General features: G+C 43.4%; 2 protein-coding genes across 5 annotated transcripts in view; both read left to right on the plus strand.

Moving 5' to 3' along the window:
- The first annotated feature begins 34,906 nt into the window (after positions 1-34,906).
- Positions 34,907-58,131, plus strand: LOC311129101 (pyridoxal kinase-like). The gene is made up of 11 exons (XM_084161381.1): positions 34,907-35,161; positions 35,687-35,741; positions 47,673-47,777; positions 49,305-49,388; positions 49,511-49,545; positions 49,674-49,759; positions 50,537-50,582; positions 50,699-50,810; positions 50,942-51,078; positions 53,722-53,788; positions 55,611-58,131. The coding sequence occupies exons 1-11, from the start codon at positions 35,081-35,083 to the stop codon at positions 55,721-55,723; spliced, it is 921 nt and encodes a 306-aa protein (XP_084017507.1). The 5' UTR covers positions 34,907-35,080; the 3' UTR covers positions 55,724-58,131.
- Positions 58,132-66,934: 8,803 nt separating this feature from the next.
- The window catches only part of LOC311129732 (1-acyl-sn-glycerol-3-phosphate acyltransferase gamma-like), a 31,490-nt gene continuing 26,335 nt past the window's right edge, over positions 66,935-72,089 (plus strand). For all 4 annotated transcript variants that reach the window (XR_014613303.1, XR_014613304.1, XM_084162147.1 and 1 more), the window contains exon 1: positions 66,935-67,124. The gene's annotated coding sequence lies outside the window, so the exon portion shown is untranslated. The remainder of the gene's footprint in view (positions 67,125-72,089) is intronic.

Consider the following 72,089-nt stretch of genomic DNA (forward strand, 5'->3'; position numbering starts at 1 on the left):
TTGCAACGTAAATGAAAACCCCTTTGAATGAAAGAAAAGAAAGCCGTGAAAAAAGTTTTGAAGCCACTGTCTGATCCACTGTTCCAAGCGTATGTAAATGGTCAGACATTTGATTGGTTGGGAGAGAAAAAATGAGGCATATTCGTTGCATTTTAGGAAATTAAGAAAATAGCATCATGTTTAATTCAGAAGTCACACAAAGCAATACATAAACAATAAGATTTGCTTTCCACATGTTTATCCAAGCAGGGAATTAGGGCCAAGGGCTTTGTATACTCTATCATACAGTACAGTAGCTACACACCCCATACATTTAAGTGCAGCGCTCAGAAGTTAGACTGTGTGTTATCCTCGTGATTTGTTGACTCACATTTATAACGGTTTATTATCATGCCATCAGTGGTCCTCTCGCCAGGCAGCCAAAAATGTAAATAACGCTCAGTGTTACGCAACAGAGTTCAGACGCAAACGTATTCTTTGTAATGAGTAGCAGACAAACAACGCCATAGAAGAAAGAATTGCTGACTGGAAACTGGAGACTGAATGTGTGATAGATTACTTTCAGCTCGGCAACTGCACTAACTGTGTATCAATGAAAAAGCACTTATAGTAGGATAATGCTTAATGAACACATAACTGGTATGCTTTTTGTTTTGTTGCACTGTCAGCTATTGTCATAATAGCTTAAGCACTGGGCAGGGTGTCAATACGGAGAAACGGCACTGACCAGGGCGAGGGTCTGGATACAGCTGAAGCTATAGGACACGTGTGAGGCTGACCAATGGTCAGAGGCACACTCTCACTAACTGAAACGGTGCTATATTATTATTACTGGGCTAGATCAGGGTCACACAGAGTGATTCTTGATAGTCTTCATCAAATGTACTTTGAAACAAAATTATACACCTCACACACATGGTTATGGGCTTAAAAAAAAGAAGACACCTGTCCCATGTCAGATATAGAGTTTAAATGTATTCAATTGTAGGTTTTCATCCCAATATTACACTTTATATACATCACAGAAGACTGAAATAGAACAAAACCGTTTGACATAGAAACACTGGATTTTCATCAGATTTGTTTAACAATGTTGATTAATTATGAAATTATGAAAAATATTAATAACATTCCACCCATGAGGCCACTAGAGGGCGCTTTGGTCATTTGACTGCAGGAACGGGCTACAATGAGCACACACACACATATAGCCCTAGAGGAGTGACAAGCTCAGAGGATTTCGATTGGATCTTCTATTAGGGTTTGTAACACTAATGACCAGCCAGATTCATGGTTGAGGGGCTAAAAACATGACGACTATGTGGTTTATTAAAAGGGGTAGCTGAATGATGTGTACTTGGCCGGTCCATTACCAAAATGATGCTGCCAGCTGCACCCAGGCTGCAGCTCATTAAGTCAATGCCTGGAACATTACGATTATGTCTGAGTAGCCCCCTTTACAGGTTGATAACTAAAGTGCTTCTAGAAATACAGCGGTTAAGAGGAATATGTCTACAATATATAGTTGTTTAGTGTAAAGCTCTGATGGTGATTTTAAACCATTCTGTAATAACATTTTGATTAGTGTCTCTTCGAATTGTGTTTTTGTTGAAATATTAGTGGCACTGACAAAATTAATCTGTGGTTATTTTGCCAAGGCAAAGACCATACAGTAGCCAGGTAAAGTGACTGCATGTACCTTTTCAAATTAGAAGTTCCTTCACAGAAAAAAAATACGTTATTTAAATAGAATATAACTAAATAGAATTGAATAGATTTACTAGAGGCAGGATCTGGGTTTGGGAGATTATGCTGTTGGGCAGGCTGTTTTGTCGGCTCTCTGTGGTGACCTCGTAATTACCAGAATGATTACTGCTGCTCTATCACGGAATCCATGTAGCGAAACAGAATGTAAACTTGTGAGACTAGTTATACGAGGTTAGTGATTTCGGCCCGGGTGGCCTGTGATTCGCTGATGGGCCAGGACCCATGACACCCGCCACAGGAAGTTGCCCGTGGCGCCATCAGATTCTCAGGCTTGGTCCACCACTTTGGGTAGCCATGGAGCTACAGAGAAAAATGGGAATAACAATGGTGAAAAATACTAGTCTGATGTATCTCTCTGACATGTATTCTTGCCATAATATAGCTACTGTATGGACGAGTGTGGGAAGAAATTAGTCACTTTAAATAAATAAGGCTATAGTCTACATTAATATGAGAAGAATACTCTGTTTTTCAACAACTGTGTGGAGAGCCTTGGAGTCTGGCACGCCATGATGCTGGAAAACAAGAGTCTGCTTATTTTAAGAAGTGTCCATTAAATGTTGTGGGTGTCATTAGATATTTTTTCATGGATTGGACACTTGAATAAACACAATCTCAGTCAACCTGTAGTTGCAGTAAGTTAATAATAAAATGCATAACGTTGTCTTTATTACATAAACCTATCATTGTTGTTATTTTTTCCTCTGATCCATTGTGCATCACTTGAAGAAAAACTAATGATCATGGAGGTCTAAATCTCTCTATCCAATGTCAGGTGCTGAGGATGAAGGTAGAGGACATATAAACCTTCACATTATCACTTGTTAGTCTAATCATTTATAGACTTAGTGTCACGAGGGTCGATGTCGTCTAAATATGACCAATGCGCAGCGTGTCCAAGAAACATGACTTTATTATTTCACAAGTCTGGAACAAAACAACAAAATACGACCGATACGTGAAGTCCTCTGCAACACTGACAGAACTAAGAACAAAAACCCACAATACCCACAGGAAAACATTCAGAATAAATATGGCTCCCAATCAGAGATAACGAGCCGACAGCTGACACTCGTTACCTCCGATTGGGAGTCATTGACCAAACCTAGAAATACAACCACAGAACTGCAAACATAGAAATACAAAACCAAAACCCAACAAAACAAAATACACCCTGGCTCAAATACAAAAGTCCCAGAGCCAGAGTGTCACAGTACCCCCCCCTAAAGGTGCGCACTCCGGGCGCACCAGCATACAGTCTAGGGGAGGGTCTGGGTGGGCGTCTGTCCACGGTGGCGGTTCTGGCCCTGGTCGTGGTCCCCACCCCACCTTAGTCACTATCCGCTTCCGTAGCCTCCTCCACATGACCACCCCCCAACTAAACCCCACTGGATTAAGGGGCGGCACCGGACTAAAGGGCAGCACCGGACTAAGGGGCAGCACCGGACTAAGGGGCAGTGCCGGATTAAGGGGCAGCACCAGGATAAGGGGCAGCACCGGGCTAAGGGACAGCACCGGACTCAATGGCAGATCCTGGCTGGCTGGCTCTGGCGGGTCCTGGCTGGACGGCTCTGGCGGATCCTGGCTGGACGGCTCTGGCGGATCCTGGCTGGACGGCTCATGGCTGGCTGAAGGATCTGGCTGCTCATGGCTGGCTGACGGATCTGGCTGCTCATGGCTGGCTGACGGATCTGGCTGCTCATGGCTGGCTGACGGATCTGGCTGCTCATGGCTGGCCGACGGATCTGGCTGCTCATGGCTGGCCGATGGATCTGGCTGCTCATGGCTGGCTGAAGGATCTGGCTGCTCAATGGCTGGCTGACGGATCTGGCTGCTCATGGCTGGCTGACGGATCTGGCTGCTCATGGCTGGCCGACGGATCTGGCTGCTCATGGCTGGCTGACGGATCTGGCTGCTCATGGCTGGCTGACGGATCTGGCTGCTCATGGCTGGCGGAAGGCTCTGACCGATCCTGTCTGGAGGAAGGCTCTGGCTGATCCTGTCTGGCGGAAGGCTCTGGCTGATCCTGTCTGGAGGAAGGCTCTAGCGGCTCCAGTCTGGCGGACGGCTCTGAAGGCTCATGGCAGACGGGCGGCTTTGCAGGCTCAGTCCAGACGGCCAGTTCAAACGCCTTAGGGCAGACGGGCAGTTCAGGCCCCGTTGGGCAGACGGCAGACTCTGGCCGTCTGAGGCGCACCGTAGGCCTGATGCGTGGTGCCGGAACTGGAGGTACCGGGCTGAGGACACGCATCTCAGGGCTAGTGCGGGGAGAAGCAACAGGGCATGCTGGGCCCTGGGGACGCACATAAGGCCTAGTGCGGAGAGCCGGAACAGGGCATGCTGGACCCTGGGGACTCACATAAGGCCTAGTGCGGAGAGAAGGAACAGGGCATGCTGGACCCTGGGGACGCACATAAGGCCTAGTGCGGAGAGCCGGAACAGGGCATGCTGGACCCTGGGGACTCACATAAGGCCTAGTGCGGAGAGAAGCAACAGGACGCACAGGACTCGGGGAACACACAGGAGGCTTGGTCCGTGGTGTAGGCACTGGTGGTACTGAGCTGGAGCGGGGAGGTGGCGCCGGAAATACCGGACCGTGCAGGCTTACTGGCCCCCTTGAGCACTGAGCCTGCCCAACCTTACCCGGGTTGATGCTCCCCGTCGCCCGACCAGTACGGGGAGGTGGAATAACCCGCACCGGCCTATGTGGGCGAACCGGGAACACCATGCGTAAGGCTGGTGCCATGTACGCCGGCCCGAGAAGACGCACTGGTGGCCTGATGCGTTGGGCCGGCTTCATGACATTCGGCTCAACGCTCAATCTAGCCCGGCCGATACGTGGAGCTGGAATGTACCGAACCGGGCTATGCCTGCGTACAGGAGACACCATGCGCTCTACTGCGTAACACGGTGTCTGCCCGTACTCTCGCTCTCCACGGTAAGTCCAGGGAGTAGGCGCAGGTCTCCTACCTGACTTCGCCACACTCCCTTTAAGGCCCCCCCCCAAGAAATTTTTGGGTAGTACCCACGGGCTTCCAGCCTTGACTCCGTGCTGCCTCCTCATACCGCCTCCTCTCGGCTTTAGCTGCCTCCAGCTCTTCACGAGGGCGGCGATATTCTCCCGGTTGTGCCCAAGGACCCTTTCCATCCAGTATCTCCTCCCAAGTCCATGAATCCTTGATAGGCGTCCATAAATCCTGTTGCCGCTTGACACGCTGCTTGGTCCTTTTATGGTGGGTTTTTCTGTCACGAGGGTCGATGTCGTCTAAATATGACCAAGGCGCAGCGTGTCCAAGAAACATGACTTTATTATTTCACAAGTCTGGAACAAAACAACAAAATACGACCGATACGTGAAGTCCTCTGCAACACTGACAGAACTAAGAACAAAAACCCACAATACCCACAGGAAAACATTCAGAATAAATATGGCTCCCAATCAGAGATAACGAGCCGACAGCTGACACTCGTTACCTCCGATTGGGAGTCATTGACCAAACCTAGAAATACAACCACAGAACTGCAAACATAGAAATACAAAACCAAAACCCAACAAAACAAAATACACCCTGGCTCAAATACAAAAGTCCCAGAGCCAGAGTGTCACACTTAGGCTCTCATTTTAGCTGGTAACATCGCCCTCAGACTCAATGGGGCAACACGAGAGGAAGGGAAAGTGACATGAGAAAGGACTAGCTAGCTAGCTAGATAATGTTACCACATTCATGAATTCACAATTAGCTAGTTAACGTTAGTTTAGTTGTTCATCTAAACCGCTGATTCAGATGAGATCGGTTGCAAGCTAGCAGGATCACATCAATCGTTAGTAGGGCTGATAAGAGCAAACTGGGCATTGTATGTCCAAATGAGTGCATTTATCATTCATATGAAAGTAATTTGTTGAACATTTTTTAACATTATTTGGTGAATAAATAAATGTAATACTCACATTCCATGAAGTTATTTCTCATTCTTCTGGAAATGTTTCTCAGAAGCGGGACTTCTGTCCGCCATTAATTTCACGGAAGTTTTTTTAACGGAAGACATTTTCTAAGAGATATAAGAAATATACTGTATATCTTATTTTATCTTAGGTATCTTATATATTTATAAGATATTTATCTTAAAACATTTCTGAGGATACATTGGATGATGACTTCAAAATCGCAGGAATTTTTACGTCCTGAAATAGTGCCTCCAAAGGCAGGGTCCTTGTCACTTGGGACACAGGAACACGTACAGCCAGGTAACCTTCAGAGCAGTCATCACAGCAGCTGAACCAACCCACAGTGATGGCTGTCTCTCTGGAGGACTAGATTGAACTCCTTCCAGCATCCAATCTGACAGCCATGACAGGTTCAGTGTCAAAACACTAAGACCAGTAGGCCTTAACTTGATGGAAGTTACAATCTACCTGCAATATTAAAGCTGATCTACCCCCTAAAAAAAATAATAATAATAAAATTAAAATAAAAGAGCAGTAGGCCCTGTCTTCCACCTTCACAGAGCTCCCGTGGAGAGGACCATGGGACAGAGGCTCCACTCATCTCAGAAGTGTGAAGTGGATCTGTGACAGCATCATAGGATAAAAACACTGAAATAACAGGTCTATGCTGCTGCTTGACATAAAACACAAGTATATGTACTGTGGAGGACAAAACCAACTACAACACTTAAAGGTTGCTGTTGTGCACAATAATGTGTTTTCAATCATATTGCTAAGTACTATTAAGGTCCAATAAATAGATATCGACTTGATTCTCATTTGAAATATGACTTAAATATCAGTGAAATTACATGATCGGTAACAGCACTTCTGGTGATGTCAATCTTAATGGGGTTTGCCCCCACTGTCATGTTCAACATTGCCTTCAGGAGTACAAGTGTCTATGTGATCTCCTGACAAACAGGGTCAAACCATCAATCCAACACCCGAATGAAGATGGTGTGACAGATAACTGCTTGCAGCTTTATTTTGTAAACTTCGTGAGAGGATAAGGCTGAAGTTTGATATTCTAATTAATGCTGAGTAATTAGAAGACAGTGCTTCTGATTGTAGTCCGTGTTTATACTGGCTCATAGGGGAACCACGCGTCGATGGGGGGAATTATTTGATTAACTTGATGGAGTGTGACAAGACTGTAAATGGGTCTGATGCTGAGACAATGAAATGAGGAGTATCACACAGGCTCCATTAGCTGGATTGTATATGCACATCTAGATCACATACATTAGTTGTCATTAGCTCAGATTTCAGGGTGAGAAGAGAGCTCTAATGGGACTGACTTTCTGCCTTAGCAGTTTTCACACCTGATTTGCTGTGCTGCTCTCTTTCTTCAAGCCGCTGCGATGAAATGTTTTTCTTAAACTAACATGGACTAAAAACTTGTATTGACACATTAATTGAATCAGTTTCTCATCCATGAAATGGAATAGAGTGAAAAATAATTCCTCAGATTCCTTCCCACTTAATTGTGGGCTTTGGTGCAGCCCCTTAGTAAATGACTCTGCTGACAGAATCCAATGTTATTCAATTGAAGCCACAGGATTCATTGGTGTTATTGCTCAGATTGTCCTTGCTACACTATACATGTATTATCTGGGTGAAGAATTCCTTCCTTCAATGCAATAGTTAGGCTCATCCTGTGAGACACCTATGGTGCTTTCCTGTCTCCGCCATGGTACTAAATCACCACGGTGTTACATAACGTCTTCACTCCCTGAGACAACCTATTCATTAATGAGAACCCAGACCCAGACTTCTTCCTCTCCTTGGATTTCCTTGCAGGAAATCAATTTTATGTCATTTTAGCTGCCAATAAATCTCACCCACAAGTTATATTATATCCCTTCCCCGAGTGAGTCAGAGGCTTACAGTACAGTACAGTACAGTACGCAGCACTGAGATGGAGCAGCTGAAACTGTCCGAAGGATTAGGAAACACATCCTGTCTGTTCACTTTGTTTTGAACATGCCAGCAACACTCTGAGCTGGTTGAGTCTAAGGGAGTAGGTTGAGTCTAAGGGAGTAGGTTGAGTCTAAGGGAGGAGGTTGAGTCTAAGGGAGTAGGTTGAGTCTAAGGGAGTAGGTTGAGTCTAAGGGAGTAGGTTGAGTCTAAGGGAGTAGGTTGAGTCTAAGGGAGTAGGTTGAGTCTAAGGGAGGAGGTTGAGTCTAAGGGAGTAGGTTGAGTCTAAGGGAGGAGGTTGAGTCTAAGGGAGGAGGTTGAGTCTAAGGGAGTAGTTTGAGTCTAAGGGAGTAGGTTGAGTCTAAGGGAGTAGGTTGGGTCTAAGGGAGTAGGTTGAGTCTAAGGGAGTAGGTTGAGTCTAAGGGAGTAGGTTGAGTCTAAGGGAGGAGGTTGAGTCTAAGGGAGGAGGTTGAGTCTAAGGGAGTAGGTTGAGTCTAAGGGAGTAGTTTGAGTCTAAGGGAGTTGAGTCTAAGCGAGTAGGTTGAGTCTAAGGGAGTAGGTTGAGTATAAGAGAGTAGGCCCATATGAATTGTATACCTACTCCCACCGCATGCCTTCTCATGTTAAGCTCTACTCTTCCCTGTGACAATGTAGCAGGCAGATGATATTCTGCTGTTAGAGAAGTTTGGGATTTAATGGAAATAAAGAGCCTGTCTCAAGAGGACTTATGTCCTGGAAGATAAGTGATTTTCTATGCTGGTACTGCAGCAAAGCAAGCTCCTTTTCCTCAGTCCTTTGATTCAAGTTAGCTCTGGAGTTGTGATCTGCCCTGGTGAGATAAAGCTAAGCTCATCGTTGACGCTGCCATCATGGGACAACCGACTATACTGAAATGAGCTGCCTCACCATCTCAGCGGTATAAAGCAGACATTGCTACATGCTATTTCAAGAAAACAACATTAGAGTAACTGTCCAGTGAAAATCTAACTTTTAAAAGGTCATAGTCTGTTAACTCATACCTAAATAATGTTGTTGACTCATCCTATACTTGCATTTGTGGCCAAAGCATAAATTGGAGAAAAATAAATAAAATATAAAACCCACCTCAAACTTGAATCTCAAACAGACCGTTTAAAAAATGCTTGCTATTTCCTCATAGAGGAGGATGAGCTGGCCAATCAACGGTCTACTTCCATTAATATTTTTAATGACAGGTATACGCCCACACCATTCCAACACAGAAAAGCTGCTTTTGAACATGCTCAATTCCATTGTCCAACTGTCACTCATATTGTAATTCAATATAGGTCATATGTCACAGAAATCTGGAAACACTGGACAGTTACTTTAGCCATTGGTATATTCCTTCCTTTTTTTTTTTTACCATGCCTTTGCTTTGAGAATGTTTAATGTTACTACTCAATGTTCTGTCAGCTCTGCCAGTGCTGCTGGCTCATGTGTGCAGAGGGATTCGGTAGGTTTATATAACCATATTTCAGCAGCTGTGATTGATGGAAATGCCTCAAAGCGTCTTATAAAAACATGGTATAAGCCCATTTACTAAACTGTGATGGACTGGCAGGTGTTAATAGAAATTCTAAAATCAACATTATGACTAATTTTATGGATTTAAAAAAGGTAATCTAACAAGAGGGCACACGGACATAAATCTGTTCCCCAGCACTCACAAAGTACAGCACTTTCACTCACCTTTATTGTGGGTTTATACAATAATATATAATATAATATATAATCTCATTAAGAAATAAGAGAATAGTAGCTTTACTTTTCGACAAGTTTATTAGTATGATTTCGTACCATTCCCAAAACTTACTGGCACTTCAATACCTGCTATAATGTTTGCCTAATTAATATTTTTTGCTTGTGTTTGCCTATTGGCCAAACAGATTTCAAATGGATGAAAAAAGGCTGCAACATTGCGTCTGTAATTATCATGTCAGTCAGGTTCTAATCTATTTTGACCTATAGGGGAAAACAAACAAGCGTGGGTTTTATTCAACGGAAACAGATCACGCTGAGGTGTAATTCATTGTGCTGTAAGACAGAGTTCTGTAGTAACACTTCATTAAACACAATATGGCTTCGTCAAACAGAATATATTTTCTACTCATGTTATCTACTCAATGTACAGTACATGCACATAACACTTATGTTTTCCATAAAATATGAGCAATCTTATTGTTGATAGACTTAGTTTAGTATTTTGTCCTGATTTTATTCAAAAATTGGCACATAAAGAAATGGCCGTCATGAGTTAACATTCTCCCCTCATTTTTTCAACATACTTTGACGTGATCACGTTGCATCAACCTGACTAGTTGATTGAATGAGTCATCAACGTGACTAGTTGATTGAATGAGTCATCAGCGTGACTGGTTGATTGAATGACTCATCAACGTAAACATCAATTTAACCTAGATTTCACAAATCATTGATAAAGCTACAAAATGTGATTTATTTCAAATTAAATTCACATTTGTTGACAACTCAATCTCATCCCAAATTGGATATCTATCTGACATCTTCACCCTGTGCGGAAGGAAAACCATTTCCTTGTAACGTTAGCTGTGAAGAGTATTTATTCTCAAGCCTCTTCATGCCAGATTTCCTATGTTCTATCAGCCTCACCACACAATGAAATAGTATAACACACTGTGCCAACAGAACGTGTTTAGCAGTTTCCACAAGGAACCCACACTGTGCTGCCCGAGGTGTTAGTTGGGTTTCACGATAATGGTTGCACCCTCCGGCTGTTGATGCTCCAGCTGCGTTGTCCTCTGGCAGTGTTTGTTTCTCTGGGGGGAGCTCAAATGAATAATGAGAACGGGGCAAAGGGAAGCTTACTAACTTGAGTCTACTGGTTTTGCTGCTTTGAGAGACATGGAGAGTCAGGGGATGATTGTGCTGTGGGCTTTGTGTGGCTAATCAACAAGCACCAAAAAGGGTTTGTACACACTGAAAATATACGAGAATATGAGCTAATTGGAATTCACAATAACCTTAAAGCAAAGGAAATGTGTATTGTGTTAAAGAGCATCTGCTCCAATGCATTGTTAAACTGTATTTGTCAGTATTTTTTATTGTCTATTCTAAACCTAACCTTTCTCTTATTCAATATTTCTACATGTTACATGCACAGGAAAATATGAATCCCACCAAGCCATAGTTTTTGAATATCAGTACAACTCCCTTTTATAATTTTCTTTAAGGATGAGCACAACCCCAGATGTACACTTTGGATGCTCTACCCCTCATAATGCTGATAAAACGCACACAGATGTCTGCTCGTCATTTGCCCCATGTGGCCTCTCCAAAATTCAGTCCCCAGAGTGAATAGACAATTTCATCTCCACCAGAGAACCTCTTAGAAATCCATCAGGAGAAAATACTTGTTCCCCAACACTGTGCTCAGCCAGATATATCTCCATGACGACAGCTGCTTTATTAGATACTGGACATAACTATTTGATAGGGTTGAATATCCACTGTTTAGGAGCTACAATACCGATGGTAAACATGAAAATCTCATCGGGTTTCTGGACTTACCGGGACAGTCATTTCACAGGCTAAACCCCCACCATCATCTCTATGACATTTCTGCTGGAATCGTCTCCCTCCTGACTGTCACGGGTCAGAACAGCTGTTGAGAGCAGTTGGTGCATCAACATCTGCAGAGCTGGAATCTCTGCCAGTTCGATCTAGGAATACTGGCAGGTCCACTGGAAGTCAGTTGAACAGATGAAAAACAATGAGGAAGGTTAGTGAGCCAGAGATAGATAGTGAGTGTCTCCCTACAGAGCCTTGCTGAGTCTGAGAGACAGGTGACAGCAGGAGATACAACCAATAGATCCTCAGTCAGTGGGGACATACCGTAACACAACTGGTCAGTTATTTGATTGAATATATAATGGCAAAAGTCTATTATCATTACTAACTTCACACACGTACACACACACACACACACACACACACACACACACGCATACACACACAAACACACACACACACAAACACACACACACACATACACACACAAACACGCTCGCTATTTACTTGCAATTTCAGGACAGAAAATTCATTTTAAAATATGCTGCAAACAGAAAATCATAAATATGTGATGTTTTGGTCATTAAAAAGTCATTTTAAGCCAAACCTACTAATGGTAATCAGTGTCTGGGCTTCGGTAATTCCAAATTGCTTTTTGAACTGCAGCACTGCACACCGTACAAAAGAGACGGTTGCTTCTCTCCTGACAAAAAAATTAATAAAGGTTTTAACTCCTTTGTGGGTGTGACTGCTTTATGGGATACAAAAGAGGTAAAAGAATGGTGCAGAAAATAGACTGAGAAGAGAAAGAACCCTTCACAAAGAATACTGCAATCATACTTAGCGTTAGCAATCATTTCAGGATTTTACCTTGGAAACTATTTCCATTTAACTTATCTTTGACAAATCAAAAAAAGTAAAAGATAACAAGTTACATAACAATAGCTTTACTTAATCACAGGAATGTCAACCTGACATGCTTGTGGCTGATTTAAGGGAGGCTTTAATTGTAGTTTTAGACGCAGAAGCAACTCATGAGGCTGTTGAAAGGTATTACAAACCTGCTTTGATTTCTACTTAATACTTGTCAAGAGGCTTATTCCAGAGCTGCCACTTAACTCCAGCAGATAGCAGAGCAATAGGCTGTTACTGTCATGCTGAAGATGCCATGTCATCCAAAGTACAGCACAGCAGGCCAAATTTAGAGACGTTTTTTTTAAGTCCCTCATTATGTTTGGTTTATGTCATAAGAAGAAAAAAATGATTCACAGGGAAACTATAGATCCATCCAGAAACTAAAGTATTAAACTAGTATTCTGGGTTTTTTCTGGTAACCACAACAACTGGTAGCTACTTAATTACTTAATTACAGCCAACTATTGATACACAAACAGGCAGAACTGGGACCGTGAATCGTCTAGGGAATTTCTGACATACAAGCCCATCAGGGACAAATGGGCCGGTCCACTAAACTACTCTGGGCCGGTGCCTGTGGAATGGGACAGCAGGCCATTAGCCAATAATGATCACTCTGCAGAAAAATCATAATAACATTTCTTATCAGGCCATTTTTATTTTTATAAAAACATGTAATACTTCCCTCCCATGAGATGAACGGGCCTACTGGGCATTTGCCCTAACTGCCCTATGGCCAGTCCATTTCTGCAAACAGGTGTGAAAAGAAAGACAAACCATAACTGTCAGATCAATGAACTAACCAACTCAAGTGATTACTTGCTGGAATATTAGCTAAGCTTGCAAGACCTTGTTTTAATCTTGGGCACACTTCCACTTGAATTCTATCCATGCCTCTGTCTCACTACCCACAAAGTCAGCTAGTGTTCTGACACAAAAGACTGTGGTAAGGGTCATTGTGAAAACTCCTAATCAACTCTCTGAGAAAATTAATTATTTTCCAGCGCTAATTCGAGGGGCATTGGCATAAATTGACAGCTGGGGTGTGCAATATGCATACGTAAATTGGTGAGTTAATTTCCAGGTTGTGTGGAGTCCTAGACATTGAGGTACAGTTAGCTCACAGAGGTCAGATGAAGGAAGCGACCCCCATCAGCATGGATGGCAGCAGTGGAGTGCCACTTCAGCATCCTGGCTGATCCTGTTTGTTGGCAGAATTACACAACCCCCTGAGACAAGGTCCCTTCTGAATCTTTAATTAGGCCATGGAGAAAAATAACCGGAGTTTACCACATCTCCACAAAATCAATGACACCCTGATAACTATGGACACCCAGTACATGAAAAGGCTCTCTGGTGATATATAATATAATATAATATAATATGCCATTTAGCAGACGCTTTTATCCAAAGCGACTTACAGTCATGCGTGCATACATTTTTACGTATGGGTGGTCCCGGGGATCGAACCCACTACCCTGGCGTTACAAGCGCCGTGCTCTACCAGCTGAGCTACAGAGGACCACATATAGAGCTCTTCAGGTTACGAGGGTGTGGGTATGAGGGTGTGGGTATGAGGGTATGTGCTTGAGGGTGTGGGTATGAGGGTGTGGGTATGAGGGTATGTGCTTGAGGGTGTGGGTATGAGGGTGTGGTTATGAGACTGTGCGTATAAGGGTGTGGGTATGAAGGTGTGGGTATGAGACTGTGGGTATGAGGGTGTGTGAGTATGAGACTGTGGGTATGAGGGTGTGGGTATGAGACTGTGGGCATGAGGGTGTGGGTATGAGGGTGTGGATATGAGGGTGTGTGCTTGAGGATGTGGGTATAAGGGTGTGGTTATGAGACTGTGCGTATAAGGGTGTGGGTATGAAGATGATGGTGTGGGTATGAAGGTGTGGGTATGAGACTGTGGGTATGAGGGTGTGGGTATGAGACTGTGGGCATGAGGGTGTGGGTATGAGGGTGTGGATATGAGACTGTGGGCATGAGGGTGTGGGTATGAGGGTGTGGGTATAAGACTGTGGGTATGAGGGTGTGGGTATGAGGGTGTGGGTATGAGACTGTGGGTATGAGACTGTGGGTATGAGACTGTGGGTATGAGGGTGTGGGTATGAGGGTGTGGGTATGAGACTGTGGGTATGAGGGTGTGGGTATGAGGGTGTGGGTATGAGACTGTGGGTATGAGACTGTGGGTATGAGGGTGTGGGTATGAGGGTGTGGGTATGAGACTGTGGGTATGAGACTGTGGGTATGAGACTGTACGTATGACTAACAAACTACCTATACCAAGTCCTGTAAAACTGGGGTTAGAGGTTCTCCATCCCTTATGTTTTTAGTTGTTATATTTACAGATGTTCAGGAACGTTGCCAAAAGACATATTGAATAGTGAGCATGTACTGTATCTCCTCGCTTGCCCAATATTCTTCATAATTGAACATAGTTGGCTTTTGTAGCAGGGCTAACCTTTATTTAAGATGCAACCAAGTATTTCCAATCAATGGGAATCTATGAGGCATGAAGATATATTGATCGTTGTTGTGTTAGAGTTGTGTTTTTACTCAACAGTTCTGTTAGAGTTGTGTTTTTACTCAACAGTTCTGTTAGAGTTGTGTTATTACTCAACAGCTCTGTTAGAGTTGTGTTTTTACTCAACAGTTCTGTTAGGAGTTGTGTTTTTACTCAACAGTTCTGTTAGGAGTTGTGTTTTTACTCAACAGTTCTGTTAGGAGTTGTGTTTTTACTCAACAGTTCTGTTAGGAGTTGTGTTTTTACTCAACAGTTCTGTTAGGAGTTGTGTTTTTACTCAACAGTTCTGTTAGGAGTTGTGTTTTTACTCAACAGTTCTGTTAGGAGTTGTGTTTTTACTCAACAGTTCTGTTAAAGTTGTGTTTTTACTCAACAGTTCTGTTAGGAGTTGTGTTTTTACTCAACAGTTCTGTTAGAGTTGTGTTATTACTCAACAGTTCTGTTAGAGTTCTGTTATTACTCAACAGTTGTGTTAGAGTTGTGTTATTACTCAACCGTTCTGTTAGAGTTGTTTTATTACTCAACAGTTTTGTTAGAATTGTGTAATTACACAGTTCTGTTAGAGTTGTGTTATTACTCAGTTCTGTTAGAGTTGTGTTATTACTCAACAGCTTTGTTAGAATTGTGTTATTACTCAACAGTTCTGTTAGAGTTCTGTTATTACTCAACAGTTCTGTTAGAATTGTGTAATTACACAGTTCTGTTATAGTTGTGTTATTACTCAGTTCTGTTAGAGTTGTGTTATTACTCAACAGTTTTGTTAGAATTGTGTTATTACTCAACAGTTACGTTAGAGTTATGTAATTACTCAACAGTTGTGTTAGAGTTGTGTTATTACACAGTTCTGTTAGAGTTGTGTTATTACACAACAGGTGAGAGGAGTGGAGCCGAGCAATGATTGAAATTTGTGAGTTCTGCTGTGTGTTACAACAATCGCCTTTCAAGGTGATGAAGCTATTTATGGAGAGAGTGCGCGAATGGGGCTCCAGTGAATACAGATAAGGGAGGAATAGGTCTGTCGGATGGAGAACACAATCAGCTGTGGAGCAGAAAGCACCAATGCCTCACCAGAGACCAGCTTCTATTGTACTGTAAGAGACAAGTCTTAATTGTGCCTTTGAATGACTTGAGAAAGGCTGGCTGGCATCTGCAAAGAGACAGGCATTCATTTCCCAAGGCAATGGCTAATAGTTTTAATGATCAGATGTCCTTTTGTTCTCTCCAAAATATGATGATATTTTCCAAAGCATCATGGTTAACGTTTAGACTTCTATGAGCATGACATGAAAGGTTTTCATCTATTCAGTGCAATTTTCCTATAAGGACTGACTGACTGACTGACTGACTGACTGACTAACTGACTAACTGACTAACTGACTAACTGACTAACTGACTAACTGACTGACTGACTGACTAACTACCTGACTAACTGACTGACTGACTAACTGACTGACTACCTGACTAACTGACTGACTGACTAACTGACTGACTACCTGACTAACTGACTGACTGACTAACTGAAAGACTGACTACCTGACTAACTGACTGACTGACTAACTGAAAGACTGACTACCTGACTAACTGACTGACTGACTAATTGAAAGACTGACTACCTGATTAACTGACTGACAAACTGACTTACTAAGGACTGACTAAGTGAGTGACTAAGTGACTGACTGACTAACTGAATGACTAACTGACTTACTACCTGATTAACTGACTGACTAATGACTAACTAACTGTGACTAACTGACTGACTGACTAACTGCCTGATTAACTGACTGACTAACTGGCTGGCTGACTAACTGACTGACTGACTAACTGACTAGGTGACTGACTGACTGACTAACTGACTAACTGACTAACTGACTAAGTGACTGACTAAGTGACTGACTGACTGACTGACTGAATGACTGACTGATTAAGTGACTGACTGACTGACTAAGTAACTGACTGACTAACTGACTAACTGACTGACTGACTAACTGACTGACTGACTGTTTGACTGTTTGACTGACTAAGTGACTGACTAACTGACTGACTAAGTGACTATCAGACTGACTGACTAAGTGACTGACTGACTGACTAAGTGATTGACTAACTGACTGACCAACTGACTGACTGACTAAGTGACTCACTGACTGACTAACTGACTGACTACCTGACTAACTGACTGACTGACTAACTGCCAGACTGACTACCTGACTAACTAACTGACTGACTGACTACCTGATTAACTGACTGACTAACTGACTGACTGAGAGAATGACTGACTAAGTGACTGACTGACTGACTGACTAACTGACTGACTGATTGACTGACTGACTAACTGACTGACTGACTGACTGACTAAGTGACTGTGACTGACTAAGTGACTGACTGACTAACTGACTGACTAAGTGACTGACTAACTGACTGACTGACTGACTAAGTGACTGACTGACTAAGTGACTGACTGACTAAGTGACTGACTAAGTGACTGACTGACTAACTGACTGACTAAGTGACTGCCTGACTAAGTGACTGACTGACTAACTGACTGACTAAGTGACTGACTGACTAACTGACTGACTAAGTGACTGATTAAGTGACTGACTGACTAACTGACTAACTGACTGACTGACTGACTGATTAACTGTCTGACTGACTAAGTGACTGACTAAGTGACTGACTGACTAACTGACTGACTAACTGACTATCAGACTGACTGACTAAGTGATTGACTAACTACCTGACTAACTGACTGACTGACTAACTGAAAGACGGACTACCTGACTAACTGACTGACTGACTGACTATCTGATTAAGTGACTGACAAACTGACTGACTAAGTGACTGACTAAGTGAGTGACTAAGTGATTGACTGACTAACTGAATGACTAACTGACTTACTACCTGATTAACTGACTGACTAATGACTAACTGACTGTGACTAACTGACTAACTGCCTGATTAACTGACTGACTAACTGGCTGGCTGACTAACTGACTGACTGACTAACTGACTGACTAGGTGACTGACTGACTGACTAACTGACTAAGTGACTGACTAAGTGACTGACTGACTGACTGAATGACTGACGTATTAAGTGACTGACTGACTGACTAAGTAACTGACTGACTAACTGACTGACTGACTAACTGACTGACTGACTGACTAACTGACTGACTGACTGACTGATTGACTGATTGACTGTCTGACTGATTAAGTGACTGACTAAGTGATTAACTGACTAACTGACTGACTAAGTGACTATCAGACTGACTGACTAAGTGACTGACTGACTGACTGACTAAGTGATTGACTAACTGACTGACCAACTGACTGACTGACTAAGTGACTCACTGACTGACTAACTGACTGACTACCTGACTAACTGACTGACTGACTAACTGCCAGACTGACTACCTGACTAACTAACTGACTGACTAACTACCTGATTAACTGACTGACTAACTGACTGACTGAGAGAATGACTGACTAAGTGACTGACTGACTGACTAACTGACTGACTAAATAACTAAGTGACTGACTGATTAAGTGACTGACTGACTGACTGACTGACTGACTGACTGACTGACTAACTAACTGACTGACTGACTGACTGACTGACTAAGTGACTGTGACTGACTAAGTGACTGACTGACTAACTGACTGACTGACTGACTGATTGACTGTCTGACTGACTAAGTGACTGACTAAGTGACTGACTGACTAACTGACTGACTAACTGACTATCAGACTGACTAAGTGACTGACTGACTAAGTGATTGACTAACTACCTGACTAACTGACTGACTGACTAACTGAAAGACTGACTACCTGACTAACTGACTGACTGACTGACTATCTGATTAACTGACTGACAAACTGACTGACTAAGTGACTGACTAAGTGAGTGACTAAGTGACTGACTGACTAACTGAATGACTAACTGACTTAATACCTGATTAACTGACTGACTAATGACTAACTGACTGTGACTAACTGACTGACTGACTAACTGCCTGATTAACTGACTGACTAACTGGCTGGCTGACTAACTGACTGACTGACTAACTGACTAGGTGACTGACTGACTGACTGACTAACTGACTAACTGACTAACTGACTAAGTGACTGACTGACTGACTAAGTAACTGACTGACTAACTGACTGACTGACTAACTGACTGACTTCCTAACTGACTGACTAAGTGACTATCAGACTGACTGACTAAGTGACTGACTGACTGACTAAGTGATTGACTAACTGACTGACCAACTGACTGACTGACTAAGTGACTCACTGACTGACTAATTGACTGACTACCTGACTAACTGACTGACTGACTAACTGCCAGACTGACTACCTGACTAACTAACTGACTGACTGACTACCTGATTAACTGACTGACTGAGAGAATGACTGACTAAGTGACTGACTGACTGACTAACTGACTGACTAACTAAGTGACTGACTGATTAAGTGACTGACTGACTGACTGACTGATTGACTGACTAACTGACTGACTGACTGACTAACTGACTGTGACTGACTAAGTGACTGACTGACTGACTGACTAACTGACTGACTGACTGACTGACTGACTGACTGACTGACTAACTGACTGACTGACTATGTGACTGACTGACTAAGTGACTGACTAAGTGACTGACTGACTAAGTGACTGACTGATTGACTGACTAACTGACTGACTGACTAACTGACTGACTAAGTGACTGCCTGACTAAGTGACTGACTGACTAAGTGACTGACTAAGTGACTGACTGACTAACTGACTGACTGACTAACTAACTGACTGACTGACTAAGTGACTGACTAACTGACTGACTAACTGACTGACTACCTGACTAACTGACTGACTACCTGACTAACTAACAGACTGACTGACTAACTGACTGACTAACTGACTGAGTGACTGACTCAGTGTCTGGTTACTCTCTAGGTTTCTTCCTAGGTTCCATATTCTTTGTGCAGCAAATGGAAGGAAGAATACAGGGGGACTGACTTGAACATATTTCACTCTGAGAAAAATAATACAAGAGCAAAACAGCTTTATGTCCCTCAATATAGTATGACATGCATGTGCAACATGGCCATTACGTTTTGACATCAGAGTAAATAGAGGTTATGGGAGCAATCAGCATAGTCTAACAAGCAGAAATGCTTTGTCTGGACGCTTCTCATTTATCTTGGATGTCTGATAAAGGTCAGCATTGGGAGAGGTGAGAACCTCAGTAAACAGGTCAGCTGTGTCACCACAGAAACTGCCAACGCCGCCAATAAAATAATGAGATGACTAAACTGAGACGGTCATCAAGAATTGGGGAAAATAGGCTTGGTATTGCGTCACAGTAGAGACATTGAAATATGGGTTCTTTGTGATACCAGTCTTTCCTCAAGCTGCATGATACATCAGCCTATATGACCATGCATGAGTGCTGCCAGTCCTCATTCTCAATCAGCCAACCACAATTGCAAAACAAATGAAAAAGTTTAAGTGACAAAAAATTATTTGATTAGCCTACATGCAAATGGTAATGTACAGAAACACACACACACACATTGTAGGCTCAGCGATAAGCGGTTGCATGGATTTTGAGGAAAACATGGAAATATCAGGATCTTTACCAGTTTTATAAAACAGATTCAAGCAATGTGCCCAGAAATGTACAGTTCAAGGAAATTAATGAAAAAATACTGATTTCAACCAAATCCGGTTGAGTAAATCCCTCTGCTGGATACAACCATAACTACATCATAACTGTGCATGTGCTTCCCTCTGCTGGATACAACCATAACTACATCATAACTGTGCATGTGCTTCCCTCTGCTGGATACAACAATAACTGCATTATAACTACGCATTCTATGTAAAACTGTATATATTCTGCCCTTCTCTGATTCACATCCAAAGAATCCATTTTGCCTCTTGACATGATAAATGCTACAAGTTATGCAATGTTCAGTAAAGAGTTCAACAGACAACACAAACACACAACTCCTGGCTCATGTGGAAATTGTACATGACACGATGCCGGTTGTATTTAAAAGTAACTGCATCAAAATCAATTAAAAACAGGTCTACGTCACAAGTGGTAATTCAGAGTCCACTCAGTAAACAAGATAATTATAAATAGGAAAAAGTCTAGCCTACACACACATCTTATCTCAGTGTTAGGTGAGATGGGTCAACTTGCTGGCAAGGAGGATGCTGCTGGTAACAGGATAATTATTTTACCCTACGTGTAGTTAATACAGTTATTTAAGGCTTAATTCACACATACACAAACACGCGCGCTCGTCAATTGGTTTACCGGAGCACAACCACAGGACATACGGGATCACTCCTGATGTCCCTCTACTGTGTGTAGAGTGTGTTGTATGTGAAGAGTTTCATTTCAGAAAACTTTTTTAATTACGTAGTCTATGTTTTTGTATAATATTATTGAAAGCTCCAAAAAACAAAAAGAACAGAAGCAAAACAAATCCCGAAGTGTTAAAAAAAAAAAAAACACACTGAAGCAAGTTTGTACGCTCTGTTAATAAATAGTGAATTGATTTCTTATTTTTCATTTACAATTTTTCTCAATTGCGTTTTTAGAACTGTGGTTAAATGTACCAATAGCAGAACAACCATGGTCAAATGATTAAATACATTTGCAGACTGTCTGATCATTTTCTCGCCTTTGTACCTGGATTGCATTTTTTAGACACACTTTTGCAAAACTGTAAATACAATTGTCATCAATGAATACAAAATTCACTGTAAAGTGTTTAGTTCACAGAATATCAGCACATTGTTTTCATCAGAAAAGAAAAGGTTGCAAATGTGTTCACTGTTTACGGCAATCAGTTCTTCGGCTGTCCCCATAGGAGAACCCTTTTTGGTTGCAGTTAGAACCCTTTTGGTGTCAGGTAGAACCCTTTTGTGTTCCATGTAGAACGCTTTCCACAGAGGGTTCTACATGGAACCCAAAAGGGTTCTACCTGGAACCAAAAAGAGTTCTACCTGGAACCAAAAAAGGTTCTCCTACAGCCGAAGAACCCTTTTGGAACCCTTCTTTCTAAGTATAATATAGGGTAAGATCTACGCAACAGGGACTGTCTCATTGTTAGGATTTTTTACAGCATTGCATACATGCAGAGATTTACTTCTAAGTAACTTTTGGTTACTCCTGTCATCAATCTCCGACATTGTGACCTTCCATTATAGAGCTTTGCTTTGTGTGGATTGAGGCCTATACATTAATATCAGCTGTGTTCTTCCACTGTATTCAGCTTCCTGTATATCTATTGGGGATTGTGTTGCTGCCTGCCGATGGAAAATCTAAGCCTTTGTACAGTATTGAAGACATTGAATTGGATTGTGATGATGCTGATGAATGATTCCTGCACACTATGTGCTGATTTCCCTTTTTTTTATATATATATATGAAATAATAATGGATTTGATGTGTATGAAATTGTTTGGTGAAATATGCATAAAAGGAGAGCAATTTTCCATAAATCTGCACCTTTTGATAGTTGTATTCCCAATTTCTATTATCATGGTTTAGTGACTGCAAAGAACATATTTTGATCACAGGCATTTTTCTAAAAAGACAGACTAACTTTCTGTTTTGTCAGCTTAGACTTAAGAGATATGTATGTTTGTGTTAATATTTTTGCAGACAGTCATGTTCTTTTTAGGAATGCATTAGCAATTGTGACAGTATCATATAGCTTTAATGGATGTATTTACGTTTTGAGAAGAAACTACATTTTGCGAATGCATTTACTGTTGAGAACTGTCTTGAGAACACTGTTTTGAACATCGACAACATTAATAAACAAAATGCTTGTATGTGTCTGAGAATAACTGTAATCTCTTTTTGGATGCCAACACTTACAAGTTGTATCAGTAATGGTTTGGTTCACTTTGCATGCCAGTGTTTGAATAGATGTGCCCTCTGTGATAATGACTGGCTCACAGGCTTTCACACGGGCCCTGTGGGCCAGCAGAGCCTATGAGAAAAAACAAGAGATACTTATTTTTATATACAAACATAAGCAGTATGTGTTTTTTTGTGTTCTCTTGTTTTGAATGGAATATTTATGTATAACATTTCTGTTATTCAAGCTAATGGCTTTGTTTCCCAGGGTCCGATTAAGTTTTCTAAATATTGAAGATGACAAATGAGATTTATTTTTATAGATATGTCAATTAGTTTTAACACAAGGGCCGGTTTTGCCACATTGTATACAGTGAGGAATGTTTTTTTTAAATATATAATGTATAACAGTAAAGGACATGTAATGTGGCTGATCTAGGGCCAGCTTTTAAGAATGTTTTCCAAACTCTCCATCTTCTATTCTAATATTACTGCACAAGTTAGGGCTTTTATTGTTGGGAAAACCTGAACTGATATACTGTTTACACTACCGGTCAAAAGTTTTAGAACACCTACTCATTCAAGGGTTTTTCTTTATTTTTTTACTATTTTCTACATTGTAGAATAATAGTGAAGACATCAAAACTACGAAATAACACATATGGAATCATGTAGTAACCAAATCAAAATATATTTTATATTTGAGATTCTTCAAAATAGCCACCCTTTGCCTTGATGACAGCTTTGCACACTCTTGGCATTCTCTCAACCAGCTTCATGAGGTAGTCACCTGGAATGCATTTCAATTAACAGGTGTGCCTTCTTAAAAGTTAATTTGTGGAATTTATTTCCTTCTTAATGCGTTTGAGACAATTAGTTGTGTTGTGACAAGGTGGGGGGGGGGGGGGGGGGGGGGTATACAGAAGATAGCCCTATTTGGTAAAAGACCAAGTCCATATTATGGCAAGAACAGCTCAAATAAGAGAAACGACAGTCCATCATTGCTTTAAGACATGAAGGTCAGTCAGTACGGAAAATTCAGATTTTGATTTATTTAATACTTTTTTGGTTACTACATGATTCCATATGTGTTATTTCGTAGTTTTGATGTCTTCACTATTATTCTACAATGTAAAAAATAGTAAAATAAAGAAAAACCCTTGAATGAGTAGGTGTTGTAAAACTGTTGACTGGTAGTGTATTTGCAATGCCATTTTCCCTCTTATTTTAGGATGTCATTCAGACCACCTGAGTGTTTCTGACCTGGGGTCAGGGGTCAGGGGTCAGGTGGGTCTCAGCTGCACTCTCTGCCGTATCTGTCGCTTTTAATCTACTGTTGTTAACTTGTCTCTGTCTGCTCGCCTTAGAGCTTTCTATTTTGCAATATAAACTGGGTGGTTCGAGCCCTGAATGCTGATTGGCTGACAGCCGTGGTATATCAGACCGTCTACCATGGGAATGACAAAACAATTTGAATGCTCTAATTACGTTGGTAACCAGTTTTTAATAGCAATAAGGCACCTCGGGAGTTTGTGGTATATGGCCAATATACCACGGCTAAGGGCTGTATCCAGGCACTCCACATTGTGTCGCCCATAAGAACAGCCCTTAGCCATGATATATTGGCCATATACCACACCCCCTCGTGCCTTATTGCTTAAATAAACAATGCCTTACATCTAATGTTGAGTGTGCCACTGCTTTTATTGTGCTTGGTAGTATACATGATTTGTATGATACAAAGTGACTGACAAACCTTTACTATACTATACTATCCTGTACTGCACAATACTATACTGTACTGTACTGTACTGCACTATACTATACTATACTGTACTATACTATACTATACTATCTGTACTATACTATCTGTACTATACTGTACTATACTGTACTGTACTATACTATACTGCACTATACTGTACTGTACTATACTGTACTGCACTATACTATAATGTACTATACTGTACTGCACTATACTATACTGTACTCTGATCCAGTTCTAGTCTTTTCTGAGCATCAACATGTCTGTAAGGCTACAGTGCCTTGTTCTGGGGGTGGTTGGCCCTTACCTGCCCTTTGAAGGCTGCTGTCACTGTCAGGCCGTCCAACCCTGGACAGTGCTATACATTCTACATTTGGTTCGTTGGAGTCCCGGGCAATGTGTAACATGATACACTTTTGTATAAAAGACTTCTCCACTGATTCAGTTGTTTGTACTAACTTCTGAGGGGTTCAGTGCCTCTTCTTTCTAGAGATGTAGAAACACAGACACATGAAAAAGAAACATTGAGATGGGTTGGGGGTCACAGGAGGCTGGTGAGGGGAGGACGCTCATAATAATGGCTGGATTGGAATGAATGGAATGGTATTTATTCAGTTCCAGCCATTACTATGAGTCCGTCCTCCCCAATTAAGATGCCACCAGCCGCCTGTGGTTGGGGTTGTATAGAAATAGACAAATGAGAAGAGAAATGTTGACATGGATTGAGGTTATACTCCATCTCCACTAGATGTCAGTGAGGAGACATAGCGTAAGTGTAGCCGGCGTGCTGCGCCTATGTCAGATGGTGTATTGCGTTGTGTTCTGGCGCCTTAAAAGAGTCGTCGTGCTGAGGGTGAGAGGGTTGGCTTTATTGATAGCTCTGGATCACAGGGCAAAAGCAAAGGGGACATCAGGGCTGGACGTTGTAGAGGCTAGATATTTGCTGTGCCTCCCCTGTCAGAAAACGAAAATGAAACTGAACCAACCATAGCTAGCCACTGAACGCTAGCGAGGCGCTAACATTTGCCTGCTAGCAAGCTGGCAAGCTAGTTTCGTCATATTACCTCAGGAAGACAAACTTAGAACAGAAAATCATGACACCACACAAAGACAGTATGTGACCAATGCTGTTATGAGTAAAGTACAACGTTTTCAGAGGTTACAACGTCCATTGAGTAAGTTTTATACATTTAAAAAGGGGAGGGTGGGAGAGAACACAACCCCTGCCAGCCCCAATCCCCAAACCCTTTTAGCCCCAATCCCCAAACCCTTTTAGCCCCAATCCCCAACCCCTGCCAGCCCCAATCCCCAAACCCTTTTAGCCCCAATCGCCAACCCCTGCCAGCCCCAATCCCCAAACCCTTTTAGCCCCAATCGCCAACCCCTGCCAGCCCCAATCCCCAACCCCTGCTCCCCTTCCTAACCTCCATCTGTTGGTGGATCCACTTGAGGGGTGGGTGACGCGGGTGTACACCCCAGCCTTGTTCCTGTCAGCACAGCCCTGGTCCCAGCTAATGGCCCCCACCAGCTTCCACACTGACGAGTCCTCGCAGGCCAGAGGGCCCCCGCTGTCTCCCTGGGGGCCACAAACACAACAGTAAAACCCCAGGCCCTCACAGACACAACAACAAACAGCTACACAGGGAAACGGACAACCGGAAAAGACAGCAGCATGATAATATTTTAACAGCTATAACAACATATCAGCCTTTATGTAAGGGATAATCAACGAGGGGCTGTAGATCCCCGAGTTGATTATCCCTTTTATACCATGGCTATAATTTAACACATTTGCCAATAGAAATGTGTTTCTTTGCAGGTAGAAATGTGTTCAACATCTACTGAAGTAGCTATCAAGTTTACTAGATAGCTACAGTAGTTGCTGTGGTAACCAAACAAACAGACTTGCTAGTTTAGCTAACCAAACCATCAGTACTAGCTTGCTAATATGAAAATAAAATTCAACAATACCAATACTGCTTTCAATTCGACTATTGCTTTCAAAAGCAGCTCAAACTAAAAATGAACTATATCCATTGAATTCTACCGCGCAAATATACCGTGCTTTATAGAGAAATAATGCACTTGTCAGAGGGTGCTGTGTGTAGATGTGGTGCAGGAAATCAAGCGCAGGACGCAGAAGCTCAGTCCAACAGACTTTAGTGAACAAACACTCCAAAATTATCCAAAAAGAGCCAAGAGGCCAGCGATTACGCACACAGGCGTAAACCACACACAAAATAATTACGCGCACAACAAGTGCGAAAACTTCTCCAAAAACAGAGGAGGAACGAAACACAGTCAAAGAGACAGTAAGCAAAATCACACATGCCACATGACAAACAAAACGAGAACTTATAGGACACACTAATGAACGCTAAACGATAACAGGTGTACAACATAAAGACAAAACCAAACGAACATTGAAACATACAACGGTGGCAGCTAGTACTCCGGGGAGCCGTGCGCCGACCCCGGCCTCGGGGACGACCAGGAGGACGCGGAGCAGGGAGCGTCGGGTGACTATGATGAAACTCCGTCAGGAGAGACGGGTCCAAAATGTCCCTCCTCGGCACCCAGCACCGTTCCTCAGGGCCGTACCCCTCCCACTCCACAAGATATTGGAGACCCCCCATCCGACGTTTCGAGTCCAAGATGGACCGAACGGTGTACGCCGGAGCCCCCTCGATGTCCAATGGGGGCGGAGGAGTCTCTCTGATCTCATCTTCCTGGAGTGGACCAGCTACCACCGGCCTGAGAAGAGACACATGGAACGAGGGGTTAATACAATAATCACTAGGCAGTTGTAACCTGTAACACACCTCGTTCAACCTTCTCAGGACTTTAAACGGCCCCACAAACCGCCAACCCAGTTTCCGGCAGGGCAGGCGGAGGGGCAGGTTTCTGGTAGAGAGCCAGACTCGATCACCAGGTGCGTACACCGGCCCCTCACTGCGGTGGAGATCGGTGCTCGCTTTCTGACGACGGATGGCCCGCTGCAGGTGGACGTGAGCAGCGTTCCACGTCTCCTCCGAGCGCCGCACCCACTCATCCACCGCAGGAGCCTCGATCTGGCTCTGCTGCCATGGTGCCAGAACCGGCTGGTAACCTAACACACATTGGAAAGGGGTTAGGTTGGTTGAGGAGTGGCGGAGAGAGTTCTGGGCCATTTCTGCCCAGGGCACATACCTCGCCCACTCCTCCGGCCGGCCCTGGCAATAAGATCTAAGAAACCTACCCACATCCTGGTTAACACGTTCCACCTGCCCATTACTCTCCGGATGGTAACCCGAGGTCAGGCTCACCGAGACCCCCAAACGCTCCATAAACGCCCTCCAGACTCTGGAGGTGAACTGGGGACCTTGATCAGACACAATATCCTCGGGTACCCCGTAGTGCCGAAAAACGTGGGTGAATAGAGCTTAGGCGGTCTGTAGGGCAGTGGGAAGACCCGGCATTGGGAGCAGACGACAGGCCTTAGAGAACCGATCCACAACGACCAGTATAGTAGTATTCCCCTGCGAGGGGGGAAGGTCTGTGACAAAGTCCACCGAGAGGTGAGACCATGGTCGTTGTGGAATGGGCAGGGGTTGTAACTTACCCCTAGGCAGATGTCTAGGCGCCTTACACTGGGCGCACACCGAGCAGGAGGAGACATAAACCCTCACATCCCTGGCTAACGTAGGCCACCAGTACTTAGCGCTAAGGCAGTGCACTGTCCGGCCAATACCAGGATGTCCAGAGGAGGGTGACGTGTGAGCCCAATAAATTAATCGATCCCGAACCTCGAGCGGAACGTACCGCTCAATTTCAGCATCGACCTCCCACACTACCGGTGCCACCAGACAAGACTCCGGCAGGATGGGGGTGGGCTCAACGGACCTCTCCTCCGTGTCATACCGCCGAGACAGCGCGTCTGCCTTACCGTTCTGGGACCCAGGGATGTACGTGATCTTAAATACGAACCGGGCTAAAAACATGTTCCACCGCGCCTGGCGAGGGTTCAGTCTCCTAGCTGCCCGGATGTACTCCAGGTTACGGTGGTCAGTCAAAATGAGAAAAGGGTGTTGAGCCCCCTCAAGCCAATGCCTCCACACCTTTAGGGCCTGTACCACGGCTAACAGCTCCCTGTCCCCTACGTCATAATTTCGCTCCGCCGGGCTGAGCTTTTTGGAGTAAAAAGCACAGGGGCGGAGTTTAGGTGGCGTGCCGGACCGTTGCGAAAGTATGGCCCCTATACCGGCCTCGGACGCGTCAACCTCGACCTGAAATGGTAAAGCGGGATCCGGATGCGCCAGCACCAGAGCCGAAGTAAACAGGTCCTTCAGTTTCCCAAAAGCCCTGTCCGCCTCGGCTGACCACTGCAAACGCACCGGACCCCCCTTCAACAGAGACGTTATGGGAGCTGCCACCTGTCCAAAACCCCGGATAAACCGGTAGTAATTTGCAAACCCCAAAAACCTTGACATACAGGTCGTGCTCCAACAGCCTCCTCAACACTCGGCGCACCAGGGCTACATGCTCGGCTCGGGTAGAAGAGTACACAAGAATGTCATCAATGTACACGACCACCCCCTGTCCCTGCATGTCCCTGAAGATCTCATCCACGAAGGATTGGAAGACTGAAGGAGCGTTCATCAACCCGTATGGCATGACGAGATACTCGTAATGACCTGAGGTGGTACTAAACGCTGTCTTCCATTCATCGCCCCCTCTAATGCGCACCAAGTTGTATGCGCTCCTGAGATCTAGTTTTGTGAAGAAACGCGCCCGTGCAATGATTCCGTCATAGTCGCAATCAGAGGGAGTGGATAACTGTATTTCACCGTGATCTGATTGAGACTACGGTAATCAATGCACGGGCATAATCCTCCATCCTTTTTCTTCACAAAAAAGAAGCTCGAGGACGCAGGGGAAGTGGATGGCCGTATGTATCCTTGTCTCAGAGATTCGTCTATGTAAGTCTCCATAGCTCTCTTCTCCTCCTGAGACAGAGGATACACATGGCTCCGTGGGAGTGCTGCTCCTGCCTGGAGGTCTATCGCACAATCTCCCTGCCTATGAGGAGGCAACTGCGTCGCCCTCGATTTACTGAACACGATCGCCAAATCCTCATACTCAGGGGGAATGTGCAGTGCGGGCACCTGGTTTGGACTCTCCACCGAGGTCGCCCCCACGGAAACACCTAGACATCGCCCCACACACTGGGCAGACCACTCCATAAGAGCCCTCTCTTGCCACGAAATGGAAGGATTATGGGTACTCAACCAGGGAATTCCCAGCACCACCGGATACGCAGGAGAGTCGATCAGATATAGCTGGATCGTCTCCTCATGACCCCCCTGCGTACACATCCTAAGTGGCGCTGTGACCTCCCTGATTAACCCCGATCCCAACGGACGGCTATCTAGGGCATGCACGGGGAATGGGACGTCCACCGGAAACTCTTGGATCCTCGTGTTCATCTTTATGAGTGACGTCTGTCTGTGAGCTGTGTTCTTATACAGACAACAACGTCTGACAAGAGAAATCATATAATTCAGACAAGTGAAATGTTGATTGATAATAAAAACGCTGTGATCATTCTTTGAATTATTGTAATTTTAAATAGCAGGTGCAATAATTGCTGATGATAAACAATGACAACCATTAAGCTCTTTCATAGCAGTGCGGTCGTGTTTTCTGTAGTGTCCTCATGTAAATAGCCTGTTTTTAGTCTTTTTTGTATTTTTCGTATATATTTCTCAATCTCACTTTCCATCCTTTAACTAAATATACTTTCCTGCAACCCACCTCACCCAATGTGGAATGGATTCTATTATTTCTTCATACACTTTTATCCAGAACCTCTGGCTGAAACTAGCCAGCTAGCCAGCTAACTAGCTACTTGCTATTAGCCACCGTTAGCGGTCTTCAACATTGTCCGTGGCCGTGGCCTGCACTACCTACCAGCCAGCTCTAGCCTGGACAATTATCGGCCAGTCTGCACAGTCTGCACATCGCGCTATCGAGCCAGAGCATATCAGATTTTCTGCCGGAATCACCGAATCACTGGACCTTAACACTTGATCATCGCAACTAGCTAGCTGCAACCGAATGGCTGTTGTCGTTGTTGGCTAATCACCACTAATCACCACTAATCACCACTAACCCCAGTTAGCCTTGAGCTAGCCTCGAGCCAGGCCCATCTCCCTGCTATCTACCTCTCTGTCAACCGGACGGGACCTCCTAGTGTTGACACGAAGCCCCGCCGATCCATCACGACTGGTCTGCCGACATAATCGTCTGATATGGTTTCAACAGGCTTCCCGTTGCGACGACCACAAAGATCCATCTGCTAGCCACGGCCCGCTAACACATGCAATCAACAGCCGTGCCTCCAGCTCACCTGTAGCGTAGCAGCCACTGAACTGCTCCCGGACTTACTTATTGCTGTTCACTGGACATTATGATCACTCAGCTACACAGCTGATGCCTGCTGGACTGTTCCTTTATACGGTACCCCATCCTGTTGATCTGTTTAGCCTCAGCTCAAACCTTCGTCGCCATTACCAGCTGTTGTCTTAGCTCTCTCGAATAACACCTGTGACTGCTTTATGCCTATCTCCCATGTCAATATGCCTTGCCTATTGATGTTTCGGTTAGTTCTAATTGTACTTTTTCAATGTAGAGCCCCCAGTCCTGCTCAACCTGTCTCAGATAGATCCTTTGTCCCACCCCCCCACACACGCGGAGACCGGCTCAATCGGTGCCTCCAGTCATGCTATCTCTTTCATCTTTACCCAACGCTTAGGTTTACCTCCACTGTACTCATATCCTTCCATATCCTTGTCTGTACATAATGCCCTGAATCTATTCTACAACGCCCGGAAATCGGCCCCTTTTTTTCTCTGTACCCAACGCTCTAAAAGACCAGTTCTTAAAGCCTTTAGCCGTATCCTTATTCTACTCCTCCTCTGTTCCTCTGGTGATGTAGAGGTTAACCCAGGCCCTGTAGCCCCCAGTATCACTCCTGCTCCCCAGGCGCTATCATTTGTTGACTTCTGTAATCGCAAAAGCCTTGGTTTCTTGCATGTTAACATCATAAGCCTCCTCCCTAAATTTGAGTTATTCACTGCATTAGCACACTCAGCCAACCCTGATGTTCTAGCAGTGTCTGAATCCTGGCTTAAAAAGGCCACCAAAGATTCTGACATTTCCATTCCCATCTACAACATTTTCCGTCTAGATAGAACTGCCAAAGTGGGCAGAGTTGCAATCTACTGGAGAGATAGCCTGCAGAGCTCTATCATACTATCCAGGTCTGTGCCCAAACAGTTTGAGCTTCTACTTCTAAAAATCCACCTTTCCAGAAAGAAGTCTCTCACTGTTGCCGCTTGCTACAGACCCCCCTCAGCCCCCAGCTGTGCCCTGAACATCATATGTGAATTGATTGCCCCCCATCTATCCTCAGAGTTCGTATTGCTTGGTGACCTAAACTGGGACATGCTTAACACCCCGGCCGTCCTACAATCTAAACTAGATGCCCTCAATCTCACACAAATTATCAAGGAACCTACCAGGTACAACCCTAAATCCGTTAACATGGGCACCCTCATAGATATCATCCTGACTAATTTACCCTCTAAAAACACCTCCGCTGTCTTCAATCAGGATCTCAGTGATCACTGCCTCATTGCCTGCGTCCGTAATGGGTCCGCGGTCAAACGACCACCCCTCATCACTGTCAAACGCTCCCTAAAACACTTCAGCGAGCAGGCCTTTCTAATTGACCTGGCCTGGGTATCCTGGATGGATATTGACCTCATTCCGTCAGTAGAGGATGCCTAGTTGTTCTTTAAAAGTGCTTTCCTCTCCATCTTAAATAAGCATGCCCCGTTCAAAAAATGCAGAACTAAGAACAGATATAGCCCCTGGTTCACCCCAGACTTGACTGCCCTTGACCAGCACAAAAACATCCTGTGGCGTACAGCATTAGCATCGAACAGCCCCCGCGATATGCAACTTTTCAGGGAAGTCAGGAACCAATATACACAATCAGTTAGGAAAGCAAAGGCTAGTTTTTTCAAACAGAAATTTGCATCCTGTAGCACTAACTTCAAAAAGTTTTGGGACACTGTAAAGTCCATGGAGAATAAGAGCACCTCCTCCCAGCTGCCAACTGCACTGAGGCTAGGAAACACTGTCACTACCGATAAATCTACGATAATCGAAAATTTCAACAAGCATTTTGCTACGGCTGGCCATACTTTCCACCTGGCTACCCCTACCCCGGCCATCAGCTCTGCACCCTCCGCTGCAACTTGCCCATGCCCCCCCCTCTCCTTCACCCAAATTCAGATAGCTGATGTTCCGAAAGAGCTGCAAAATCTGGACCCCTACAAATCAGCTGGGCTAGACAATCTGGACCCTTTCTTTCTAAAATTAGCCGCCGAAATTGTCGCAACCCCTATCACCAGCCTGTTCAACCTCTCTTTCGTATCGTCTGAGATCCCCAGACATTGGAAAGCTGCCGCGGTCAACCCCCTCTTCAAAGGGGGTGACACTCTAGATCCAAACTATTACAGACCTATATCCATCCTGCCCTGCCTTTCGAAAGTATTTGAAAGCCAAGTTAACAAACAGATCACCGACCATTTAGAATCCCACCGTACCTTCTCCGCTATGCAATCTGGTTTCCGAGCTGGTCATGGGTGTACCTCAGCCACGCTCAAGGTCCTAAACGATATAATAACCGCAATCGATAAAAGACAGTACTGTGCAGCCGTCTTCATTGACCTGGCCAAGGCTTTTGACTCTGTCAATCACCGCATTCTTATTGGCAGACTAAATAGCCTTGGTTTCTCAAATGACTGCCTCGCCTGGTTCACCAACTACTTCTCAGATAGAGTTCAATGTGTCAAATCGGAGTGCCTATTGTCTGGACCTCTGGCAGTCTCTATGGGGGTGCCACAGGGTTCAATTCTCGGGCCGACTCTATTCTCTGTGTATATCAATGATGTCGCTCTTGCTGCTGGTGACTCTCAGATCCACCTCTACGCAGACGACACCATTTTGTATACATCTGGCCCTTCATTGGACACTGTGTTAACAAACCTCCAAACGATTTTCAATGCCATACAACACTCCTTCCGTGGCCTCCAACTGCTCTTAAACGCTAGTAAAACTAAATGCATGCTCTTCAATCGAACGCTGCTTGCACCCACCTGCCCGACTAGAATCACTACTCTCGGCGGGTCTGACTTAGAATATGTGCACAACTACAAAAACCTAGGTGTCTGGTTAGACTGTAAACTCTCCTTCCAGACTCACATTAAGCATCTCCAATCCAAAGTTAAATCTAGAATCGGCTTCCTATTTCGCAACAATGCCTCCTTCACTCATGCTGCTAAACATGCCCTCGTAAAACTGACTATCCTACCGATCCTTGACTTCGGCAATGTCATTTACAAAATAGCTTCCAACACTCTACTCAGCAAATTGGATGTAGTCTATCACAGTGCCATCCGTTTTGTCACCAAAGCCCCATATACTACCCACCATTGTGACCTGTACGCTCTCGTTGGCTGGCCCTCACTACATATTCGTTGCCAAACCCACTGGCTCCATGTCATCTATAAATCCCTTCTAGGCAAATCCCAGCCTTATCTTAGCTCATTGGTCACCATAGCAACACCCACCCGTAGTATGCATTCCAGCAGATATATCTCACTGGTCATCCCCAAAGCCAACACCTCCTTCCAGTTCTCTGCTGCAAATGACTGGAACAAACTGCAAAAATCTCTGAAGCTGGAGACACTTATCTCCCTCACTCTCTTTAAGCATCAGTTGTCAGAGCAGCTTACAGATCACTGCACCTGTACACAGCCCATCTGTAATTAGCCCACCCAACTACCTCATCCCCATATTGTTATTTACATTGCTATTTATTTTGCTCATTTGCACCCCAGTATCTCTATTTGCACATCATCTTCTGCACATCTATCACTCCAGTGTTAATACTATATTATATAATTGTAATTATTTTGCACTATGGCCTATTTATTGCCTTACCTCCATAACTTACTTCATTTGCACACACTGTATATAGATTTTCTATTGTGTTTTTGACTGTACGTTTTGTTTATTCCATATGTAACTCTGTGTTGTTGTTGTTTTCCTGCACTGCTTTGCTTTATCTTGGCCAGGTCGCAGTTGTAAATGAGAACTTGTTCTCAACTGGCTTACCTGGTTAAATAAAGGTTAAATAAAATGGTTTTACTGAATGTACATTGTATGTTATGCTGACCTCTGCTGACAGCCAGTGGCTGTTGTGACAGCTTGCAATATAAATTAATTTCACAACACTAGTTCAAAGGACCCCACTTCCGTATCACTGCCTTTCAATTCTCATGTGTTTAACTCCGACACTATGTAACCCATGACTGAAACAGGTTGAATGTCAGTTTACATTTGGATGGTTTGTGTGAGTCATTTATTTGTACTAGAAACTTTAATCATTATCCACTTGAGGCGCTGGGGACTTTTCTTAGGTGTCCATATAGTTGCCTGAGATGTTGCAGCCAGTCAGGAAGCGTCAACGCTGTATCGTGTCCTTGCTGTAGCCTACACTGAAGTAAATACAGTGGAGTTTACGTATTGATACGCTCGTGTAGCCTATAGGATTCTTTGCTCAGTGAGCGTCGGTAGCTCGTGCACGGAACATATCTTATTCCACAGTCATCGTAGCTTCCTTTTGAACTTCATCCTTGAAAATGGAGTGTCGTGTGTTATCTGTTCAGAGTCATGTTGTCAGGGGATACGTCGGGAATAAGTCGGCAACATTCCCATTGCAGGTAAGAAATTAATATTTTGACGTTACCTGCAGGGGGTTTGCAATGTATGTACGTTCGACAGCTCTGATCGACTGGCCTGGCTACTGAACATGCTGAGAAAGTGGAGAGACAGTAGCCAAGGGTTTGGAGAGATTCGCAAAACTGATTAGATTAGCAGAATTAGCTAACGGTCACATGTGCATACAGTAACCTGTGTTGTAGCATTCAGTTAGTGTATTGAGCGAATCGAAGAGGTTGGAGAAGCTCAGAATAGTAGTTCAGAATAACAATAGTGCAGCCTACACTTGCCAGAGGATACAGTGTATCACAAGCCTGTTATAATGACATGTCATGTCAAATTCTATTCCACAAACTGTTCACAGTGCCTCAACCAACCATGCAGACACAGTGAATCAATGCAGTGGGGTTTATGATGTTGTACTCAAATGATTGTGTGTGTGTTCACGAAGGAAGATATGTCATAAACCCACGAAAGTGATACAATATTTGCAAGCATTGTTATGATTTGCTTGTCTCCTCTCACAGGTGCTTGGATTCGAAGTGGACTCCATCAACTCAGTGCAATTCTCCAATCACACAGGTATGCGCAGTGCAGTAACTCCATGCTCGTTTTTCAATATAACATTTGACAGAAACAGCTGGTAAATAGAGGCAACAATAGGCTATCTATAAGAAGTACACTAGAAGAAAATGGAATCAAGAATCAAATTAAATCCTATCCCACCCCATGGATATCCCCATATGTGACCGACTGGCTCGATTCGGTCTTATGTAGCAAAATTTGAAATTGTGTTTTTTTTATATTGGATAAAAGTAGAGACTCAGAGGTCGAAAATGGTATATCATACACTACAGTTGAGGAAGAATGAGAAAGTAATTCTGCTTTGAAAGTTGATGAACTTTTAACCCCACTTTTGAGAAAATGGCCCTTGACAGTTTTGGTACACCTACTGGAGAGCTCTTCTTTGTCTACACCCATTAAGCCTTAGCCACACCTATCTCTTTAAGGATTCAAATGTCAAGCCATGTGCTAAACACAGTGAGTAAGGTAGTGTACTAAAGACTAAAGGCTGGTTTATACTACGACTATCGACATGTCTGTATACAGTTGTCACAGTGACATCATGAACATTCTACTGTCGTCTGACATCAAACTTGTCGTTGTCATTATGAAAAAGTATAAACACTAAAATGACAGGCTGCATGAGCCTGGTGGTCCAAAATAGCATAACTGGTGTATTTTAACACCAATAAATCCATCTGTTTAACCATAGCCATACCATATAGCTGACAACGTCTTAACTTGTATTCATTATTACAGGGAAATAAACTCACAACAAAATCATTATTTACAAGTTAATGGTGAGCTAATTACAGAAAATAGCTTACGGTTTTGAGTGTGACAAATTTAAAAGCAGGGCATTCTACCGGAGAATTTTAGAACTTGGACACTGTCTCGTTGGCCTAACGTTATATCCTAATTTTACTTTGGTGCAGGTCATGTTGTTCTTCACATTACCGTCTCTGGTAAACACACACTATGTCAAATCAAAGTTTATTTGTCACATGCACAGGATACAGAAGGTGTAAACGGTACAGTGACATCTAGCTAGCTAGTTAGCTAGCTAGCTAAACAATGAACCATAATCCCAACTCATAACGTTACTAACCTGCATTAATCTACAGGTATCTAAAGCTAACCAAATAGGTTTCATGTTAACTAGCTAGCTAACATTAGGCTATAACTAGCAATGCAAATAATATTACTACACAGATCATACACGTAATGTTAGCGAGCCAGCCAGCTAACATTAGCTAGCCTGCTAATAGTACGCTTTAGCTTGCAATGAAAACTACTTTCTGACAAAATTAGAAAGGTATCTGAAAATGTAGCTAGCTAGACTCTCTTACCCGTATACATGGATGAACACTTCTCCCTTTCTCACGGATGCCATGTTTGCCCTTAGTTTGAAGATGTCATATGGAGACAGGTGTTTTATATAACAGCCTTCTGTGAGTTGTCTTTTCGACCCCCTCCGCATATTTGCAACCAAATGCCTGAATTCCCCATCTCTTTAGCTATCGTACTCTGCTTCCACCAGGTTCCTGTCTTTTTCTGCGGCTAAACTAACTAGGCTCGTAATTTTTATTTTTTAAATCCGTATTTACATATGGCATACAAGTTTGTTATTAAGGCACATGAAAGTTCACATGTTCCAGAAATAATTTCTGCCCAAAAATGTTCAATGCCTCTCCTGTGAAGTAGTGACGCGTGACATACGCCTAGCTTCCTGAAAAGAGTCACACATGGAATGTATCCCTGGTTGTGGGATCCTTTTTGGCCCATATGAGTAGCCAATATCATCTCGGCCCATATTTAGTAACCACAGTTTAGCACTAGTCTCACCCTCTACCTTTTTGGTGATCCCTTTTTTTAACCTCTCCCCCAATTTGAGGGTGTCCACCCATCTGTTGTAAAGCTCAAAAGGGTCCAACGTTCACTCGGAGAAGAAGAATTGAGCTTTTGTGCTTTTTTTGGGATCTAACTACTGCAATTCCCAAACCCACTGTGTCTCCCAAAACTATTTTTCTCAAGTTAGATCATGAAAGACTGAATGTTTGGAGTGAAATGATGATGCAGTGAACTCGTACATTACCCTGCAGTCTAAACAATCGCTTTTTGGACTTTGCATTACATGAACTCAAAGAAAGTACTTTTGTATCTGAGCAATTACACTTACAGTGCCTTCCGAAAGTATTCAGACCCCTTGACTTTTTCCACATTTTGTTATGTTACAGACGTATTCTAAAATTGATTTAAATAAAACAATTTCCTCACCAATCTACACACAATACCCCATAATGATAAAGCGAAAACAGGTTTTTAGAAATTTTTGCAAATTTATTAAAGATAAAAACCAGAAATACCTTATTTACATAAGTATTCAGACCCTTTGCTATGAGACTCGAAATTGAGCTCAGGTGCATCCTGTTTCCATTGATCATCCTTGAGATGTTTCTACAACTTGATTGGAGTCCACCTGTGGTAAATTCAATTGATTGGACATAATTGAAAAGGCACACACCTGTCTATATAAGGTCCCACAGTTGTGCATGTCAGAGCAAAAACCATGCCATGAGGTCGAAGGAATTGTCCGTAGAGCTCAGAGACAGGATTGTGTCGAGGCACAGATCTGGGGAAGGGTACCAAAACATTTCTGCAGTGTTGAAGGTCCCCAAGAACACAGTGGCATCCATCATTCTTAAATGGAAGAAGTTTGGAACCACCAAGACTCTTCCTAGAGCTGGCCGCCCAGCCAAACTGAGCAATCGGGGGAGAAGGGCCTTGGTCAGGGAGGTGACCATGACGAGCTCTAGAGTTCCTCTGTGGAGGTGGGAGAACCTTCCAGAAAGACAACCATCTCTGCAGCACTCCACCAATCAGGCCTTTATGGTAGAGTGACCAGACGGAAGCCACTCCTCAGTAAAAGGCACATGACAGCCCGCTTGGAATTTGCCAAAAGGCACCTAAAGACTCTCAGCCCATGAGAAACAAGATGCTCTGGTCTGATGAAACCAAGATTGAACTATTTGGCCTGAATGCCATGCGTCACATCTGAAGGAAACCTGGCATCATGCTGTGGGGATGTTTTTCAGCGGCATGGACTAGGAGACTAGTCAAGATTGAGGGAAAGATGAACGGCGCAAAGTACAGAGAGATCCTTGTAACCATTCTCCCAAGCATCTGTGTGCAGTCAGACCTTTTGGTCATTCCGTGCCACCAGGGCAACAATAATTTGCCCCCTCTCTGACTGTCCAAGTGTGACCCCCCCCCCCTCCCAATGGGTTACTGCAGCTAGTGTTGCCAGCACTGCCACTACCTGGGTGTGGGCACCCCACCGGCTAGGTACAAGGTCATCAAGGTTCTCATTAGCAGCTTTGAGAAATTCCTTGTATATTATGCTCACCCATCCGGGGGCTTTGGCTGTATTGGACCAACCCTGCCAGGCAGGCTCAGACTCTTGAGGGGACAGTCCTGCTTTAGTGGGTCTCTGACAGCGTTTATCTTTCTGTCTTGGCTGCATATAGGCTACTTGCATTAGGCCTATAAAACAGATAAGGATTTCTCCTTAGTAGGTGGGTGTCTAGGGTACAGGGTTGGGGACCGCTCCATCATGATATGACAATGAATAAATAAAATGTATTTATAACCTGTCTGCACAAAATTGAAAGCTCTCTCTGTCACAACTGCTGCTTGCAGACACACATGGGCTCTGACATTTGCAACCATTTTTATTTTTCACTAACTTAACTCCAGACTTTTCCAAACACAAAAACACCCCCCCCCCCCACCTTCCATCACAATACACCCACACATACCCACATACTGTGCCTTCTATGTCCTCTCTTAAGTACTTTTGTGTTCCAGTTCCTTATATTTGAAGATGTATTATTTCAATAATTATCCTTTCTTCTAGTACTGTCTTTTATCTATTTATAAATACTATGAATAGAAAGTCGAATACAAATTATTTTACAACATTCCCTACCTTGAATGGTATAGTGTATTTGTGACTCATTTCAGGAAACTAGGCGTATGCCGCACGTCACTACTTCACAGGAGAGCCATTTGAACATAAACTTTTTTTTTTTATCAAAATGCGTTTTTTGGCAGAAATGCCTTCTGGAACATGTGAACTTTCATGTGCCTTAATAACAAACTTGTATGCCATCTGTTAATACTAATAACATTGTTAAATTACGAGCGTAGTTGGTTTAGCCATGGAAAAAGACAGCAACCTTCCCGCTAGCCATGATTGGCTGAGATAATGAGTGGGCTGAACATGCCGAGAGATGAATTCGGATTGGTCTGCCATGTAGCACGCTTCTGTCTATAACATGAGCTGGTCAGTATGTGTAGGTAAGCTTTTTAAAAAAGATATCACGTAGTAGAAGTGCATAAGTGTTGCTCTCCACTTTCTGGAGGACCGAGTTTTGAAATCAGCGGAATTAGAGTATGATAGCTAAGGAGATGGAGAAAATTCTGGCGTTTGATTGCAAATATGCAGACATTCGAAAAGAGAACACACAGAAGGCTCTTTTATAAAACACCTGTCTCCGGATTACATCTTCAAACTAAGGGCAACCGTGGCATCCTGACAGAGAGGGAGAAGCGTCCATCCATGTATTAGGGTAAGAGAGTCTAGCTAGCTACATTTTCAGATATTACACATTTCTAATTTTGTCAAAGTCGTTTTCATTTCAACTTAATGTACTATTAGCTAGCTAGGTAACGTTAGCTGGCTGGCTCGCTAGCTAATGTTACATGTATGATCTGTGTAGGAATATTATTCGAATCTCAGAGCCATTTGCATTGCTAGTTATAGCCTAATGTTAGCTAGCTAACATTGAACATGCAAGTAACTACAGTTGAAGTCGGAAGTTTACATACACTTTAGCCAAATACATTTAAACTCAGTATTTCACAATTCCTGACATTTAATCCTAGTAAAAGTTCCCTGTCTTAGGTCAGTTAGGATCACCACTTTATTTTAAGAATGTGAAATGTCAGAATAATAGTAGAGAGAATTATTTATTTAAGCTTGTATTTCTTTCATCACATTCCCAGTGGGTCAGAAGTTTACATACACTCAATTAGTATTTGGTAGCATTGCCTTTAAATTGTTTAACTTGGGTCAAACGTTTCGGGTAGCCTTCCATAAGCTTCCCACAATAAGTTGGGTGAATTTTGGCCCATTCCTCCTGACAGAGCTGGTGTAACTGAGTCAGGTTTGTAGGCCTCCTTGCTCGCGCACGCTTTTTCAGTTCTGCCCACACATTTTCTATAGGATTGAGGTCAGGGCTTTGTGATGGCCACTCCAATACCTTGACTTTGTTGTCCTTTGCAACTTTGGAAGTATGCTTGGTTCATTGTCCATTTGGAAGACCCATTTGCGACCAAGCTTTAAATTCCTGACTGATGTCTTGATGTTGCTTCAATATATCCACATAATTGTCCTTCATCATGATGCCATCTATTTTGTGAAGTGCACCAGTCCCTCCTGCAGCAAAGCACCCCCACAGCATGATGCTTCCACCCCCGTGTTTCACAGTTGGGATGGTGTTCTTTGGCTTGCAAGCCCCCCCCTTTTTCCTCCAAACATAACGATGGTCATTATGGCCAAACAGTTCTATTTTTGTTTCATCAGACCATTTACATTTACGTCATTTAGCAGACGCTCTTATCCAGAGCGACTTACAAATTGGTGCATTCACCTTATAGCCAGTGGGATAATCACTTTACAATATGTTTTTTTTTTTTTTTTTTTTTTTTTTTTTTGGGGTGGGGTAAGGGGGGGTAGAAGGATTACTTTATCCTATCCTAGGTATTCCTTAAAGAGGTGGGGTTTCAAGTGTCTCCGGAAGGTGGTGAGTGACTCCGCTCTCCTGGCATCGTGAGGGAGCTTGTTCCACCATTGGGGTGCCAGAGCAGCGAACAGTTTTGACTGGGCTGAGCGGGAACTGTGCTTCCGCAGAGGTAGGGGGGCCAGCAGGCCAGAGGTGGATGAACGCAATGCCCTTGTTTGGTTGTAGGGACTGATCAGAGCCTGAAGGTACGGAGGTGCCGTTCCCCTCACAGCTCCGAAGGCAAGCACCATGGTCTTGTAGCAGATGCGAGCTTCAACTGGAAGCCAGTGGAGTGTGCGGAGGAGTGGGGTGACGTGAGAGAACTTGGGAAGGTTGAACACCAGACGGGCTGTGGCATTCTGGATGAGTTGTAGGGGTTTAATGGCACAGGCAGGGAGCCCAGCCAACAGCGAGTTGCAGTAATCCAGACGGGAGATGACAAGTGCCTGGATTAGGACCTGTGCCGCTTCCTGTGTAAGGCAGGGTCGTACTCTCCGAATGTTGTAGAGCATGAACCTACAGGATCTGGTCACCGCCTTGATGTTAGCGGAGAACGACAGGGTGTTGTCCAGGGTCACGCCAAGGCTCTTCGCACTCTGGGAGGAGGACACAACAGAGTTGTCAACCGTGATGGCGAGATCATGGAACGGGCAGTCCTTCCCCGGGAGGAAGAGCAACTCAGTCTTGCCGAGGTTCAGCTTGAGGTGGTGATCCATCATCCACACTGATATGTCTGCCAGACATGCAGAGATGCAATTCGCCACCTGGTTATCAGAAGGGGGAAAGGAGAAGATTAGTTGTGTGTCGTCTGCGTAGCAATGATAGGAGAGGCCATGTGAGGATATGACAGAGCCAAGTGACTTGGTGTATAGCGAGAATAGGAGAGGGCCTAGAACTGAGCCCTGGGGGACACCAGTGGTGAGAGCACGTGGTGCGGAGACAAATTCTCGCCACGCCACTTGGTAGGAGCGACCGGTCAGGTAGGACGCAGAGGACATTTCTCCAAAAAGTATGATCTTTGTCCCCATGTGCAGTTGCAAACCGTAGTCTGGCTTTTTTATGGTGGTTTTGGAGCAGTGGCTTCTTCCTTGCTGAGCGGCCTTTCAGGTTATGTCGATATAGGACTAGTTTTACTGTGGATATAGATACTTTTGTACCTGTTTCCTCCAGCATCTTCACAAGGTCCTTTGCTGTTGTTCTGGCATTGATTTGCACTTTTCGCATGCACAAAGTAGATGTCCTAAACGACTTGCCAAAACTATAGTTTGTTAACAAGAAATTTGTGGAGTGGTTGAAAAATGAGTTTTAATGACTCCAACCTAAGTGTATGTAAACTTCCGACTTCAACTGTATTTCAATAGAATGTTCATGATGTCACTGCGACAACTGTCGATAGACGTAGCTGGTAAATTCACTCTGGCTATCTAGTCCTATTTCAGAGCACTCTCGCTCGTCTGAGTGTGCCAGAGCGCAGAATAATTGACGAATTTATGAACGTTAGCCAGTTAGCTTGGGTGCTTGACTGCTGTTAGGTCAGAATGCTCAAATCAACCCTACTCCTCGGTCAGAGTGTCCAGTGTGCGCGCTGAACGCTCCGAGAGAGAAATGCTCTGAATTTACGAACGGACAATCTGACAACGCTCTGAGTTTACGAACGCCTAGAGCACACTCTGGCACTCCAGATTAAATTTACGAACACACCCGTAGTATAAACCAGCCTTTAGTCTTGAAATCTTTGGTTGTTTAGTACATAGCCTCACATGTGAATCCTTAAAGAGATGGGTGGGGCTAAAGCTTAAGAGGGTGTGAACGATGCTGAATGGGTGTAGACAAAGAAGAGCTCTCCAGTAGGTGTACCAAAACTGTCAAGGGCCATTTTCTCAAAAGTGGGGTTAAAAGTTCATCAACTTTCAAAGCAGAATTACTTTCTCATTCTTCCTCAACTGTAGTGTATGATATACCATTTTCTAGTTCTGAGTCTCTACTTTTATCCAATGTAAAAAACACAATTTCAAATGTTGCTACATAAGACTGAATCGAGCCTATCGGTCACATTTGTAGTTTATTTCTTTATCAATTGTTGTATTTTGTTTTCCTGTTTTTTTGTTTTTATTTATTACAATCCCTACCATGGATAGTATTCAGTGTTCCATTATTCGACTCCTCTATGGAAACTTTGCCTTATTTAGAATAGCCATGCAGTAGTCGTGGTGTATCGGAACAGTTGGTTATCAATGTACAGTTTATCGACTACAAGAGCTACACATTTCCCTTTAAGTCTATAAACCTTGAAGAGTGGGTACAGAATTTTGCGCCGTTCTGCAGTTTCCTTCGGGAACTGATCATTCTTTCCTTATCAGCGAGTCTTTTGTTCAGGCTTTTAACCATTTATTTTATCTTTAAAGAATGCAAATTTGGCAACGATTGGGCGCTCGTATCGCTGTCCTCTGTCTGAAACGGTGTACACGTTCGAATTTGATTTTGTTGACAGTATCGCCTGGGATGTGTAGCGCTTTAAGGAGGAATTCTTTCACCACGCTTTCAGCTCTTCACCCTCATTTTCTTTAATACCAGTAAGTACCAGATTTTCTTGCATGGATCTTTATTCCAAGTAAGGCTTCTCTCAGAAACATATTCTCCTTTTTAAGTTAATTAACATCTGTTTCAATAGTATTGACTTAGCTTTAGCTAAGGAAGTCTCAAGGTTTTGCTTGCTGGAGGTAGAGTATCTCATGAGTTTTCATCTATATTTTTTGTAGCTGTCTATGTACCACCACAAACCGATGCTGGCACTAAGATTGACTCAATGAGCTGTATAAGGCCATAAGTAAACCGGAAAATGCTCATCCAGAGGCAGCGCTCCTAGTGGCCGGGGACTTTAATGCAGGGAAACTTAAATCCGTTCTACCTCATTTCTACCAGCATGTTAAATGTGCAACCAGAGGGAAAAATAATCTAGACCACCTTTACTCCACACACAGAGACGCATACAAAGCTCTCCCTCGCCCTCCATTTGGCAAATCTGACCATAACTCTATCTTCCTGATTCCTGCTTATAAGCAAAAAATAAAGCAGGAAGCACCAGTGACTCGGTTAATAAAAAAGTGGTCAGATGACGCAGATGCTAAGCTACTGGACTGTTTTGCTAGCACAGACTGGAACATGTTCCAGGATTCTTCAGATAGCATTGAGGAGTACACCACATCAGTCACTGGCTTCATCAATAAGTGCATCGATGATGTCGTCCCCACAGTGACCGTACGTACATACCCCAACCAGAAGCCATGGATTACAGGCAACATCCGCACTGAGCTAAAGGGTAGAGCTGCCGCTTTCAAGGAGTGGGACTCTAACCTGGACGCTTTTAAGAAATCCCGCTATGCCCTTTCAACAGCTTCTACCCCAAAGACATACGACTCCTTAACAGCTAATCATGGCTACCCAGACTATTTGCACTGCCCACCCCATCCCCCTGTTTTACGCTGCTGCTACTCTGTTTATTATTTATGCATAGTCACTTTAACTCTACCCACATGTACATATTATCTCGACTAGCCGGTGCCCCCGCACATTGACTCTGTACTGGGACCACCCTGTATATAGCCTCCCTACTGTTATTTTATTTTACTGCTGCTCTTTAGTTATTTGCTTTCATTTTTTTACTTAACACTTTTTATTTTATTTTACTTTTTATTTTAAAAAACTGCATTGTTGGTTAAGCGCTTGTAAGTAAGCATTCCACTGTAATGTCTACACCTGTTCTAATCGGGGCATGTGGCAAATACAATATGATTTGTTTCTTTCTCCATTGTCGCAGCTTTTTCGGTACTCATTTCGAGGCTCTCCTTCAGCTCCTTAATGTCTTTACTGAGAAGTTCCAGTACGCCCAATGTATAATTTATTGACTTTTGCAGGTGGGTTTCCACTCTTTGAAGAATCTCGTAGTTTTCGCTTGGAGTTTGGTTCTCCATTTTTTTTTTTTTTTTCTTCCCCTGGTTCCTCTCCAACATGTTTTGACCTCAACTGCTTTTGTAATATTTATCATTAAACTTCTTTAGCCGTATACGTTTTGGGGGGTTATTATCCAGCTTGAATGTTATTGCCCGCAAGTAAATGGATCAGTGCAGTGCTACTGTTTTTAGAGATAATGAATATTGCGATTTTTCATGAGGCATTCTGTACCGCCATCTTCAGTCCGCCATCACATCTGGGATGGTTGCATTTTTAACTATTAGTAGACTACATGATCTATGTTCGATCATGACTTGGGCGGCAGGTAGCTTAGTGGGTAAGAGCGTTGTGCCAGTAACCGAAAGGTCGCTGGTTCTAATCCCCGAGCTGACTAGGTGAAAAATCTGTCGATGTGCCCTTAAGCAAGGCACTTAACCCTAATTGCTCCTGTAAGTCGCTCTGGATAAGAGCGTCTGCTAAATGACTAAAATGTAAAAATGTAAATGACTTGACCTCCCAATATGGGGCTTGGTAGTGGATGAAAGGACAAAATGTTCTGCCATGAATCCTTTGATGGTGAGAAGTTAAAATCTATGTCAAGTTCGGCCTACAGCCCTCAGCCCAATCTTTTTAACGGAACAAGTTATAGGAGGGGCTCTGTTGTTCCTCTACTTTTCCCCTTCACCCCCTTCACCCCCACAGTCCCCCTTATCTCTCTGTTCTTGGGTCTGGGCCAAGGGGGCCTCCACTAAACTCAGTGGGAAGCTTGTGTGTGACCTGGTTTATTTCTATTATTTTTTCCTCATGCATTCTTAATCCTGGAATGTCTGTTCATGATTCAACAAATAGGCCTAGCATGTGATCACCATATTTGTTATCTGGCGTACAGTGTAATTTTAAATCTGATTTGATAGTGCAGTTAAAATAAGTTCAGTGAGTTGCTCTCCTGTCTGTTAATGCTTATAGAGTAATCCGGTAAGGTTATCTGGCTGAAGTGAAACCGGAATGTGTGTCAGTGAGTTCACTGCCTACAGGAAAGACTAACAGAAAGCTGGTGGGGAGGACAAGGAAGGAGACTGTAGAGAGGATAGAGGTAAAAGCAGACATTTTGTAGCGCTTCACTCTGGCCTCAATAAGGTCTGTGCTCAGACCTAGATTACTGTGCAAATCACTCAGCCGTCAACAAATGATTTGGGTAATGGTGCAAGTGCAGCCTTTTCTTGGAGTTCATCCCACTGTGTCCACTCCCCTGTCACATACAGGACCCTACACACGTACATTGTAATATTGTTGTATGGTGGTATTATGCATTTTGTATTGTAGATATGTAGTGGTGTAATAATGTTATATGATGTACTGTTTTATCTTTTGTTTTAATGTGTGATGTCAGTGCCTTTAATGTGTTTGGACCCCAGGAAGAATAGCTGCTGCCTTGGCATACACATTACTGACCAACTGTTTATTGAGTGCTAGTCCCTGCTCATGATTAACTATAATTTCCCTTGAATGTGTTCAGCTCGTGTTCAGGGTTAGAAGTGAATAAACACATTCCTTAGATGTTTGAGCTTTGAAACCCAAGACTGTATTCTTTCTGCCCCAGCAGGGTGTTTATTAGAATTGTTTAGAGATTAGAATCGTTGCTAGGCCCGTTTCTTGCTCAGCTTGTTTTTTCAATGAGCTGCTATGTCCTTAGCCCAATGTCAAAAGGGTGAGATGCTAGTGAATGATTGATGCAGGTAACTGAAAGTCTAACAATGGATATTGTAATCGGTCTTCCTCTGTCAGCATGTTTGTTAGTGTCTCAGCCTCCATTCGTCTCTCCCAACTATCTACCAAATCCAAACCCTGAATTACTGCTTGCTGATGTCTACTTCACGTTGCCCCCTGCTGGTCATAAGAAGAACTGATCACAGCCAGGCTCTATATTGATTGATGACTGAGAGATCAGTGTTTCTATAATCACCTCAGCAACCAAATCTGCCTCTGGAATTCCTATTTTTTTTCAACATGTCTGGCCAACTTACCAGTCCACACTCTCTCTCCATAAACAACAGCCCCCTTTGTTATTAGGATAAAATCAGGTAATCTGTTGAGTATGTTTTAGGTCTTGAGGGATCATCACCTCTGACCCTTAACCTCTCTTGTTTCCAAGGTTATGATCATTGGAAAGGGCAAGTGCTGACGGCAGAGGAGCTTAACGTTCTCTATGCGGGTATCAAACTCAACAACGTCAACCATTATGACTACATCCTCACAGGTGAGACTTGCAGCTGTTTCAGTTTTCAATATTGATTCTGCCATTTAAGCAGTTTTATAACATTTCTAGAATAGTATGTAGGATTGTTATGGCTGTGTTGACCTTTAACCCCCTAAGGTCGATGGCCGCACCCCCGCGGAAATCAAAAATGTCAGTTTTAAGATATCTGCATTGGATGCGTCTCAACCCATCACAGCCGCCTGTGTCGCCCTTCCACATCTGCGGTGAAAGGTGACAGAGCTAGAGCGGTGTTTGTCAGACCATGAGACATCCCGAAAACCGGTCTTCTCACAAAGTCGTCTGTAGCATCCGAACGGTTTGGCTTAGAAAATATTATGACCCCTTTTTGGGAAAGATGAGACTCTCACGAACACGATGGGGGTCTCCGTTTTGCTCTATGATGCCCACAAGCATCTTGGGACTCGTCTGAAGCCGGTACAACCCATCTGCCAACTTCTGTATGTAGCATCTGAACAGTTTGGGCTACACACTAATATGACCCCTCTGTGCAAAGGTGAGACTCTCATGAACACACTGTTTTGCTCTAGTACGCCCACAGGCCTCACAAGACTTGTCTGACGATCCCCTGGTACCAGTTCAAAACATTAATGGAAGTGTAAATGGAGACTGTTTAGTGCCAAAAATAAGGGGTTAAATACATGTACAAAAATATATATATATATCCTGATCTTTCTTTTATCCCTCAGATATAGTACGGACACTTCAGAACAAACATCCTTTAAAACATTTTTGGGGACTATCTGTTATTCAATGCGTTTGTATGGGCTAATAGCACTAAGACCAAATAAAAATGTTCATCAAATATTTTTTTGATACTTCAAGGGGTCTAAAAATTCAAAATCAAATAGCTGAATGATATTTGGTATGACCTTCTTAAAACAATTCCATACAGCTTAGTAGAACCCCCCCTCCCCCGGCTTAGACAGGGCTTAGACTGTTTAGTGCCAAAAAATAAGGGGTTAAATACAAAAAAAAGTATATATACTACCACCAGTCAAAAGTTTGGACACATCTACTTATTCAAAGTTTTTTTTTTTTTTTTTTTACTATTTTCTACATTGTAGAATAATAGTGAAGACATCAAAACTATGAAATAACACATATGGAATCATGTAGTAACCAAAAAAGTGTTAAACAAATCTAAATATATTTTATATTTGAGATTCTTCAAATAGCCACCCTTTGCCTTGATGACAGCTTTGCACACGCTTGGCATTCTTTCAACCAGCTTCACCTGGAATGCTTTTCCAACAGTCTTGAAGGACTTCCCACATATGCTGAGCACTTGTTGTCTGCTTTTCCTTCACTCTGCGGTCCGACTCATCCCAAACCATCTCAATTGGGTTGAGGTCGGGGGATTGTGGAGGCCAAGACCCCCCCCCCCCCCCCCAGCTTAGACTCTTTTGGGTTAACCTATGCTCTGTAAAGATTGGAATAAGTTTTCTTTAACGTTTACACATGAGGTGTGTGACCTTTGTGTAACCCAGAGATCTCTTCTTCGCCAAGGGTACACCAGGGACACATCTTTCCTAGAGACGGTGGTGGACATTGTTCAGGAGCTGAAGAGGTTGAATCCTAAACTGGTGTATGGTGAGTAACTATTGCCACACAGATGGGTATCCCATATACTGTAGCTACACTCGGCAAGGTTGGGGGTGAATGTAGAGCTTGGATGGGAGTGTCTTCCATCTTTTCTTTCTTTGTGTTATCAGTGTGTGATCCAGTGATGGGAGACCAAGGCTCTATGGTAAGTGTCCATGCTTATAGCCTTTTTATTATCGTTTTGTTATCCATGCGTATAGTCCTTTGTTATTATTGTTATAATAATAGTAATGTTCAAAGCACTCATGAATATACTACCCTCTTCTTTTCCAGTATGTCCCTGAGAATATACTGCCTGTTTACAGAGACCAAGTCGTAGCAGTGGCTGACATCCTCACACCCAACCAGTTTGAGGCAGAGTGAGTACAGTTGCTACTAGGATACGTTGGGTTACATTTATTAAGTTGCTATGTGCTGCACAACATGCCATAATGTAGCTATTACAGTAATGAGACCATGAATGCTTACTACAGTGTTACTACCTCAGAGAAAAACCTGATTGCTGTTCTTAGCCCTTTGTAGAGTTATGCAGGAAGGCCCGAGGGGGTGTGGTATATGGCCAATATACCACGGCTAAGGGCTGTTCTTAGGCACGGAGTGCCTGGACACAGCCCTTAGCCATGGTATATTGGCCGTATCCCACAAACCCCACGAGGTTCCTTATTGCTGTTATAAACTGGTTTCCAACGTAATTAGACCAGTAAATAGTAATGTTTTGTCATACCCATGGTATACCGTCTGATATACCACGGCTTTCAGCCAATCAGCATTCAGGGCTCGAAGGACCTCTTATAGGTCACAATCTCTTTCTTCCCTTATATTTTATTCATAAAGCAGCAGACCAAACCCTTCCCCAGCCCTTTTAAGGGAACTGTGCCCTGGTTTATGCATGCAGAATCACACATGGAGTGACTTGATTTGCCCTGCAAAATGCACCCTCTGGACAGATGTGGAATTACAATGGGCAAACAATGTTATTTTGTATAACAAGTATGTCTTGCTCCGCTCTGTCCTGTACTGTAACCTCTGTCCTGTCCTGTAACCTCTGTCCTGTCCTGTAACCTCTGTCCTGTCCTGTAACCTCTGTCCTGTCCTGTAACCTCTGTCCTGTCCTGTAACCTCTGTGTGTCTCTTAGGCTGCTGACGGGGAGGAAGATCAGCACAGAAAAAGACGCTCTTGAGGTGGGTTCCACTGTCCATTGTAGAGCTAATACACGATGATGATGATGATGATGATGATGATGGTGGTGGTGGTGGTTTTAATATTGACTTATGATGAAGGCTTCTTGCCCTCTCAGGTGATGGAGCTGCTCCACCAGATGGGTCCTGATACGGTGGTCCTCACCAGCACAGACCTGACCTCTCCTCGTGGGGACCAGTTCCTAGTGGCCCTCGGGAGCCAGAGAATAGGTAAGGCAAGGGCTGGGAGGGAGGGCTCTGACTGGTGAAGAAATGTGTCTCTGTAGTGCATGTGGAAGTTTAACTTGCCAACATGTTAAAAGGTAACAGAGACTCATACTGACACTGTGTCCTTCCCTCAGTTAGACCAGATGGGACCAAGTCTACCCAGAAGATTCGGATTGAGATGCCCAAGGTGGATGCAGTGTTTGTGGGCACAGGGGACCTGTTTACTGCCATGCTTCTGGCCTGGAGCCACCACCACCCCAATGACCTGAAGGTCAGTAATACCCCCAGCAGGGGGTTTATTAGATATGTTTAGAGATTAGAATCGTTGCTAGGCCCGTTTCTTGCTTAGTTGTGAATGGCTTGTTTTTTTTTTCAATGAGCTGCTATGTCCTTAGCCCAATGTCAGAGGGAGAGATGCTAGTGAATGATTGATGCAGGTAACTGAAGGTCTAACAATGGAGATTGTAATCACTCTTCCTCTGTCAGCATGTTTGTTAGTGTCTCAGCCTCCATTCGTCTCTCCCAACAATCTACCAAATCCAAACCCTGAATTACTGCTTGCTGATGTCTACTTCACGTTGCCCCCTGCTGGTCATAAGAAGAACTGATCACAGCCAGGCTCTATATTGATTGATGACTGAGAGATCAGTGTTTCTATAATCACCTCAGCAACCAAATCTTTTTTTTTTCAACATGTCTGGCCAACTTACCAGTCCACATTTTCCCTACATAAACAACAGCCCCCTTTGTTGTCAGGATAATATCAGGCAATCTGTTGAGGATGTTTTAGGTCTTAAGGTGATCCCTCACCTCTGACCCTTAACCTCTCTTGTTTCCAAGGTTATGCTCATTGGAAAGGGCAAGTGCTGACGGCAGAGGAGCTTAACGTGCTCTGAGGATATCAAACTCAACAACGTAAAAATATGTCAGTTTAAAGATATAGATACAGTGCTGTGAAAAAGTATTTGCCCCCTTTCTAATTTTCTCTACTTTTGCATATTTGTGATACTGAATGTTATCAGATCTTCAACCAAAACCTAATTATTAGATAAAGGGAACATAAGTGAACAAATAACACAACAATTACATATTTATTTCATAAAGTTATGCCACACCCAATTCCCCTGTGTGAAAAAGTAATTGCCCCCTTACACTCAATAACTGGTTGTGCCACCTTTAGCTGCAATGACTCCAACCAAATGCTTCCTGTAGTTGTTGATCAGTCTCTCACGTCGCTGTGGAGGAATTTTGGCCCACTCTTCCATGCAGAACTGCTTTAACTCAGTGACGTGTGGGTTTTCAAGCATGAACTGCTTGTTTCAAGTCCTGCCACAACATCTCAATTGGGATTAGGTCTGGACTTTGACTAGGCCATTCCAAAACTTCCAATTTGTTGCTTTTTAGCAATTTTCATGTAGACTTGATCGTGTGTTTTGGATCATTGTCTTGCTGCATGACCCAGCTGCGCTTCAGCTTCAACTCACAGACGGATGGTCTGATATTCTCCTGTATAATTCTCTGATACAGAGCAGAATTCATGGTTCCTTCTATTAAGGCAAGTCATCCAGGTCCTGAGGCAGCAAAGCATCCCCAAATCATCACACCACCACCACCATGCTTGACCTTTGGTATGATGTTCTTACTGTGGAATGCAGTGTTTGGTTTTTGCCAGGCATAATGGGACCCATCTCGTTCAAAAAGTTTACTAAAGTTTGCTAAAAAGCACCTGGATGATCATCAAGACTCTTGGAAGAACGTTCTATGGACAGATGATTCAAAAGTATAACTTTTTGGACGACATGGTTCCAGTAATGCCTGGCGAAAACCAAACTCTCCATTCCACAGTAAGAACATCATACCAAAGGTCAAGCATGGTGGTGGTGGTGTGATGGTTTGGGGATGCTTTGCTGCCTCAGGACCTGGACGACTTGCCTTAATAGAAGGAACCATGAATTCTGCTCTGTATCAGAGAATTCTACAGGAGAATGTCAGACCATCCGTCTGTGAGCTGAAGCTGAAGCGCAGCCGAGTCATGCAGCAAGACAATGATCCAAAACACACGATCAAGTCTACATGAAAATTGCTAAAAAGCAACAAATTGGAAGTTTTGGAATGGCCTAGTCAAAGTCCAGACCTAATCCCAATTGAGATGATGTGGCAGGCCTTGAAACGAGCAGTTCATGCTTGAAAACCCACACGTCACTGAGTTAAAGCAGTTCTGCATGGAAGAGTGGGCCAAAATTCCTCCACAGCGATGTGACAGACTGATCAACAACTACAGGAAGCATTTGGTTAGTCATTGCAGCTAAAGGTGGCACAACCAGTTATTGAGTGTAAGGGGGCAATTACTTTTTCACATAGGGGAATTGGGGGTTGCATAACTTTGTTTATGAAATAAATATGTAATTGTTGTGTTATTTGTTCACTTATGTTCCCTTTATCTAATATTAGGTTTTGGTTGAAGATCTGATAACATTCAGTATCACAAATATGCAAAAGCAGAGAAAATTAGAAAGGGGGAAAATACTTTTTCACAGCACTGTATCTGTTTTTTGCATCGGATGCGTTTCAATCCACCGCATCTGCCTATGTGGCCCTTCCGCATCTGCGGTGAAAGGTGACAGAGCGGTGTTTGTCAGACATCACGAAAACCGGTCTTCTCACAAAGTCGTCTGTAGTGTCCGAACGGGGTTGGCCTTGAAATGATTATGACCCCTCTATGGACAGATGAGACTCTCACGAACACCAGGGTGTTCTCCGTTTTGCTCTAATGACCTGAAGGTCAGTAATACAGGGGACTGGGGAGGTTATCAATGCGGAGATAACCAAGCTACATTATCCTTTAATAATGTAATATGTAGTTTTATCCATGGACTAGTTGATCTTTTCTAACATACTTTGTCATCTCTCTCAGGCTGCCTGTGAGAAGACTGTCTCTGTCCTGCACCATGTTATCAAGAGGACCATTACCTATGCCAACGGTGAGATGATATACAAGTCTCTGCCTGCCTGTCTGTATGACTGTCTAATCTACACTCAACAAATGCAACATGCAACAATTTCAAAAATGTACTGGGTTACATTTCATATAAGGAAATCAGTCAATTGAAATAAATTAGGCCCTAATCTATGGATTTCACATGATTGGGAATACAGATATGCATCTGTTGGTCACAGATACCTTTAAAAAGGAAAGTAGGGGCATGGATCAGAAAACCAGTCAGTATCTGGTGTGACCACCATTTGCCTCATGCAGCGCGACACATCTCCTTCTCATACAGTTGATCAGGCTGTTTATTGAGTCCTGTGAAATGTTGTCCCACTCCTCTTCAATGGCTGTGCGAAGTTGCTGGATATTGGCAGGAACTGGAACATGCTGTCGTACGCGTCGATCCAGAGCATCCCAAACAGCTCAGTGGATGACATGTCTGGTGGGTATGCAGGCCATGGAAGAACTGGGACATTTACAGCTTTCAGGAATTGTGTACAGATCCGACATGGGGCTGTGCATTATGAGATGATGGCAGCGGATCAATGGCACGACAATGGGCATCAGGATATCGTCATGGTATCTGTGCATTCAAATTGCCATCGATAAAATGCAATTGTGTTTGTTGTCCGTAGCTTATGCCTGCCCATACCATAACCCCACCGCCACCATGGGGCACTCTGTTCACAACGTTGATATCAGCAAACCGCTCGCCCACACGACGCCATACACGCTGTCTGTCATCTGCCGGTACAGTTGAAACCGGGAATCATCCGTGAAGATCTCACTTCTCCAGCGTGCCAGGGGAAAGGAGGATACCTAGTCAGTTGTACAACTGAATGCATTCAACTGAAATATGTCTTCAGCATTTAACCCAACCCCTCTGAATCAGAGAGGTGCGGGGGGCTGCCTTAATCGACATCCACGTCATCGGTACCCAGGGAGCAGTGGGTTAACTGCCTTGCTCAGGGGCAGAACGACAGATTTTTACCTTGTCAGTTTAGGGATTCGATCCAGCAACCTTTCAGTTACTGGCTCAACGCTCCTACCCGCCAGGCTACTTGCCGCCCCAGTGGCCATCGAAGCAGAGCATTTGCCCACTGAAGTCAGTTACGACGCCAAACTGCAGTCAGGTCAAAACCCAGGTGAGGACTATGAGCACACAGATGAGCTTCCCTGAGATGGTTTCTGACAGTTTGTGCAGAAATCCTTTGGTTGTGCAAACCCAGTTTCATCAGCTGTCCGGGTGGCTGGTCTCAGACGATCCCGCAGGTGAAGAAGCCGAATGTGGAGGGCTGGCGTGGTTACACGTGGTCTGCGGTTGTGAGGCTGGTTGGACGTACTGCCAAATTCTCTAAAACGACGGCGGCGGCTTATGGTAGAGAAATTAATTACATTCTCTGGCAACAGCTCTGCTGGACATTCCTGCAGTCAGCATGTCAATTGCACGCTCCCCCAAAACTTGAGACATCTGTGACATTGTGTTGTGTGACAAAACTGCTCATTTTAGAGTCTCCTTTTATTGTCCCCTGCACAAGGTGCACCTGTGTAATGATCATGCTGTTTAATCAGCTTCTTGATATGGCACACCTGTCAGGTTCGATGGATTATCTTGGCAAAAGGAGAAATGCTCACTAACAGGGATGTAAACAAATTTGTTAACATTTGAGAGAAATAAGCTTTTTGTGCGTATGAAAAATGTCTGGGATTTTTTTATTTCAGCTCATGAAACATGGGACCAACACTTTTTTTATATGTTGCATTTATATTTTTGTTCCAGTCTTTTTCTAACATCTCTCCTCCTCCTCCATCAGAGATGGCCGGCCTTGGTAAGAGACCCAGCCCTGCTCAGTTGGAGCTGAGGATGGTCCAGAGCAAAAAAGACATTGAGGACCCGGACATCGTAGTGGAGGCCACCATCTTATAACACCCAACGCCTCATAAATAGACGTATAGGACTTTTACATCATGAGATGTCATCTTGCCTTATAGGATCTCGTAGAGGGCACTGTCAGTCAGAGTATTTGCCCTGTGCACCGCACACACATATACTTAGTCACTGCCATGTGTCTTTACTATGACCTGAGCATTGTCACCCATTGAAAACATGGTAGATGGTGTTAGAGCAGGGTTGTTTCACTTTTTCAGCTTGAGACCCAGTTGAGCAATTGACCGTCCTCCCGTGACCCAAATCACCCTCCAACGACCCAAATTAAGAATAGTGTGTGTGATTATAGATGTGTCCTCATAACTCACAATCCAGAACACACCTCTCACATTCCCAGGGCCCACTTTGGGCCATAGTTTCAGAAATCCTATCTTTTTTTTTTTTTGGGGGGGGGGATGTTCAGCTTTAATATTGCAGATAGATTGTAACTTCCATCGATGTAATTGTCTGCATCACTTCCAATCCCCCATATATATTTTTTCCGCAAATATACATACATACATACATACATACATACATACATACATACATACATACATACATACATACATACATACATACATACATACATACATACATACATACATACATACATACATACATACATACATACATACATACAGTGGGGAGAACAAGTATTTGATACACTGCCGATTTTGCAGGTTTTCCTACTTACAAAGCATGTAGAGGTCTGTCATTTCTATCATAGGTACACTTCAACTGTGAGAGACGGAATCTAAAACAAAAATCCAGAAAATCACATTGTATGATTTTTAAGTAATTAATTTGCATTTTATTGCATGACATAAATATTTGATACATCAGAAAAGCAGAACTTAATATTTGGTACAGAAACCTTTATTTACAATTACAGAGATCATACGTTTCCTGTAGGTCTTGACCAGGTTTGCACACACTGCAGCAGGGATTTTGGCCCACTCCTCCATACAGACCTTCTCCAGATCCTTCAGGTTTCGGGGCGGTCGCTGGGCAATACGGACTTTCAGCTCCCTCCAAAGATTTTCAATTGGGTTCAGGTCTGGAGAATGGCTAGGCCACTCCAGGACCTTGAGATGCTCTTACGGAGCCACTCCTTAGTTGCCCTGGCTGTGTGTTTCGGGTCGTTGACATTCTGGAAGACCCAGCCATGACCCATCTTCAATGCTCTTACTGAGGGAAGGAGGTTGTTGGCCAAGATCTCGCGATACATGGCCCCATCCATCCTCCCCTCTACGGTGCAGTCGTCCCGTCCCCTTTGCAGAAAAGCATCCCCAAAGAATGATGTTTCCACCTCCATGCTTCACAGTTTGGATGGTGTTCTTGGGGTTGTACTCATCCTTCTTCTTTCTCCAAACACGGCGAGTGGAGTTTAGACCAAAAAGTTATATTTTTGTCTCATCAGACCACATGACCTTCTCCCATTCCTCCTCTGGATCATCCAGATGGTCATTGGCAAACTTCAGATGGGCCTGGACATGCGTGCGCTGCAGGATTTTAATCCATGATGGCGTAGTGTGTTACTAATGGTTTTCTTTGAGACTGTGGTCCCAGCTCTCTTCAGGTCATTGACCAGGTCCTGCCGTGTAGTTCTGGGCTGATCCCTCACCTTTCTCATGATCATTGATGCCCCACAAGGTGAGATCTTGCATGGAGCCCCAGACCGAGGGTGATTGACCGTCATCTTGAACTTCTTCCATTTTCTAATAATTGCACCAACAGTTGTTGCCTTCTCACCAAGCTGCTTGCCTATTGTCCTGTAGCCCATCCCAGCCTTGTGCAGGTCTACAATTTTATCCCCGATGTCCTTACACAGCTCTCTGGTCTTGGCCATTGTGGAGAGGTTGGAGTCTGTTTGATTGAGTGTGTGGACAAGTGTCTTTTATACATTTACATTTACGTCATTTAGCAGACGCTCTTATCCAGAGCGACTTACAAATAGGTGGGATCACCACTTCAATGTTTTTTTGTTTTTGTTTTGTTTTTGGGTTGGGGTTTGGGTTGGGGTAAGGGGGGGGTAGAAGGATTACTTTATCCTATCCCAGGTATTCCTTAAAGAGGTGGGATTTCAAATGTCTCCGGAAGGTGGTGAGTGACTCCGCTGTCCTGGCGTCGTGAGGGAGCTTGTTCCACCATTGGGGTGCCAGAGCAGCGAACAGTTTTGACTGGGCTGAGAGGGAACTATGCTTCCGCAGAGGTAGGGGAGCCAGCAGGCCAGAGGTGGATGAACGCAATGCCCTCGTTTGGGTGTAGGGACTGATCAGAGCCTGAAGGTACGGAGGTGCCGGTCCTCTCACAGCTCAGAAGGCAAGCACCATGGTCTTGTAGCAGATGCGAGCTTCAACTGGAAGCCAGTGGAGTGTGCGGAGGAGCGGGGTGACGTGAGAGAACTTGGGAAGGTTGAACACCAGACGGGCTGCGGCATTCTGGATGAGTTGTAGGGGTTTAATGGCACAGGCAGGGAGCCCAGCCAACAGCGAGTTGCAGTAATCCAGACGGGAGATGACAAGTGCCTGGATTAGGACCTGTGCCGCTTCCTGTGTAAGGCAGGGTCGTACTCTCCGAATGTTGTAGAGCATGAACCTACAGGATCGGGTCACCGCCGAAAATTACAGGCCTCTCTCATCTTTTTAAGTGGGAGAACTTGCACAATTGGTGGCTGACTAAATACTTTTTTTCCCCACTGTGTGTGTGTGTGTGTGTGTGTGTGTGTGTGTGTGTATATATATATATATATATATCTTTAATCTATCCTTTAAAAAAATATATTTTCCTTTAATACTTTCCAACCCCACCACACCTCCCCTAATTGGAGTAAACTAATGAACAACAACGCTTAGGACTCTACTTCCAGTTTATACATACTATATACATTTTATGGACACAGTCAATTTTACAATAATTCTATTTTGTTTGTTTTTACTCCTGAACTTCCTCAACCTCTCCGATCATTTTCATGATGTCCATCCGGTTTGCTTCTATATGCCATATCTTTCAAACTGTGCTCTTCATTATGGAAACCCTATCTTAGAGGACCACACACAGGTTGTGGATATTACCATACATCAGAATAGAGAAGTTATGGTATGGATACCTGATTGGCCCTCAATATTGTGTTGGTATTGGCATGGGCCCTGAGTTTCCCCTGACGATGTGAGCTGACCAGGAACATCTCTGTGCTTCAGTTATGGGTTGGGTGATACATCATAGGCTTTTATCAGATCCAGTGGTGCATCAACATGAGCTGTGCAACCATGAAACATGTTATGCAATACTAATCGTGCACATTTGATCATCAGATTTTCAATTGTCCATTATTGTTTTTTTAAATGCAAAAAGTATAAGATTTCATAGTTTGACATTTTTAAGTGTTTGTTTTCATACTTCTTATGATCTGAATGATTCATAAATGTATTTTACTATTAATGTACTTTGTCCTAAAAATAACAATACTCGTCATTCTTAAATGTCTTACACATTTCAAACTGAGGTAACAATATTTGCACAGATAATCTTGATAAACATGCTTATTATTGTTAATCATTGAATGCTTTTCATAGTCTTGATTGTCTCACTATTTTCATATCGTTACTAGAACACAGGTTTTGATGTTTATGAAAAAGTCAAATTTGGCCTTAGCGGAGTCGTTTTAGAGGAATACCGTCTGTGAATGTTTCGTATCTATGCCTGCGAAGGTAATGGAATAAATCTTTATTACGCAATGTTAGAAAGATAAGTGCCAACGCTGAAGCTCTGGTAAATGATGAGGAATAATAAAATATTATTTTAATTAAACCCACAGGTCTCTGTTGTAGTTGGGCCTCTATGCCTCGGTCTCCCTTGAGTTGGATTACACTGAGCTCCGTAGTGTTCTGTTCTACACTCAGAGTCCTATAAGAGAGGGTGGATAGGGCCACGCTTTAGCTTTGAGATGTTCTCATTGCAGTATTAATTGATCCCACAGGTATTCATGCCTGGCAATGAATGATTTATGACACCAGTGAATCTCTATTTTCTATATTATTTTGTTTGTCCTTGAACTAATGGATATGACTATGCCACAAAAGGGTGAATGTTAGAGATTAAATAAATAGATTGGAAAGAATATTACAGAGAATCATATTACTGTATGGATGGGGGGCCTGTATTCTGGTGAGATTAGGGTCGGGTTTCACAGCATCAGATCGCTGAACTAATCTAGATTGGAAGGAATATTACAGATTAAAGATGATCCCTCTGCTGTGTCAAAGTAAACTCCAACCAAGATGATGAGTCATGCTTTTTGTTTGGGGTGTGTGTGACCGTCACCATGCCTGTCTGCCCCGCATCAACACTGTCTGTGGTTACACCACCAACAGCTGAGCCCCACTGGAGGTCGAGGAAGGTGTGGTTAGTTACACTAACCAGCAGATGGCCCCTGAGACACAATGATCTCATCCCTGATCCATCCACTGCTACTCGGAGCTGGACTGTACAGAGGGACCATCAATAATCATAAGGGGATAGCGTGAATATTCTTGACTGTGGCTAACAGTGAGGCAAGACGATGCAACATTCCCAGAATTGTCTTTTTAAAAAGTCTCTCCCCATTTGTCTGTATCTGAGCTGCTTTGTCTCAGTTCATGGGAACTGCTAAAATGATAGGGGCCGGACCGGAACTTTGATATCTTCTCTGCTCCGATTCGCTTTTGAGGGAGGGATGGTGCTCTCTAGTGATTGGTCATCACTTGTCACCAATGATTTTTACATACACTAGATGACTGACAGGGGGCAGTGTTTTGAAGCCACCGTGCCTCCATCTTGTAAAATAATATTTAGGAAGCTATAGAAAAGCATCTATTAATGTCTACATTTGTTTTTGATATGTTTATTCAATTACAGACACCTTAATGAATAATTTCAAATTATATGTGAGATAAACATACAAAAATATATAAAGACATCTTCCTTAAAGCATATATATTTTTAAAGTTCTAATGTTACTTTCCCCACTACAACAAAACAAAAATACTTAAATACATGTAATTTTGTCCTTGAAGTATTTTAACTGAAATAGTGCAGAATTCCATTCATTCCTATAGATGACTTGACTGACAACATCATGAAAAGGACGTTGTCAGCCATCACTGCTTTTGAGAAGGGTGCAATTGCAGCCTGCAATTCAGGGCATTCCTGCATCTGCAGGAACCCCTCTTTATACTTCTATTAGTACATTTTTAAAGGGAAACTTCACCGCTAGACTTTATTTGGCAGTTGTTGTCAACACAAAAAGAAAGTAAATAGTGATTCGCAAGCTGATGTTTTATGAACAAGTGACACACATTCTCAAATGGATCCACCTCGACAAGGGCGTTACTACGTCCTGAAATCGCTATGAATTCTGGATATTGTGGTTTGCTTACAACCAGGAAATGTAGATGGCCCGTTTCTACCGGGGAGATGCAGAAATGCTTGTATTTGCATGTAGTGAGGAAATTCAAAAGATTTCTGACATATTATATGTTTAATAGCATATAATGGACGTACTGCTTGGTGACCTAAACTGGGATATGCTTAACACCCCGGCCAACCTACAATCTAAACTAGAAGCCCTCAATCTCACACAAATTATCAACAAACCTACCAGGTACAACCCTAAATCCGTTAACATGGGCACCCTCATAGATATCATCCTGACTAACTTACCCTCTAAATACACCTCCGCTGTCTTCAACCAGGATCTCAGCGATCACTGCCTTATTGCCTGTGTCCGTAACGGGTCCGCGGTCAAACGACCACCCCTCATCACTGTCAAACGCTCCCTAAAACACTTTAGCGAGCAGGCCTTCCTAATTGACCTGGCCCAGGTATCCTGGATGGATATTGATCTCAATCCGTCAGTAGAGGATGCCTGGTTGTTCTTTAAAAGTAATTTCCTCTCAATCTTAAATAAACATGCCCCATTCAAAAAATACAGAACTAAGAACAGATATAGCCCCTGGTTCTCCTCAGACTTGACTGCCCTTGACCAGCACAAAAACATCCTGTGGCGTACTGCATTAGCATCGAAAACCCCCCGCGATATGCAACTTTTCAGGGAAGTTAGGAACCAATATACACAAGCAGTTAGGAAAGCAAAGGCTAGCTTTTTCAAACAGAAATTTGCATCCTGTAGCACTAACTCCAAAAAGTTTTGGGACACTGTAAAGTCCATGGAGAATAAGAGCACCTCCTCCCTGCTGCCCACTGCACTGAGGCTAGGAAACACTATCACCACCGATAAATCTACAATAATCGAGAATTTCAACAAGCATTTTGCTACGGCTGGCCATGCTTTCCACCTGGCTACCACTACCCCGGCCACCAACTCTGCACCCTCCGCTGCAACTTGCCCATGCCCCCCCCCCCCCCCGCTTCTCCACAAATCATCTGGGCTAGACAATCTGGACCCTTTCTTTCTAAAATTTGCCGCCGAAATTGTCGCAACCTCTATTACTAGCCTGTTCAACCTCTCTTTCGTAACGTCTGAGATCCCCAGAGATTGGAAAGCTGCCGCGGTCAACCCCCTCTTCAAAGGGGGTGACACTCTAGATCCAAACTATTACAGACCTATATCCATCCTGCCTTGCCTTTCGAAGGTTTTTGAAAGCCAAGTTAACAAACAGATCACCGACCATTTGGAATCCCACCGTACCTTCTCCGCTATGCAATCCGGTTTCCGAGCTGGTCATGGGTGCACCTCAGCCACACTCAAGGTCCTAAATGGTATCATAACCACGATCGATAATAGACAGTACTGTGCAGCCGTCTTCATCGACCTGGCCAAGGCTTTCGACTCTGTCAACCACCGCATTCTTATTGACAGACTAAATAGCCTTGGTTTCTCAAATGACTGCCTCGCCTGGTTCACCAACTACTTCTCAGATAGAGTTCAATGTGTCAAATCGGAGGGCCTGTTGTCTGGACCTATGGCAGTCTCTATGGGGTTGCCACAGGGTTCAATTCTTGGGCCGACTCTTTTCTCCGTGTATATCAATGATGTCGCTCTTGCTGCTGGTGACTCTCAGATCCACCTCTACGCAGACGACACCATTTTGTATACATCTGGCCCTTCATTGGACACTGTGTTAACAAACCTCCAAACGAGCTTCAATGCCATACAACACTCCTTCAGTAGCCTCCAACTGCTCTTAAACACTAGTAAAACTAAATGCATGCTCTTCAATCGAACGCTGCTGGCACCCGCCCACCCGACTAGAATCACTACTCTCGACGGGTCTGACCTAGAGTATGTGGACAACTACAAATACCTAGGTGTCTGGTTAGACTGTAAACTCTCCTTCCAGAATCACATTAAGCATCTCCAATCCAAAGTTAAATCTAGAATCGGCTTCCTATTTCGCAACAAAGCCTCCTTTACTCATGCTGCCAAATATGCCCTCGTAAAACTGACTATCCTACCGATCCTTGACTTCGGCGATGTCATTTACAAAATAGCCTCCAACACTCTACTCAGCAAATTGGATGTAGTCTATCACTGTGCCATCCGTTTTGTCTCCAAAGCCCCATATACTACCCACCACTGTGACCTGTACGCTCTTGTTGGCTGGTCCTCACTACATATTCGTCGCCAAACCCACTGGCTCCAGGCCATCTATAAATCACTGCTAGGCAAATCCCCGCCTTATCTTAGCTCATTTGTCACCATAGCAACACCCATCCGTAGTATGCGCTCCAGCAGGTATATCTCACTGGTCATCCCCAAAGCCAAAACCTCCTTTGGCCGCCATTTCTTCCAGTTCTCTGCTGCCAATGACTGGAACGAATTGCAAAAATCTCTGAAGCTGGAGACTCTTATGTCCCTCACTAACTTTAAGCATCAGTTGTCAGAGCACCTTACCGATCACTGCACCTGTACACAGCCCATCTGAAATTAGCCCACCCAACTACCTCATCCCCATATTGTTATTCATTTTTGCTCATTTGCACCCCAGTATCTCTATTTGCACATCATCTCTTGCACATCTATCATTCTAGTGTTAATACTAATTGTAATTATTTTGCACTATGGCCTATTTATTGCCTTACCTCCATAACTTGCTACATTTGCACACACTGTATATATAAATTTTCTGTTGTATTTTTGACTTTATGTTTTGTTTTACCCCATATGTAACTCTGTGTTGTTGTTTTTATTGCACTGCTTTGCTTTATCTTGGCCAGGTCGCAGTTGTAAATGAGAACTTGTTCTCAACTGACTTACCTGGTTAAATAAAGGTGAAATAAAAAAATTAAATAAAATACAGTGAAAGAGCAGTGGTGAAATTCCCCTTTAAGCTACGACAGGTAGGACGCTATAACGTTGGATGCCAACCGCCGATAAACCCCACAGAAGAAGAAGAGGCGAGGGCAACAACAGTAGACAGTATCCTTCGCCCCCGCCTGTGTTTTCCCACTGTTCTGTTAACGACAGCGAGGGCAGGTGTTCAGCAGGCGGGAGTGAAAGACACTGTGCTAGTTAGCTAGTCCTATGGAGGACTCCAGTACACAGCAGGCGGGAGGCAGGGGTGACACCGCATGCTAGCTAGCTAGGACATGGTGTCACTAACTAGCAAGCTAGCTAGTTAGCTAGCACACGGTGTCACCCCCTGCCTGCTGTGTACCGAAGTAGCTAGCGGAAAGGGGTTGACACCGGTGAGCGAAGGACACTGTGCTAGCTGGCTAGTCCTAGGAGGACTCCAGTACACCACATGTGGGAGGCGGGGCGACACAATGTGCTAGCTAACTAGCAAGCTAGCTAGCACATGGTTTCGTTAGTTAGCTAGCACACGATGTCGCTCCCGCCTGCTGTGTACTGGGCACTGTTTTCCCGCAGTTCTGTTAATGAAGGTGAGAGCAGGTGTTCGGCAGGCGGGAGCGAAGGACAATCTCTACTAGTGATCTTACGTTTGATGACGAAGCTCCGAGGCATGCGTCAACATTGCTAAGCAGTTTACTTCGAAGAAGTGTGCCGATGCCTGTATCACTTTAAAAGAAGCACGTGATCAATGGGGCCAGGGTTCCATCCAGGCTCTGTCATAGCCGGCCGCGACCGGGAGACCCATGGGGCGGCGCGCACAATTGGCCCAGCGTCGTCCAGGGTAGGGGAGGGAATGGCCGGCAGGGGATGTAGCTCAGTTGGTAGAGCATGGCGTTTGCAACGCCAGGGTTGTGGGTTCGATCAAATAATGTATGCACTAACTGTAAGTCGCTCTGGATAAGAGCGTCTGCTAAATGACTAAAATGTAAATGTAATGTAAATGTTCTGGTCTGGAATCACGGTTTCGACTGCTCCTACAGTTTTGCTTCAGTACTGCATGTTAACTGACGGCCAGCCCAGAAAGACAATTTCCATACTCGGCTACATAGAGAAGTCAGATTAGAAAATTCCTAATAAAACATTTTAGTCATCACCTTTGTTCACAAATCATCCACTGAATTATTCAAATAATTGTCGCTGAGGCCGATTTTTTTTCAATCACTCACAACCGAAGATATTAACATTTTATATTCATCCAATGTCTGCCATGTTTTTGGATGACGTGATGCTCACGCTGCTCCCTGTGTGCCCTGAGTACTCTTGCGCATGTGATGTTGGTCCATATAAACCGGATTCAACATACACTACCGGTCAAAACTTTTAGAAAACCTACTCATACAAGGGTTTTTCTTTATTTTTTACTATTTTCTACATTGTAGAATAAAAGTGAAGACATCAAAACTATTAAATAACACATATGGAATCGTGTAGTAACCAAAAAAGTGTTAAACAAATCAAAATATATTTTATATTTGAGATTCTTCAAATAGCCACCCTTTGCCTTGATGACAGCTTTGCACACTCATTTTCAATCTCTCCTTGTCCCAGTCTGTAAACCCAATTTCAAGTTCACCACCATTGTCCCTGTTCCCAAGAACTCCAAAGAAACATACTTAAATGACTATCGCCCTGTATCACTCACATCCGTAATTATGAAGTGCTTTGAAAGGCTGTTCATGACACACATCAACACCATCATCCCAGACACCCTAGGCTGCGCCTCTTCCCCCTCAGGAGGCTGAAGAGATTTGGCATGGGCCCTCAGATCCTCAACAAGTTCTACAGCTGTACCATGGAGACAATCTTGACTGGCTGGCATCACCGCTCGGTATGTCAATCAAATCAAATCAAATGTATTTATAAAGCGCTTTTTACACCAGCAGAGGTCACAAAGTGCTATACCGCAAAGCGCTACAAAGGGTGGTGTGGACAGCCCAGTACATCACTGGGGCCGAGCTACTTGCCATCCAGGACCTTTATATCAGGCGGTGTCAGAGGAAGGCCCGAAAGCCATAGACTGTTCACTATGCTACCGTCCGGCAAACGGTACCGGAGCATCGGCTCTCAGACCAACAGGTTCCGAGACAGCTTCTACCTCCAAGCCATAAGACTGCTAAATAGCCAAACGGCTAAATAGTCAATTATTGGTACCCAAACTATCTGCACTATAAATAAATAAAATACACTATCTTGCACTGACCCTAAGCACACTTACTAGACTTTATATACACACTCACTTACACAAACTGTCACTCCCACACAAATTCCTCATACATTGAAACACTACATACGCACACACACACACACACACATAACACACACGCATACCGACACAACACAAACAAACATACATACACACTTTTACACTCACCACGTGCTGCTACTCTGTTCTTTATTTTACTCTTGTTATTATCTATCTTGATGCCTAGTCACTTTACCCTGCCGTCATGTACATATCTACCTCAAATACCTTATTATTATCTATCCTGATGCCTAGTCACTTTACCCTGCCTTCATGTACATATCTACCTCAAATACCTTATTATTATCTATCCTGATGCCTAGTCACTTTACCCTGCCCTCATGTACATATCTACCTTAAGTACCTAGTACCTCTGCACATTGATTTGGTGCTGGTACTCCCAGTATAGAGCTCCATTCTTGTGTAGTTAATTGTATTCCTCTTGTGTTAGTTTCTATGTTTTGTTTTATTGTATTATTTCATGCAGGAACCAATGGGATACTCGAGGGGGGCGTTCATGCAGGAACCAATGGGATGTTCGAGGGGGGGGGGGGGGGCGTTCGTGAGGGAACCAATGGGATACAGGAATGCCCACATGCATGAACGCCCCGAATTGCGGGTCGCAATCTCACACTATTGGAGTTTTTAGCAACAAACAATGGCAACCATCCTGAGTGAATTAGCAAACTACTGAGAATAATTTATCTCGGAATCCAAAAGCAACCAAGGTGGCAGCACTGGTGAAGTTCCTAGCATCTGCAAAACTGTAACAAATCCGGAGACTCAGCCCACGCCGAAATCAGGTAAGGTTTGCTAGCGTTTCACGCCGTATTACAGCAAGGGTTAATAACGTTAGAATTGTCTTGCTGTTGGGTAGCTAGCTAACGGTATATCGCTAGAACAAAAACATTAATTGTGAAGTTGTATACCTTCCATGCTACATCACTACAATCTCGTATTCGTTTCCTAGACGTATAACTAGTTAGCTAGATTGGTCTCATCATGCATTATGATTTGACGTTTGTAGTTACGTTTGCTGAACAGTCGTCTAGTTAGTGAGCTTCAAGCTTGCTAGGCAGATAACGGTATTATGTGCTAAGTGTATTGATGAAGAATTCGCAAAATGAATATCACGAACAGCTTTGTGCTAAAATAATATGCAATTCCTGATGCACTCCCTGGGTTTCGGTGACACGGCATGTGTTGTTCTGTGTCAGTCGCGCTGACCTGGCATGCAGACGTTGTCGTACCACCTCGGGGTTACTTCAGTGCAAACTCTCCTCCTGCGTGGCTTTGCGGTTCTGAACCGCGTAAAATCCCGTTTATTCTATTGCACCAGTGAAACCAATCTCCTTGAGTGAATTTAAGAAAGCATTTTTTAAAAAATGTTAATTAATAACAAACTGTTTGGTTTTTTAAATATTAGAAACATCACCATGTGGCTGGATATATTCGTAAGTATGTATATACTAGGCTATAGGTACTTAGTTGTATTAGTTGTATTGGTAGTTGTGGCAGTAGTTTTTATTAGTTGTGTAGTTGTATTAGTTGTATTGGTAGTTGTAGCAGTAGTTTTTATTAGTTGTGTACATATTAGAAGCTCTTGATCATGACTCGCATGCTGTTTTCACATAGGACTTATGGTATTTTGCCTGTAAAGAAAAATTGGCCAATGTTTGTGACCCCCTTGCAAACAGGTCCATTTTTTACCACATTCTTGCCTGCATATAACTTTTTATACCTGCTGAGTGGTAATAGTGGTGTGCAGATGTGGGTGGGTGTCAATTTTAATATATTTAATATACACCATCAAAAATAAATACATTATTAATTTGTTCAGGCACGTCCTAAGAAACATTAAGACCAATAAAATGTATTTTAATTTTGATTGTACATTTCAAAGATTTACATGTTAGTTTCAAACAAATCCTCTTGTTTTTTTTCCATCATTTTTTCCCTGTTGGGGAGAACAGAGGTACTATGGGTAACAGTGGTGGCAGGTAGCCTAGCCAGCTTGGGATTCAAACAAGCAACCTTTCGGTTAATGTCCCAACGCTCTAACCGAAAGGTTGCTTGTTTGAATCCCGAGCTGGCAAGGTGGAAAAATCGGCCGTTCTGCCCATGAGCAAGACACTTAAGTTCAAGTTATCTTTATTGTCCCAATTGGGAAATTTGATCTGCAGTCAGGGTTCAACAATAAAAATAAAAATAAACATTAAAAACAGTGACAACCAATATACACATAACATGAAACAATGAGATCGATTAAAAGGAGCAATCATTGTGCAAAAGTGCAGTAATAAATATACCTTTCATGTACAGATTCAGAAGTTTATGGCCTGTGGGATAAAATAGTTATTGGATCTGTTGCTTTTGAGTTTGGGAAGTCTAAAACATTTACATTTTAGTCATTTAGCAGACGCTCTTATCCAGAGCGACTTACAGTTAGTGAATACATATATTTTTTTTTTTTATACTGGCCCCCCGTGGGAATCGAACCCACAACCCTGGCGTTGCAAACGCCATGCTCTATCAACTGAGCTACATCCCTGCCGGCCATTCCCTCCCCTACCCTGGACGACGCTGGGCCAATTGTGCGCCGCCCATGAGTCTCCCGGTCGCGGCCGGCGGCGACAGAGCCTGGATTCGAACCCGGATCTCTAGTGGCACAGTTAGCACTGCGATGCAGTGCCTTAGACCACTGCGCCACTCAGGAGTAGTAAAACGATGACCTGAGGGGAGAAGCACAAAATGGTCGAGGAGGGGGTGATCAGGACAGTCTAGGATACTGTTAGCTCTCCTCACCACTCGCTTTCTGAATGTCACTGAGAGCTGTGCCCTGTTGCACCTCAATGACCTTGCTGGCCACCTTAACCACCCTGTCCAACCACCTTAACCACCCTGTCCAACCACCTTAACCACCCTGTCCAACCACCTTAACCACCCTGTCCAACCACCTTAACCACCCTGTCCAACCTATTATTGTTGCAAACATTAAGATTGGCCAAACCAGGCCACCATCGAGAACATCAATACGGAGTCAATAAAACTCCTGTAAAACAGTGTCATTGTCTTGCTGACATTAAAAGAGTTCCATCTTTCTCAACAACAGAAAAGCCGCTGCTGTCCCTTTTTTACAGATGGCGTCTGTGTTCTCCTCGTCAACGTGTTGTCCAGCGCTGTTCCCAGGTACTGACCAGCTGCCAATACCTGCAACCCTTTTCAGTGCTGAAAACAGAAGCCACTGAGAGTATAAAGGTGTAACAATGCCTTTTCCTCTCTCAAACCTACTTTCTGAACTCAAAGTAATCTACGAAGCAATCATGTTTATTAAGTACAGTGAGGGGAAAAAAGTATTTGATCCCCTGCTGATTTTGTACGTTTGCCCACTGACAAAGACATGATCAGTCGATAATTTTAATAGTAGGTTTATTTGAACAGTGAGAGACAGAATAACAACAAAAAAATCCAGAAAATCACATGTCAAAAATGTTATAAATTGATTTGCACTTTAATGAAGGAAATAAGTATCTGACTCCTCTGCAAAACATGACTTAGTACTTGGTGGCAAAACCTTTGTTGGCAATTTTTACATTTTACATTTAAGTCATTTAGCAGACGCTCTTATCCAGAGCGACTTACAGGAGCAATTAGCAATCACAGAGGTCAGACATTTCTTGTAGTTGGCCACCAGGTTTGCGCACATCTCAGGAGGGATTTTGTCCCACTCATTTACATTTACATCATTTAGCAGACGCTCTTATCCAGAGCGACTTACAAATTGACCCTCTTTGCAGATCTTCTCCAAGTCATTAAGGTTTCGAGGCTGACGTTTGGCAACTCGGACCTTCAGCTCCCTCCACAGATTTTCTATGGGATTAAGGTCTGGAGACTGGCTAGGCCACTCCAGGACCTTAATGTTATTCTTCTTGAGCCACTCCTTTGTTGCCTTGGCTGTGTGTTTTGGGTCATTGTCATGCTGGAATACCCATCCACGACCCATTTTCAATGCCCTGGCTGAGGGAAGGAGGTTCTCCCTTTAAGAGTGTGCTCCTAATATCAGCTCGTTACCTGTATAAAAGACACCTGGGAGCCAGAAATCTTTATGATTGAGAGGGGCTGAAATACCTATTTCCCTCATTAAAATGCAAATCAATTTCTAACATTTTTGACATGCGTTTTTCTGGATTTTTTTGTTGTTATTGTCTCTCACTGTTCAATTAAACCTACCATTAAAATTATAGACTGATCATTTCTTTGTCAGTGGGCAAACGTACAAAATCAGCAGGGGATCAAATACTTTTTTCCCTCACTGTATATGCAATCTGATAACAATTTTGTTGCTGGTAACGCAACTGATCACACCCACAGTCCTTCTGTAATCAGACTACATGTAACTGATCACACCCACAGTCCTTCTATAATCAGACTACATGTAACTGAACACACCCACAGTCCTTCTGTAATCAGACTACATGTAACTGATTACACCCACAGTCCTTCTGTAATCAGACTACATGCAACTGATTACACCCACAGTCCTTCTGTAATCAGACTACATGTAACTGATCACACCCACAGTATTTCTGTAATCAGACTACATGTAACTGATCACAGCCACAGTCCTTCTGTAATCAGACTACATGCAACTGATTACACCCACAGTCCTTCTGTAATCAGACTACATGTAACTGATCACACCCACAGTCCTTCTGTAATCAGACTACATGTAACTGATCACACCCACAGTCCTTCTGTAATCAGACTACATGTAACTGATCACACCCACAGTCCTTCTGTAATCAGACTACATGTAACTGATCACACCCACAGTCCTTCTGTAATCAGACTACATGTAACTGATCACACCCACAGTCCTTCTGTAATCAGACTACATGTAACTGATCACACCCACAGTCCTTCTGTAATCAGACTACATGTAACTGATTACATGTTAGTCACTCCCCAAAATAATAAAATGGGCCTAGCATATTTTGAGTTTAATTATGTTACATCCAAATGAATGAAATCAATAGTTCATTATTTTGTTAATTAAACAGACAAGACACCTACCCCATCAGTCAACACAAAACATTTTTATAGTAAGAATATAATGGAATATAACTGAATAAAATATAAATAATATTTTCCCCATATAATTGTGTCACAGGAACGTGTGAAACCGCTTTCATATAAAAAAGTGCTATTCCGAAACAGAGCCCATGCCGATTCTTTTTAATCCATGTTTCATCTCATTCCTACCATCATTCCACTTTGCGAGGGAGCAGGTCTTCTCTTCATACCGATAGAAATTAATAGCAATCCTATTTTCAAAAGCATTTGAGTCTCGTGTTCATTTTTCACAACCTCCGGCTTTTGGAGTTGCCTATACGCGATCAAGCTAAATAATAGGCCTACACTTGATTTAGGCTACATTATTGCATGCTAAATGTTTCTGATCGGTGATAGATGAGCAAACGAATAGATGAGCTATACCACCACTTATTTGCCCAGCCAGAAACCAATTAGCCAATTAACCAAATAGCCTATACAGACAGAGATTCAGTGAAGAAAGAAATCCGTCCGTGAAGTCACAGGCTTTTGGTTGGGGGTAGGCCTAGGCTACTAAACTGTCAAAATGTTCTAATAAATGAGTCAACTAGACAACATGATCATAAGCAGCACTCACCTCAACTTAGCTAACACTTCCACAGCCTAATTGTAGCCTAACCAATATCCAAACGGAGATTCAGTGAAAACAAAACATC

Source organism: Coregonus lavaretus (assembly GCF_964263955.1).
Source record: "Coregonus lavaretus genome assembly, chromosome: 5".
NCBI lineage: Eukaryota > Metazoa > Chordata > Actinopteri > Salmoniformes > Salmonidae > Coregonus > Coregonus lavaretus.

Bases quoted from the DNA above. Each gene is read 5' to 3' on its own strand.
- LOC311129101 (XM_084161381.1), top strand. From the start codon at position 35,081: ATGGAGTGTCGTGTGTTATCTGTTCAGAGTCATGTTGTCAGGGGATAC. The intron at 49,546-49,673 runs GTAAGTGTCCAT...CTTCTTTTCCAG, and splicing joins TGGGAGACCAAGGCTCTATG to TATGTCCCTGAGAATATACT. The intron at 53,789-55,610 runs GTGAGATGATAT...CTCCTCCATCAG, and splicing joins GACCATTACCTATGCCAACG to AGATGGCCGGCCTTGGTAAG.